Source organism: Crinia signifera, chromosome 5 (assembly GCF_055691185.1).
Source record: "Crinia signifera chromosome 5, ASM5569118v1, whole genome shotgun sequence".
NCBI classification, from domain to species: Eukaryota; Metazoa; Chordata; class Amphibia; order Anura; family Myobatrachidae; genus Crinia; species Crinia signifera.
Window position 1 is genome coordinate 142,820,349 of NC_139221.1, and position 72,089 is coordinate 142,892,437.

General features: G+C 46.3%; 1 long non-coding RNA gene across 1 annotated transcript; it reads right to left on the reverse strand.

Annotated features, from left to right (window-relative positions):
- Positions 1-967: 967 nt before the first annotated feature.
- LOC146079563 (uncharacterized) lies at positions 968-9,553 on the reverse strand. The gene is made up of 4 exons (XR_014474613.1): positions 9,239-9,553; positions 8,690-8,807; positions 3,603-3,755; positions 968-1,633 (listed from the first exon to the last, which is right to left on the reverse strand). It is a non-coding gene; the product is annotated as an uncharacterized LOC146079563 (long non-coding RNA).
- Between the last annotated feature and the right edge of the window lie 62,536 nt (positions 9,554-72,089).

A 72,089-nucleotide genomic window follows, 5' to 3' on the forward strand; every position in this document is an offset into this window, starting at 1 on the left:
GGGCATCACGCGGTGTGGCATAACGTGTAATGGGCATTATGGCATGTGGTATACTATAGCATTTTGTACACTATGTAATGGGTGTGTGACGTGTAGTCGGCATTATGTTGAGAATTTTTGGCGCGCGCCTACGGCGCGCACTGTCTGTGTTATTCCTTCTTTGCAAAAAGCTTTTTCAGTCCTAGCATATCGTGTAATGGCCATTGCGGTGTATGGCATAACATGTAATGTGCATCACGCTGTGTGGCATAACGTGTAATGGGCATTATGGCTTTTGGTATACTATAGCATTTTGTACACTATGTAATGGGTGTGTGACGTGTAATCGGCATTATGTTGAAAATTTTTGGCGCGCGCCTACGGCGCGCACTGTCTATATTGTTCCTCCTTTACAAAAAACTTTTTCAGTCCTGGCATATTGTGGAATGGGCATTGCAGTGTATGTTGTAACATGTAATGGGCATCATGGTGTGGGGCATAACGTGTAATGGGTATTACTGTGTATGATGTAACATGTAATTGGCATTATGGTATGCAAAATCAAGAATGAAATTGAAGCAAAGGTTAAAAAAAATCAACATAAGGTGGATCAAAGGGCGGAGCTGGGGGGGTGGGGCATGGGCGGGACAGTGGGTGTGTCAAGGGGCGGGCCAATGTCCGAGAATCTCTCAACAAAAAGGTGGTAACCCTAGGCGGCGCCCATGTGGTATGTTCCCGAGACCAGTGTGGGACACTGGCAAGAGTTCAGGGTAATGGCACTCAGATCCTGCCATGGAGAGTACCCGGTGACGGCACAGGACAGAGGCCTGCACCGCAAGACACACCAGCGAGCAGGTAAGGAACATGGACACGTGTGCAGATGCAAATGCGCACTGTGGTTTCTGACATACTGCACATAACACTTTTAATATTGGAATGATAGAGAGATCCATAACAGATAGGAATCTTACAGTATTTGGTTATACAATAAACTTAACCACAAGATTGTAGTTAATGCCAAAGTTTAATCATCACACAACCCATTGCTTCTTCCCTTCTGATAACAAGTAAAGAGTAACAATGTCTAATGCATTTAATCCTTGTCTCATCCAGAGTAAAGCAAGATAAATTGTGAGATGTTCAGAAATAGATTATTATTATTATTACTATTATTACTACAGAAAGTATAAGGCATTGTAAGTGGTTTGCAGTGCCATATATGGTACACATTACAAAATACACGGTATGCAAAATTAAAAATTGTAGCAACTGAGAAGAGACTGGAGGGGAGCAAGCTGGGAGCGCAGGAGGCAAGTGAGGAAAATGTTGCAGTAGTCAAGCCATGAGATGACCAGTAAATGAATAATACGTTTAGTTGCACTCTGGGAGGGGAACAGCCTGTTGCGAGTGATATTGCATAGTTCGAACCAACAGGATTGAGCCAGAGATTGGATGCGGGGAGACAAGGAGAGGGAGGAGTCAATAGTGACAACCAAGCAGCAGATTTGAGGAATGGGGAAAATATTTCCGTTTTCAACAATGTTGGATATTCAGAAGGTGTAGACTCTTGATGGAAGAAAGATGATGAGTAAGGTTTTACCCATGTTGAGCTTCAGAGAGCACTCACACATCCAGAAGGAGAGGGTAGAGACACCTGGATATACAAGAGAGCACAGAGGGCAAGAAATGAGGAGAGGTACAGTTGAGTTGTTATTATTATTAATAGTAATAAAAACTAGAGATACTGGACTTCTTACTAAACTGTGATGTTTATGCTCTTCATATTCTGTAGACATTGCTTTCAATTGTAAAACAAATAAACTGTAGCCAATTGCGAATGCCAGGGCAAAGTTCAAAAATTGAGTTTATTTATGACCTCAGAAATCTTCAACCAGTCATATGGTGAGGTCTAGGATATTTCAATGAGTAGTGATTGGATAGTTTCCCAATTTTCTGCAAAATAACTCTAATAAAAGTAGCAGATTTAAGTATATCTTGCATATCTATGCTAGCCCCATGCCTGCGCACAGTCTAGCTGCACAGGTAGATGCAGCGCCTCCATTGTCTGTTTTGCAGCAGATGCATGTGATGTCATGCAGCCGATCTGATCTGCCCCAAATATGATCCCGACCATACCCAAACATTGCTGCATCACCACTCACCCAATATAGCACCGCCACCCCCTCTCTTTTACTCAGGCTGCAGTCACAAATTTCCGTAAATAAGTCCATAATTGCAATAAACGTAATCTTAAATTACCAAGAAACTGTTTGGATTGCCATTGTTTAATTCACAAACACCTGAATCAACTAATGTTCTATAGAATTGTCAAAAAAAGTGGTTCTTGAGTTTAGCCCAAACAGCAATAATCCTAATTGGTTTTTATTTTATATTATATAGAGATACTGTACTACACAGGAAAAAAAATCATAATAGACATAAAGGGGGAAATTTACTAAAGGAAATTTGTATAAAAATAGGTGTATTTGTATCCAGAAATACACTCATTTTTGACCTATAGGGGGACATTTACCAATATGAAAAACCTAGTTTTTCATATTGGTATTTCCCCTACGGTTGCATACGACTGTTTTAGTCGTACGCAAAGTCGTGTTCCGGAGGGGAAATTACAAAGCAGTCAGATACGACTGCTTTGTAACCCTCCGATGGTGTAACCATCCGTATTAGCGGCCGTATATACGGCTGCTAATACGAATTATTTCTAGCAGTCTGCACGGATCATTCAGATCCGTGCAGACTGCAAGGTGTAAAAAAAAATAGAAAAATTAAATAATAAAAAAAAAAAAACAGCGTGGGTTCCCCCCCACAGCTGTAACCAGCACCAGGCTGAAGGAGCCGGGGCCGGTAATTAAAAATCAGGGAACCCGACAACCAGCCCCAGGCTCCAGGTCCGGGGCTGGTTCCCAAAATATGGGGGACAAAATGACTAGGGGTCCCCCGTATTTCAAGAACCAGTCCCAGGCACAACCAGCCAGCAGGGTAATGTCACAGCCGGGGGACACTTATGATATAAGGTCCCGCGGCCAAAACATTAACCCTACTGACCAGTCAGCCTGGCCAGGGGCCCTGGGGGAGTGGGGACCCCCCCAATGAAGGGGTCCCCCCCCTCCAGGACTTATCTGACCAGGCTGAAGCCTGGTACTGTCCCCGATGCCCCTGGGCGGTGGGCATCGGGCTGATTATGGTGTAAAAAAATAGATTAAACTATTGTTTTTTACTGTGGCACTACAAGTGCCAGCAAGCCTCCCCAGCAAGCTGGGACTTGGAGAACCACAAGTCCCAGCCTGCTGGGCATTAAAGGGCCCGCTGGCACTTGTAGTTCCACAGTTAAAAAAATAGTGCACAAAACACACTGACACACTTTTAAAATAAACCAAGCGAACAGGGAGCCGTACAGTACTCTGTGTACATCGTGCGGCTCCGCCTCCCGAATGCCGCTATTGGCCACCTTGCGGCCTAGCGGCCAATCAGGAGCCGCTAGGCCGCAAGGCGGCCAATAGCGGCATTCGGGAGGCGGAGCCACACGATGTAAACAAACACTGTGCGTCTCCCTGTCCGCTTGGTTTCGGGCTGTCGGTTTGTTTTTTTGCCAAGACACTTACCTGGACTACGTCGCGCTGGGACAGGTGAGTATGGTTTCCTTCCACAGCTCCACATGGATTTCGTCGGATCCGGACGCCATCGCCGACAGCGACTTGAAGAAGGACGTCGACATGGATCCAGAAGACGACACAGGACCAGGACATCAGGGCTACCTACGGAAAGAAGATAGATTAGTATGTGTGGGCTTTGTGTGTATTAAAGTTTTATTTTAAAAGTGTGTCAGTGTGTTTTGTGCACTATTTTTTTAACTGTGGAACTACAAGTGCCAGCGGGCCCTTTAATGCCCAGCAGGCTGGGACTTGTGGTTCTCCAAGTCCCAGCTTGCTGGGGAGGCTTGCTGGCACTTGTAGTGCCACAGTAAAAAAACAATAGATTATTCTTTTTTTTACACCATAATCAGCCCGATGCCCACCGCCCAGGGGCATCGGGGACAGTACCAGGCTTCAGCCTGGTCAGGTAAGTCCTGGAGGGGGGGGACCCCTTCATTTGGGGGGTCCCCACTCCCCCAGGGCCCCTGGCCAGGCTGACCGGTCAGGGGGTTAATGTTTTGGCTGCGGGACCTTATATCATAAGTGTCCCCCGGCTGTGACATTACCCTGCTGGCTGGTTGTGCCTGGGACTGGTTCTTGAAATACGGGGGACCCCTAGTCATTTTGTCCCCCGTATTTTGGGAACCAGCCCCGGACCTGGAGCCTGGGGCTGGTTGTTAAAAATCGGGGAACCCCTATTTGTCGGGTTCCCTGATTTTTAATTACCGGCCCCGGCTCCTTCAGCCTGGTGCTGGTTTTGGCTGTGGGGGGGACCCCACGCCGTTTTTTTTTTAAATATTTATTTTTTTTTCTATTTTTTTACACTGCAGCCTGCACGGATCTGACTGATCCGTGCAGGCTAAAACGCAAATAGAACAGGAAAATGGTGTTCTATTTTCCTGTCGTATTTGCGTGGGTGTTTCACACCACTTAGCAGCCGTATTATCAGTACGGCTGCTTAGTACATCAGGAACCACCATTCTTTTGAATGGTGATTTCTGTCGTATCCTATCGATGGTGTAGGACATTCGTATTTGTAACTACAAATACGAATGTCCCATCTTTAGGATTACGAATTGTTGTATTTTTGGGATTGTAAATCCCGAAAATACAAATTCGTAAAAAAAAGGTGTATTTCTCCCTACGAATACACCTTTTTTCGACGAATCCATTTTGGTAAATGTCCCCCTTACTATCCCGAAAATATGGCAATTCGTATTCGTATTGATGTGCTATCAATACGAATTGCCGTATTTTCGGGATAGTAAATGTCAAAAATAAGTGTATTTCTGGATACAAATACACCTATTTTTTTTACAAATTTCCTTTAGTAAATTTCCCCCTAAGCGGCCAATTTATCATATATTGTGGATGTGCTGTGCTAACATTGGCCACACCGCAATGCAATAAGTGACTACATCACACAAATGTATTAGATATTGCATGGAGCGATAGAACTTGCAATAAAGCTCTGTCCATGTGATGGGTCTCTGCTGCATTTTTCGGAAATAATACCCAGATGCTCTAATCCACATGTGCTGCCAACATCACTACTACTGCGACCGTCGGCATCTCCCTCCCTCACCTGTGATTCATTCACTACTCAGGGATTGGCTCCCGCAGCTTCCGCTCTTTGTGGCTTCCTGCTTCTGTGACTCTTGGTGCTGTAAAATGAGATGCCAATTTGCAGCATCAATTTACTGCACTAGGGATCTCATAGCAGCAGTGAACCCTGATGACAGTCAGCCCTCAAACTTTAGTATATATGTCTTTATTTTGGGTAAGTCTATAAGATAATGTGACAGTTATGGTGTGTACACACGGTAGGATATGTCATGCTATGCGAGGCCCGATGCGATCAGATCGCATCGGGCCTCGCATAGCACGGCATGCATGTAATGGCACAATTTTGACTATATAGTGCAGATCTGCACTATATAGTCAAGGCAGCCAAGACTATCTGCCTTGCGATACGTGCACGTGCATCGGGATCGCTAGCAGATGGCAAGGGTTAAAACCCTTGCCATCTGCATGTGATCTGCATGCTATGCCGACACAATGTTGACTATATCGTCAACATCGGGAGCATACCTCCCAACTGTCACGATTTTAGAGGGACAGTCCCGATTTTCGGGTACTGTCCCGCTGTCCCACCCGCGGCAGGCATTGTCCCGCTGCGGGGGGGTGACAGTTGGGAGACCCCCCAAACTAGTAGAATAGACGCTGTGCGCATGCGCACAGCGTCTATTCTCGTATGAAAATGAGGTCGCGGCTAATTAGCATAAGCCGCGCCCTCATTTGCATATGCCCCGCCCCTTTTTCGGGCGCTCGCGCGGCTTCGCCGCGCGAGTGTCCCTATTTCGAGAGATCAAAAGTTGGGAGGTATGCGGGAGGCATATTGTACCGTGTGTACACGCTATTAGTGTTATATATTAGTATTTCACAGTGCTGAGATGTTGAAAAGATGCAATGTAGTATAAATACTCTTGTACACATGTATCTATATCTTTGAATACATTGCATTGAAATTTCAGTACTGCAACTTAATATGGATCCAAGTATCAGATGTTATACAGATCTGCTGCTTCTAAATGTGACTGAGGCCTTTACATGTAATACAAACGGATAATAGCTCATAGACTTGGATACTACTCCAATTTAAATCAATCTCCTTTATTATTCACTGCTGGGAATCCTGGGATATCGGAAATAATCATTCTAACAATTCTTGAATAATTTATCCATATCTTTAAATTTGCATTGTATTGAGAATTCAGCACTGTAATTATATGTGGTTACAATGTAACCGGATCTAGGTGTCAGAAGTAATTTGTCTGACGCAGAACTTGTGGGTACTTGTGTAGTTTCATGGCGCCCGATATATCAGATGCGATATCGGCCGATGTATCGGATGTGATATCGGCCGATATATCGATGTGATCCGAACCGATTTTTGACCTGTTCATAACCCCACTATCCACTACGCATGGAGTTTATTTCACTACGCATGGAGTTTATTTTATATAGTGTGGCAAGCGTAGCGAGCCACGGAGCCCGAAGCGCGGCGAGCGGACGTGGATTACTGCACTCGCCACACTATGTAAAATCAACTCCATGCGTAGTGGTTAGTGGGGTTATGAACAGGTCAAAAATCATTTCGGATCGCATCGATATATCGGCAGATATCACATCCGATATATCGGGCCCCGTGATACTACACAAGTACCAACTACTATATAACTGAAGTCTTCATTTACATATGTGACACGTGTAATGTGATCTGTTGCTCCCCCCTGCCCTAAAAAATTCTGGCGCCCTCCCCCCTCCACCAATCAACCCCCCTCCCCCGTGCCAGTAGGGCTGCCACTGATTTTATTTTTTATTCTTCTGCCCCCGCCATAAGTCCCTGGGACTCTTTACATGAGATAAATCGCATGCATATTATTGCATGTAAAAAATGGCACATCAAGTGCCAAATTACATCTGTAACTCCTGGGAAACTTCCGCGCACTTTAAGGGGGTATTGGATGCAAATTCTTCCTTTGGAGAAGTTGCATAGTGTATGGGGGAATAACTTAAATCAATCACCACCAGCATTGAGCAGATATAAATACATACAGGATAACTGTGATTACAACACACATGGAGAGTAGGGATTGCTTCACTGTCCTTACAAGGGAAGATAAAAGATGCACATTTTCCATGTAATATATAATTATACACTGCTTATATCACAAGATGCATAGTTAGCGCCCACATGCACACAGCTTAGACATTGGCATTTTACAGTGTCCACTTCATCAAGGCACTCACCCCCACCATGGGACACTGTGGCTCAAGGGTTGGACAGTCCCTCTGAATGTGAGACAGTTGGTAGGTATGCATTACTGTACCCATGGCACTGCTTTTATGCTGAATTAACACCTTTTAAAGAACATTTCAGGGAAAACAATCCAACAATCTGGAGAGAAAACAGTTTATGGGTCTTTATGATTAAATAAGATAATGAATATTATTTTGGCATAATGTTTACAATTTAGAATTTTTTTATCCTTATTAATGTTCTTACCTAGCAAAAAAGGGGGTACTTATGTATTATCTGGGCTCCCATGTTAAATGCACCCCATTTTTTCATACCCCTACTATCCAACTACGCATGGAGTTGATTTTATATAGTGTGGCGAGTGCAGTGAGCCACCGTGCCCGAAGCGTGGCGAGCGGACGCGGTCTCATAAGAAAAACGGGAGCCCAGATATTACATAAGTACCAAAAAGGGTTCTTGGTAGATTGCCATTTGTGGCACCTACCAAACATGAATTACATGTTTGTCATTGACAAATGAGACGCTCTTCCACTGTGGTGAGCTGTGGCAGATGAGTCGTTTTGGTGCATACTTGAAGCCGAACTCCTTGCACATGGGTGACAATTTCTTTTGTCGCAATTATCGCATACACGTACAGCATGCCTGTTTAAAGAAATATATTTTGCTACTAGTATACAGCCAGTGAAAGTGTACCCTGTTGATCATTTCAAGTATAAAACAAAGTCCATATAGGGGGTATCTTGGGTATTCTGGGGTCTCTTGGCCATTTTGGGCATACTAAAAGGTGTATAATTTTGCATATGATCAAGTATAGGTATTTATTTCCATGTATGCTATAAACTGAATTAAACAAAGGATCATTGGGGGTTGTTCAGATCTGATTTCATGGCTGCAAAATCCCAGGTTGAGCAATAATTGAATGATTGTGTGTGCATATGGCTCGTAGTGGCTGGTAGTTTGGAGGCTAACCCGAGGTTAGCCTCTAAAATAATTCTGCTACTTTTTCCTTTATTGCTGGCCATACACAAGTTGATTGACATGAAGCCAGTGTTTTTGGGTGGTAAGTGGACATTTTCTGGGAGTGTCAGGGAAACCACAGGCATGCTCAGACTTTTGAAGGGATTACTCTGACCCAGGTGAGCCTGTTACTATCGCACCCAACCAAGTAAGTCCTGGGTTATGCAAAGACTGCATGTGTGATAACCACAGGTGTACGTTGGTTGTGTTCTCTTACCGGTGTTGCCGATTGGATGGTGCTGCTTCTTCTATGTCACAGAGTATTGGAGGCAGGAGACTCAGCGTGGTTCAAAAAGGGTTAACACTTTATTTGCGCAGTATTAGGCAACCTGCGCCTTCAAAAACAGTAAAGAATGCATATTAACAGTTACGCAATTCAAAAATTGTGTGGCTAACTACGACTGTCAGGAGTTGCTACGTTCTCTGGTTCTAGCCGGCAGCTTTAAACAACTATTCTAGGCTTCACATTCACTGGCCTGTAGCCTTTGGCATATTATCTGCATAAATCAAAACAATACGTATTTTCACTAGTATATCACTAACGGCAGACTGGACTAATTAAGGCAAAGACCACAGTAAACATTCTCTTTGCTCTCCCATGTGCTCCTGTCCTCACATGAGCCCAGCAACTTCCTTGTTTTTTTCTCTGTCCTGCATTTATAAATGCAAAAAGCAGTTTGGCTGGGATATAGAGATGGCTAGTGAATAGCTGTCTCGACCCAGTGACTCGACTCATTAAGCTGAATACATGATTCGAGCCACTCACTTTTGGATGAGTCGAGACAACAGCAGCAGCAGCAGCAGCATTAGTGCAGACAGAGACAGCAGTCCCGAGTCCCAACTCCCTTTGCCTCAGAGGGGGGCCTGGAAGAGTGGAGATAATTTTATTGGTGATGAAACATGTCAGTCAATGACACGGGGGCGGGGCTGAGCAGTGAGCTCAGCTATTATTGGCCAGCAAACCTGGGTAACTTCTAGTGGGGAGGGAGGCAGGGACATGAGCTCTAAGCTTAGCTCACACGACTCATGAGTCGTGCAGGGCTGCTGTGCCTTGGACGAATCCCTGAGCCTGCAGTGAGAGTTGAGACAGTTCTCACTGTGTGCAGGCTCAGTTATTCAGTAGTGATCATGATGACTCGCTGATGGATCAGAATCAGCAGCAGCCTCCGCAGTGCACTGTGCTCAGCCAGTGTGACTGTGGCACACCCCCCTGCAGGCTAATAGGGGATGATATATATATATCTATAGATATATATATCTCTATAGATATATATATCTATAGATATATATAGATATATATATATATATATATCATCCCCTATTAGCCTGCAGGGGGGTGTGCCACAGTATATCTATAGATTATATATCTATAGATATATAGATATATATTTGTAAATCCAAGCCCACCAGAATATTAAAATAAAAATTGTAAATTACATAGTAATTACATAACACTGAATCTATGTTGGTATATTATTAACATTCATTGCATAAGCAGCTGCCTGCCTCTGCCAGATGAACTGCACAATCACTATTAAAGCTGGATACTAACCAGCAGCAAGGGACTAAGCCTCTGCAACTTCCTAAGGGCGGGATTCTCTAAGATCCACAGCCCTCTTCGCCGGGCACCGCATTTCTAATGACCGCATATTCTCTAAAATATGCAGTCATTAACGCAAGGGACAGCTCTTGCGGTAAGAGCTGTCCCTTGCGATGCGGCGCCGGCACTGGGCTTCCGGGTCTATGACCCGGGAGTCCGTCTGCGCATGCGCAGACTGACGCGCCGGCCGCAGGGCATGCTGGGAGGGATCCGTGACGGATCCCTCACACACCGCTGCGGTAAGAAGCCCATAGGCTTCTGCAGGGAACCGCCAGCTTTTGCTGGCGATTCCCTCCGCAGCGGTGACACTGCGGAAGGAGGTTAGAGAATACAGAAATGCGGTAAAAACCCCGATAACGGGGTTTTTACCGCATTTCTGTAATAGAGAATCTCGCCCTAAATGTGTTGTGAGCCGTGCACTGTCTCTCTCTGTGCCTGTAATAATAAATGAGTTGTGAGCCCAGTACAGATGGCTAGTGAATCGCTGCCTCGACTCAGTGACTCGAACCATTAAGCTGAATACATGATTCGAGTTAGTAACTGTGGCAAGAGCCGAGACAGCAGCAGCAGCATTATAGCATAGTAAGCTCAGCCCCTCCTCTCTGAATCGTCAGGCTCTGCAGGAGAAAGGAGAGTGCAGTAACAGCTAAGTCCAAGTTAAGTCTATGCTTGGAGCCGTGCACTGTCTCCCTGTGCCTGCAATTCTACACTACTCATGAGCCCAGCCACTGACTAACTTCCTGTCTGCCAGCACACAGCACACACTTAGGGACAGAGCCTCTGCTACTCCCTGAGTGTGCTGTGAGCCCTGCACTGTCCTGTGCCTGTAAATACATATGAGTAGTGACTTGAGAGCCGAGTCACTGTCTCAACACACTTCACTGAGCTGAGCCGTGCAGCTCAACTCATTCCAATGAACCATCTTGCCCATGACTACTGGGATAGTCCATTCCCTCCATCCTGGAGGGGTATTTTCCTTTTAACAGAGTCCAGTCTCATTCAAATAGGCAATTTAATGTAGGCATACATATATATTACACATGCACTGGGAAAATCATTTGATATCCAGTAAGTTGCATATGGATTTGCAACTATTTGCTGACTGCGTAATTTTTGCAGGTGCTTCACATGCCTTGCACATCAGTTTGCAGGCTTGCACAGGGATGGATTTCACTCTGGCTGGGTGGCCATTACCAGAACGCAGGGCTCTGCAAATTAGCAGCTGTGTGATCAGTTCTGAATAATCCGCTATGTTCTGAGTTCATAGGTGCCGATTTATGATTTTACTGGTGGGTGCTCAAGCCAAAAGGGGAGTGGCTTCATGGGAAAGAGGCGTGGCCACAAAATAATACTGATTTATATTATGCAGCACAGTTGTCTCCAATATTCAAATTATGGCAACAGTGCCAAATACATAAATGCCCCCACAGTGCAGGAACAAAAATCCCCCCCCACAGTGCCAAATACATAAATGCCCCCACAGTCCCAAATACATAAATGCCCCCACAGTGCCAAATACATAAATGCCCACACAGTACCTGTGCCACGAGGGAGGGGGAGTGCAGTGGGACACTGGAGGTTGGGCCGCTGCTGAGCGGGTGGGTGCTCATCAATTTCCGTGGGTGCTCGGGCCCTCAAGCACCCACAGAATCGGCACCTATGCCTGAGTTAATGAGGTCATTAAGTCGACAGTGTCTAGGTTGACAGTGAAAAGGTCGACTTAACCCTGTACCTTGTCCTAAGATTCTATTGTCTGGTGATCACATAATAACCTTCAACATATTACAGAAGGAGCTAAGACATAAAGGGGTATAAAAAACCTCATTGGCAAAAGTGTTAACTGAAAAAATAGATTTATACTTTTGTTGAGTAATATTAATTAAATGCAAGCGAGTTGGACCCTTTAGGAATTAATAATAATAATAAATAATAATAATAATAATAATAAGGAAAATCACAGCATTCCAAAGCAGAAAAAAACACTGAAATATACGTATAATTAGCTTTACAGAATTGCATCCAGGTAAACTGCAGTGCTTCAGGCAATGTCCAGCAATTTATCAAACTTCTATATCAGAGAGTAAACTAAAAGGTATAAATAAAGTGTATTCACTTAAAAAGAGCACAACAAACAACTGCATGATGTCACAATGAAATTACTTATGTTGATAAACCATAACCAGACATAAATTGAGGGGGTTACAAATTGTAGTGAACACCAAGCTGTACAACAATAAAAAAGCAATTACCATAGACAAAGCATAATCAGACAGATGTTGGAAAAAAGATAGAGATTGTCAGAAGGTTCATAAACTAGACATTAAGTTGCCTATCGCATCATGGCCCTTATTCTGGTTGGTGCGGTAATATCCGCGTGCGTTCGTGCCGCCGATGTTTTGTGTCTGCGCATGTGCAGAGGGGTCTCTGCGCATGTGCGAGCGGGACGCACGGCCACATTCCGCATGAAATGTGTACACTACGAACAGGGTTGCACGTCAGGTATGTGTCCTGCGTGATGGGGTGCTGGGGTGGGGGGGTAAAAAAAGTATGGGGTTGGGTTTTCTAGTTAGGGGGTTCCAAAAGCAGGGTAGGCTGGGTGTGGGTCAAGGTTAAGAGTTGTAAGTCACCGGCGGGTACAGGTGCGGCGTCCCACTTGCCTGTATTGCGGAAGTCCTGTGGTGGCGTTCAGGGTCCGGATTGCGGCTTGGATGGTGTTAAGCATTGGTTAGCGCATCCTGGCCGGCGGTCTTTGGGTGTTGGACGGAGGTGGGCAGTCGCCGTGTGTGCGGGGCTGCCCAGCGTCGGGGTGCGTGGTTACCAGGATCTGGGCGCTCCGTGTGCCTCATTCTCTTGCCGGCTCGACTGGTCAGGTGTTCGGCTGTTCGCCGTCTACCTTCTCAGTCAGTGTCCGTGGTCGGTGACGTGGAGTGTCTGACAGTGGTCATGAGCGGGGGTTGGCTGGTGTGCTTCCCCCCGTCGTGAGTCCTTGCCGACGGATACCGGTTACTCACCTCTTCCCGTCCCCGGCGTGATCTTTTTCCCTCTTCACAGGTGTCGTTCTCTCCTCTCTGTGAAGAGGGAACAAGATCACGCGGGTGCACCTTTGGAGGGCACCGGGCAATATATCTTCCTGCATCCTATGAGTGTCGTAAATTGTAATATATACATATGCATTAAACTGCACCAGCACTTTTCTTAATAAGTTTGGAGCCTTATGTGTGCCCCCTACTTTCCTGCAACTGTATAGAAAGGACTCACCCCTAAGGAGGTAACCCAGATTTGGGACACCGGAGTGCCGGGGAAGATATTGTGTGTGCATTTGTATGTATGCATATATGTGTATCTATATACAGAGCCGGCCCTAGCCTAAATGATGCCCTAGGCAAGATTTTGGCTGGTGCCCCCTAGCACTAGTTCCGCCTCTGACCCTGCTCCCCTTTCCCAGCACCATCAACCCTCATCATAGCAGTCATCATTTTGGTGCTCCTACCCGCAACATTTTAAATAGAAACAGTGCACACATTCGATGCGCAGCCCAAACAGGGGTGTGTTCTTGCTAGGAAGGGTCATGGCTACACAATAGTACCCCCAATTCAAATTATGCCACACAGTAGCGCAACTTTATTCACATTATATCATGCGATGGTGTCCCTTATTCACGTTACATCACACAGTAGTACCACTTTACCTTAAATACATTACTCCTCACATTATTCACATTATACCCTTAGAAAAAAATCCTGAGAAAATATTGTATTTTAAGCACCTCCATGGCCACACTGCAACACAGCACAAAGCAGTGTGTGCTGGGCAAAGGAAAAGAGCTACAGCTGCTGCTGTCACTTAAGGGGAGGGGGCCCGGGGCCCCTACTGGGCCCTTCCATCAGACTTTGGCCTGGATAATTTGTACCAACTACCCCTTTCTCTCGGCACCCCTGATAATACCACACAGTAATGCCCCTTACACATGACACATATTATTAATGTCCTTATAACGATAATGCCTCTTACACATTATGCCAACCTTTATTAATGCCCTTCATACACATAATGCCCCTTACACATATGTTGCTCATTATTAATGCACTTATACACATGACACACATAATGCCCATTACACATATGTTGCACATTATTAATGCCCTTAATACACATGACACACATGCCTGTTACACATATGTCGCACATTATTAATGCATTTATACATGATACGCATATGCCAAACACTATTGCACAACCAACCCACCCACAGACAGCACTCGCACAGCTGCTAACACTGTGACCTCTTCCTCTGCAGCTCCTGGCCAGTTTTGCTAAAGTTTGGTGCATTTTTTGCTGAAAATTGCTCTTATTTGCATTGTTATGTGACCAGGAAACACAAGGAGCTTCGGATGATTAAAATGATATGCAGCATGCCTATATTCTGTGTGCGACTGTGGCTGTACCTGCATACAGAATGCTGTTACAGTGATTTCCATGATTACACTATTTCATATGCAGATACAGCCTCACTCACACACATAACATAGGCATGCTGCATATCATTTTAATCAGCAGAAGCTGCTGATGCTCCTGGGCATTCCAAATGCCCTAGGCAATTGCCTAGTTTGCCTATGCCTAAGGCCGGCTCTGTCTATATATAAGTGACTTGAAAACAGTTAATAAACTGAAACCTCGTCAGGTGGAGTAGTCATCTCCTTTATTCAACCTGTTTTGTTAGTCTAAAGGTGCGTACACACAGGGCAATATGATCGCTGGCAATATATTGCTAGCAATATATTGCTCAGCAATCTTATTGCCCCGTGTCCCATTTTCATCTGCGACCAGAGATGGTCGCAGATGAAAATTTAAACACTGCTGGGTGAAGAGGCAGGGGATGTCACTGGTCGGAGGAGCATGCTCCTCCGACCAGCGACCATTCAGGGGCTGAAAACGGGAGAGTGCACCCGGCGATTTATCGCTGGTGCACATTCCAATCACTGGCAATATGGTCGCTCAGCGACCATATTCCCAGCGATTTCAGCCCCTATCGCCCTAGTGTGTACACAGCATTAGTGCTGCACCTCTACCTTGACTATATATATTATATATGTCATTTGGCTGGAGGGAGTGGGCATATATATCATCCGATGCTCTCAGTGCTGGAGATACATGGTAGGCACTGCAGCCAGACAGAAGGTAAGTATATTTGCAGCTTTTATATCTGTGCCAGGCCCTTGCATATGCCAACCTCTTTGCCATTTTTCACCCTATACTAAACCCTTTGCATTTTTCCTATGCCAGTCCCGTGCCTTTTCTAGGCATAAATAATTAGTTGAAAGTATTTACATAAATAGAGACACACCCATGAGCAGACCACCCAACCAGAACACTGGTCACGCCCCCCACATTATTAGGTGATGGCCACGACCCCTATTATTGCGCATAATTGGCCCTTGATAATTTTCAGCTCCAGGCCCATTTAGACCTTAATCTGGCACTGGACATAGAAGGGATCTGCAGTTCGGCCATGGGGCGGGAGGGTTAAGGCTGTAGGAAGGGAGGGTTAATAATTCCCTGCATCAGGATGCTGGCATCAGTATTCTGACTGCCGACATCTCCATCACCTGCCATCCATATGTGTTGCATATATAATATTGGTCAAAGTGGAAAATTTTAAGTCGGAATATGGCCTTATGGGAAATACTATTCCTCTGGGAATAGGGGTTTGGTTACTGAAAAGGGTCTTGTCCTCAAATTACAGGGGTGGTGAGGCAGATAGGAAGACACTGACAATGATGCACGACAGACAGTAACACACAGATGGTCTCTCACACACCGAAAGTTGTTGACACACGGACACTCAGATGCTGAAAAACAGACAGACTTTGAACCACTTTTGTTGACACACTGACACATGAATGCTGAAACACTGGCAGACTATGGGGTGGATGTTCTAACATCCGCACCCCAGCTCCGCCCCCTATCGCCGCCTATCGCATTCATAATTATCACAAATGCACTAACATTTGCGATAATTATGGCAAAGGACAGCTCTTGCGTTAAGAGCTGTCCTTTGTGGTGAGTCAGCGGGTCCCATTGGGACCCGGCGGCTACCCCCTCCCTCTCTTGCCCGGCTGCTGCTGCGGGGGGGTGGTGGCTCTCCTCCTCCCTGCACCCGGAAGAGGATCAGTGCAGGCAGGAGGAGGTCACAGGTCCGGGCAGCACAGCTCTGTGCTGCCCGGACACAGGTGAAGGGGGGACGGCGATGCGGGGGTCCGTGCAGGGCGGCAGTGGGTCGGTGTGGGGCGGCGGGGTGGTCGGGTTAGAAGCCCATAGGCTTCTATGGAGCATCGCCAGAATTTTCTGGTGAAGCCCCCGCCGCGCTAACACTGCGGGGGATGCTTAGTGCATCCCAAAATGCGGTAAAAATCCGATAACAGGTTTTTTATAGCATTTTTAGCTTAGAGAATCTCCCCCACTGACACATGAATGCTGATACACAATCACGCTAACACTGACATTGACAGATGCCAACACGTGGACGCACAGACATTGACACACTGACATGGAGAGTTGGACATGGATACACTGACCTACCCTACGTACTGTACATAACCTTGAATACATTTACCTTAATTTCAGAAGCAGGGACCCGATCTCTACGTGAGCGCTCTGATTGTGTTTACTTGCTCACTTGCGCAGCAGGCATGTATACATTTCAGCTAGATGCTGCAGCTAATGTTTTTGTGTGCCCATCTGAACCTGGGGGCACCACTGAGCTTCAGAAAAAGGGCCACGCGTACCACTTATACTTTCCTGTTGCTGGGCCTGGAACTCAGCTTGCTGTGCGAAGAGGGCGGGGGGGGGGGGGGGGGGGGGGGCGGCTTCTGCGGACACCAGCAGTGTGGGGAGAGGCGTGCCACTAAACATAAAGGGAGGATGGCTCCGTGGACTGAGGTACCTGCACTGAGGATGCAGTGGCGTGACGACCAATGTGCAGGGAGGGGGGAGCCGCTGGATGTTCGCAATAAGGGGGGGGGGGGCAGTGCGGGCTTCCCGAAAAGTGCCAGGAGTAGGGATGGCCATCGGTGCCTTTGCCATTGATGGCAAAAGTGCAACAGACCATCAATATTGTAAAACTATGCAATGGGTGACCATCGATAGTTTTATATATAGATGGTCATCTATTATGTTTGAGTCATTGGCCTGTAGGCCAATCAAAACCTGTGGGCGGGGCTTCGCGCGCGCATGTGTGTGTGGTCGATGGCCATCCCTAACCAGGAGAGGAGGGAGTGTCCACCACATTCCTCTCACCTCCTCCGAGCACAACCGCCAGTAGCTGCCCTGGCTGTGTATGTCGGGACTCCACCTCCTCCTTCTCTGCAGCCACTCACGGAGCCAGCCACAGGCTGCGCTGAACCTGCACATACTTCTGTATACCTGAGTGGCCGCAGGCAGCCTAGCGCCGGTGGCTGAGCTGTACGGCTGTTAAGGAGAGTAGCATTGCAGATCTGTGGGGGGGAACTTTCAGAGAGGGGGAAGCCGGGAATATGTACCCCCCCAGAGCCCCCCACCCCATTAATCCGAATCTGGCTGGCCTGGGTCCTCCAGCCGTCCCAGTGAAGGGTATCTGCGACGCTAGCTGCTAGATCTTTGCAGCAGCCGCTGGGTCCCTGTCAGGGGCGGATTGGGGACTAAAAGTGGCCCTGGAATATTTCTGGAAGTGGCCTCATGTGGGCGGCAACAATTCAATAATGGGCAGAGCCAACATAACAGTAGGCGGGATTACCACATCACTATACTTTGACAGGCAAAACTAAAGCATCAATAGTGTCTGAATATCAGATTGATTAATATTAACTTTTGTTTGTTGGTGACACTGTAAAATGTCACTCACATTAGTCACTCAGATGGATGGATATGTCATGGTATCTCAGCATCGGCTGGATTAAATGAACACAGCAGTCCTCCCTCAAAGGTGCACTACCACTATCTACCCATGCACACTAGAGAAACAACATACAGGCCCTAAAACGTACCCACTAATTTGTAACAAAACTACACACTGTGGCCCTTATTCAGATCGGTGCGGCCGGAGCCGCATACGGTGCTCCGGCCGCACCAACCAATCCCCGCCCACAATACGGATCGCCACGGCCGTCCGTACACGGACGGCTGGCGATCCGCATGAAAATGGTGGGGCGTACGCCTCCACCATGGTGGGAGCTGCCCCCTGCATTCGATGGTCGGCGACCATCGAAGGCAGGGCCGCACGCTCCACCAGCTCACGCAAGCTTAGAGCACACGGACAATCGTCCGTGTGAAAGCTTGTATGGGGGCGGGCAGCTGACATCCGGCGATGTCAGATGCCCGCCCTGTACCCACGCGTCATAGCCTCATTAGCATGCGAACGCCCCGCGTTTGCATGGGAACGCCCATGAAACGCGGGGCGTATGCATATGCAAATGAGGCTTCGTAGCCCCTCACGCCCCTATCCACCCCCTTTGCGGCGGACAAAATACGTGTACGGCGAATTCGGCTGCACATGCGCAGAGTGCCCTCTGCACATGCGCAGACCGAAAACATCGGCGGAACGGCCGCAAGCGGCCGTTACCGCTTGAACCAGAATAAGGGCCTATGTGTTTGTATCATTAAGTAAGCAACCTACAGTAACAATGCAATTTTCAAAAAGTGTCCACAATATTGGCCACCACTGTAACTTAACTGAGTGATGCCATTCTCCATGCATCCTTATTTTCTATTTTTTTTTTAAACCATAACATAATGAACAGGAGCTACTATAGCTTGGTCCAGAAAACAAGCTACATATATAGGACAAATACTATCTTTATAAATTATTATGTTGTAAAAGGGCCTAAAAACCAAAAAAAATTGCAATTAAATAAGGCATGGATAATATGCCAGTACATATAAATGCACATATGTTCCACAGCGCTGTACAGAGACCATTATTACCAGTTATATTATATAGCGCACACATATTCCACAGCACTGTACAGAGACCATTATTACCAGTTATATTATATAGTGCACACATATTCCGCAGCGCTGTACAGAGAATATTATTACCAGTTATTATATAGTGCACACATATTCCGCAGCACTGTACAGAGACTATTACCAGTTATTATATGGCGCACACATATGCTGCAGCGCTGTACAGAGAATATTATTACCAGTTATTTATATAGCACACAAATATTCCGCTGCGCTGTACAGAGACTATTATTACCAGTTATTATATAGCGCTCACATATACTGCAGCTCTGTACAGAGGATATTATTACCAGTTATTGATATAGCGCACACATATTCCGCAGTTCTGTATAGAGACTATTATTACCAGTTATGTTATATGGTGCACACATATTCCGCAGCGCTGTACAGAGAATATTATTACCAGTTATTTATATAGCATACACATATTCCGCAACGCTGTACAGAGACTATTATCACCAGTTATATAGTGCACACATATTCTACAGCGCTGTACAGAGAATATTATTACCAGTTATATAATATAGCGCACACATATTCCGCAACGTTGTACAGAGACTATTATTACCAGTTAAATAGTGCACACATATTCTACAGCGCTGTACAGAGAATATTATTACCAGTTATTTATATAGCGCACACATATTCTGCACCAATGTACAGAGACTATTAGTACCAGTTATATTATATAGTGCACACATATTCCGCAACGCTGTACAGAGACTATTATTACCAGTTATGTTATATGGTGCACACATATTCCGCAGCGCTGTACAGAGAATATTATTACCAGTTATTTATATAGCATACACATATTCCGCAACGCTGTACAGAGACTATTATCACCAGTTATATAGTGCACACATATTCTACAGCGCTGTACAGAGAATATTATTACCAGTTATATAATATAGCGCACACATATTCCGCAACGTTGTACAGAGACTATTATTACCAGTTAAATAGACAAAAACAAAGGGTGGACTTTCCAAACTTTTAAGGCGCAATCAGTCCAGATATTATCCGACCGTTTCAAGGGCTCATTCAGTCTCTCTTGTCTGATTGATCCAGGGGTTCTCGGGGGAAATCAGAGACAATAGCAACCATCAGTTAGATATAAATCAACAGGGGACGGTTTTTAACTGTTGGTGAGGAAATGAAGGAATGTAAGTGGGCGTACCCTACTCACAGTGTGACAGGTGGTGTAAATACACGTAGCGGGTACTTGTCCTGCCGGTGGGTCTTCTGTGGTCTCTTTCAGTAGAGATGGCGATACAAATATATGTGGCGGGTATTGGTCCTGCTGATGATTTTCCTAGGATTTCCACTCAGCCTCTCAATGACGTATATGCCGTGTAGAGTGAAATAAAAATAAACAACAATGTGTAACTCTATTTTTGTGCACAAATTATTTTAGAAGTGTGTCTTGACATTAGAGTGTCTCCATAGGCGCACCTCACTCACTTGGAATCAGGGTGAGGTACACGTATAAAGGTTTCTTTATATTTAAAGATTTAGTGTAGTTCAAGTGATAGGCGCACCTCACTCACTTGAAAACAGGGTGAGGTACACTCATAAAGGTTTCTTGATAATCAAACGATATAAAGTGCAGCTAAAGGTGATGGGCGCACCTCACTCACTTGAAATCGGGGTGAGGCACATTTATAAAGGTTTCTTTGTGCTCAAAGGGTATTTGGTGAAATACAGGTGATAGGCGTACCCCACTCACGGTTCTTATGAAGATTCGAAAACCCGTAGCGGTTTCTTTGCCTTTGTGTGTGTTGGGTTAAAACTTTCTGATAATTATCAGGATTTTCTCCATCCGAGGGGTGTATACGAATAAAAAAGAAAAAACAATGTGTAGACCTATAACAGGCTCCCCATAAATCTGTTTAGGGCGAAAGCTTTTTATTCACCCACATTAAATTAGTGAGATTACTCAGAGTGCTCTCGTACCGAAACTCACACTGGGTGGTGCTTTTTACAGGTGCATAAAGGTATCTTTCTTATGCGTGCCACAGCTCCGTGAAATCTTATCCGTCACCAAAAAGGAAATCAATAGTACCCCGTGGTGCTAGGAGAACTTGAAATGATGATGGCGTACCCGAACTTACAGTTAGATAAGTGTCTGAACTCCTATCATGGTTTCTTTAACTCTGTATCTGCTGGTCATCTATTTCAGGGGTATTTCTTCCAGATGTATAGCCGGCATGTACAGAGTAAGAAAAAAAGTGTTTTCACAAACCAATCCCACCACATGGGATTATCTCAACACTGTGACAATAGACTCTTTTCTCCTTCATACAAAAATTGATTTTATTCTTGCTATAAAAGATCCTCCATCCCCATGATGGCTGGATCACACAATCCAAAACAGTTAGTAAGACCCACAATGGTCAGACATAGAATATAAAATACCACAGAAAAAAATAAAATAAAAATAGAAAATAAAAAATAATAAAAAATTCAAAAATCTCTTAAAATGTTTAAAAAGAGAAATCCAATACATACATCCAATGTTGGGCATAAAGAGATGATGGCTGCTCACTCTCCACACTGGCTGTCGACGCGTTTCGGTGTTACCACCTTTCTCAAGACATGCCAGGAGAGAGTGAGAGGCCATTCTTTTATACCGTGAGCAGCCAATAGGTTTCAGGCAGGAAGTGATGTAATCGACTTCCCTGAAATCCTAACACAAGTAAATAAATGTTTACAAAACATAAAAAACTTTTTTCAATTAGTTCATCCTAAACATAGAGAGAGAGAGATTATCTCTGCATAGTTTTAAAGTCCATTCTTTTGTTTTTTCATTCACGGACACAGCGGTTGTCATGGCAACCGTACGTACACATCCGGCTCCTCCGTCTTATATTGGTGTCCGGGCGTCTGGATGGTGAGTTCGCAATGGGGAGGCTTTGGAGAGCACCGCTCCCCTGATTGTGCGCAACATCCCCCCGTTCGTGACGGCAGCCCCCGCCGCCCGATTGCCGCAGATACCGGTGTTCGGGCTGACGATCCCGTCCCGTCGTCATTTCCGGTTGCTGGACCGCAACTTTTCGGAAGTCCGGCGGGTACAGGGTTAGTGAGCCGATGGTTCCCCTCCTACATCTGTGTAGTGGAGGACGGAAGTAACCCTCTGTGTCTCCGCCGTTGCCATGATACCGCGCTGTTAACAAAGTACAAGAGATCGTTTTAATACATAGAGTTATTATCAGAAGCATATACATGGATACAGATAATGTATACATTCCCAACGATGATCCCATCTGTATGGGGAGTTGTAATGTCTCCTATTTTCACATCTAATATAAAGCCTGTTACTTAGGAGCGACAACATACATTGGGGATGACACAAATTCATACATGAGGGTTCACCCCTCGCAAGATCTAGGTGGAGGAACAATCTTTAAAGGGTCCACATGAACAAGTACAATAAGGAGGCAATTCTACTGTTAATCCATACTATGTACAAAACGTGGGTACCAGTTAAATAGTGCACACATATTCTACAGCGCTGTACAGAGAATATTTTTACCAGTTATTTATATAGCGCACACATATTCTGCACCAATGTACAGAGACTATTAGTACCAGTTATATTATATAGTGCACACATATTCCGCAACGCTGTACAGAGACTATTATTACCAGTTATATTATATAGTGCACACATATTCTGCAGCGCTGTACAGAGAACATTATTACCAGTTATTTATATAGCGCACACATATTCCGCATCGCTGTACAGAGAGCATTATTACCAGTTATATTATATAGTGCACACAGTGGACATACTGAGGGTAGCTCTGCTTGGAGAGAGCCAGGCTCTCAGAGACGGGAGGTGGCAGGGCCAAGCCACTATCCAGCAGTGACAGTGAGCAAGGGGACAGACTTCACTGGGCTGAACCTGAGCCTGCCAGTAATGATGCCGCGGCCGCCTACTGCTCAACTGAGCCGAGGTGAGCAGCCAGAGCTGGCCTTACCCAATTTGATGCCCTAGGCAAAATTTTTGGCGGGCAGCTGGATGTCAGCTGCCCGCCAACTCCCCCCCCCCGAGCGGACACACATATGTAAGGTTGCTCAGAGCAACCTTACATATATGGGTGCACCTTCAACATCTTTCGATGGTTGGCGACCATTGAAAGATGTGGGAGGGTCCCAGTGGCATGCGAATGGATGTTTATGTCAAACATCCATTCGCATGCTGTGTGAAGGAACGATGAGAAATGTACACTGACACAGACATGATCGCACACAGATACACGCTGAAAGACACACGGATGCTGACACAGATACAAGGCACCGCTGGGTGGGAGAGAGGTAGCTGCCAGGTAGTGGGATAGCGGAAGGAGGGGAGAGAGATGGGATGCAGTCACAATCCCGGCAGCCGGAATCCCGACTGCCAAAATCCTGGCACTTTGTCCCTCTGTGCGTGTCCACGACACCCATAGAGGGAGAATAAATTAGTGTGCCGAGCATAGGGAGGCACCGGGCCCGCAAGGGGGGGAGGGCGAACCACTTCCACCCTTTTGGAGATTTCGACGGTCGGGATCTGGTGCCGGGATTTCATACCAATCCACAGAGATACTGCAGTCAGTCTGAAATCAATGGGGCGGTGACAGCGGTGGATGGGCGGGTAAGAGGTAGAGACCACGGGGGCGACAGTGATGGCTGGGTGGGAGAGAGGTAAGGTAGAGATCATGGTGGGCAACAGCTGTTGTTAGGTGGGAGAGATGTAGAGACCACTGGGAACAACAGCAGTGGCTGGGTGGGAGAGAGGTAGAGACCTTGGGGGGTGACAGTGATAGGAGAATGGAATTTGGGGTACAAGAGATATCTAAAATATGCAATATATACAGTGTGTGTAATATATATATATATATATATATATATATTGCACACATGCATGCAAACACACAGACCCTATGGGGGACATTTACCAAAATGGATTCGTAGAAAAAAGGTGTATTCGTAGGGAGAAATACACCTTTTTTTTACGAATTTGTATTTTCGGGATTTACAATCCCAAAAATACAACAATTCGTAGTCCTAAAGATGGAACATTCGTATTTGTAGTTACAAATACGAATGCCCTACACCATCGATAGGATACGACAGAAATCACCATTCAAAAGAATGGTGGTTTCTGATTTACTAAGCAGCCGTACTGACAATACGGCTGCTTAGTGGTGTGAAACACCCACGCAAATACGACAGGAAAATAGAACACCATTTTCCTGTTCTATTTGCGTTTTAGCCTGCACGGATCAGTCAGATCCGTGCAGGCTTTAGTGTAAAAAAATAGAAAAATAAATAAATAAAAAAAAAAACCGGCGTGGGGTCCCCCCCACAGCCGAAACCAGCACCAGGCTGAAGGAGCCGGGGCCGGTAATTAAAAATCAGGGAACCCGACAAATAGGGGTTCCCCGATTTTTAACAACCAGCCCCAGGCTCCAGGTCCGGGGCTGGTTCCCAAAATACGGGGGACAAAATGAGTAGGGGTCCCCCGTATTTTAAGAACCAGCCCCAGGCACAACCAGCCAGCAGGGTAATGTCACAGCCGGGGGACACTTATAATATAAGGTCCCGCGGCCAAAACATTCTCCCTACCGACCAGTCAGCCTGGCCAGGGGCCCTGGGGGAGTGGGGACCCCCCCAATAAAGGGGTCCCCCCCCCTCCAGGACTTACCTGACCAGGCTGAAGCCTGGTGCTGTCCCCGATGCCCCTGGGCGGTGGGCATCGGGCTGATTATGTTGTAAAAAATAGATAAACCATTGTTTTTTACTGTGGCACTACAAGTGCCAGCAAGCCTCCCCAGCAAGCTGGGACTTGGAGAACCACAAGTCCCAGCCTGCTGGGCATTAAAGGGCCCGCTGGCACTTGTAGTTCTACAGTTAAAAAAATAGTGCACAAAACACACTGATACACTTTTAAAATAAAACTTTATTACACACAAAGCCCACACAAACTAATACTTACCTATCTTCTTTCCATAGGTCGCCCTGATGTCCTGTGTCGGCGTCTTCTGGTCCTGTGTCGTCTTCTTCCTCCATGTCGACGTCGCTGTCGGCGATGGTGTCCCCGTCCGGATCCGACGAAATCCATTTGGGAAGCTGTGGAAGGAAACCATACTCACCTGTCCCAGCGCGACGTAGTCCAGGTAAGGGTCTTTGCAAAAAAATAAACCAAACACCCCGAAACCAAACCGGACTGACGGAGACGCACGGTGTTTACATCGTGCGGCTCCGCCTCCCGAATGCCGCTATTGGCCGCATTGCGGCCAATCAGGAGCCGCTAGGCCGCAAGGCGGCCAATAGCGGCATTCGGGAGGCGGAGCCGCACGATGTAAACAAACACACGTGCGTCTCCGTCAGTCCGGTCTGGTTTCGGGGTGTTCGGTTTATTTTTTTGCAAAGACCCTTACCTGGACTACGTCTCGCTGGGACAGGTGAGTATGGTTTCCTTCCACAGCTTCCCAAATGGATTTCGTCGGATCCGGACGGGGACACCATTGCCGACAGCGACGTCGACATGGAGGAAGAAGACGACACAGGACCAGAAGACGCCGACACAGGACCAGGGCGACCTATGGGAAGAAGATAGGTAAGTATTAGTTTGTGTGGGCTTTGTGTGTAATAAAGTTTTATTTTAAAAGTGTGTCAGTGTGTTTTGTGCACTATTTTTTTAACTGTAGAACTACAAGTGCCAGCGGGCCCTTTAATGCCCAGCAGGCTGGGACTTGTGGTTCTCCAAGTCCCAGCTTGCTGGGGAGGCTTGCTGGCACTTGTAGTGCCACAGTAAAAAACAATGGTTTATCTATTTTTTACAACATAATCAGCCCGATGCCCACCGCCCAGGGGCATCGGGGACAGCACCAGGCTTCAGCCTGGTCAGGTAAGTCCTGGAGGGGGGGGACCCCTTTATTGGGGGGGTCCCCACTCCCCCAGGGCCCCTGGCCAGGCTGACTGGTCGGTAGGGAGAATGTTTTGGCCGCGGGACCTTATATTATAAGTGTCCCCCGGCTGTGACATTACCCTGCCGGCTGGTTGTGCCTGGGGCTGGTTCTTAAAATACGGGGGACCCCTACTCATTTTGTCCCCCGTATTTTGGGAACCAGCCCCGGACCTGGAGCCTGGGGCTGGTTGTTAAAAATCGGGGAACCCCTATTTGTCGGGTTCCCTGATTTTTAATTACCGGCCCCGGCTCCTTCAGCCTGGTGCTGGTTTCGGCTGTGGGGGGGACCCCACGCCGTTTTTTTTTAAAATTTATTTATTTTTCTATTTTTTTTACACACCGCAGCCTGCACGGATCTGACTTGATCCGTGCAGACTGCTAGAAATAATTCGTATTAGCAGCCGTATATACGGCCGCTAATACGAATCATTACACCATCGGAGGGTTACAAAGCAGTCGTATCTGACTGCTTTGTAAATCCCCCTCCGGAACACGACTTTGCATACGACTTAAACAGTCGTATGCAGTCGTAGGGAAACAACCAATACGAAAAACTAGGTTTTTCATATTGGTAAATGTCCCCCTATATGTCTTTGGAAAAAAAAACACACACACACACACACACACACACACACACACACACACACTTGTACTTTAGCTTACTGTAGTAGAAAACCAGGATGTTAATCTTCCGTGCAGCAGCAGCATGTAGAGGGGAGGGCTAGTAGTTGGAGTGCAGGGGGAATCGTTCCGTGCTTAGTAGCAGGAACAGAAAGCAGCAGGGAGATGCTGACTTTTACTGCCAGCCTGTGCGGACGAGCAGGGGAGGCACTGCGGGGAAAGAGAGATCAGCTTCCGGATTGAAATCTTATGCTTCCGGCGCTGCACTCATACACACTGTGGCAAGTGCAGCAGCCGGACCAGCAATAGCAGGACAGCAGAGAGGATGCCTCTCCTGCCCAGCGCCTCCATGGTTGAGTGGGCGGGTGAGGTGTCAGTCAGAAGCTCAGAGCCCGCATGACTGACACTTGACATTTGACAGCAGCCGGCTCTGTGAGCAGCTGCTGTATATTTGTGCTCTCTGCTGCCCCTGCTGCCTGCAGCTATAAATTCGGCCTCACTACCATCGGCCTCCCGGGAAAATTCCCGGTAGATATAATGGCCAATCCGCCCCTGGTCCCTGTCCCAGACGCTACCACTGTGAAGGGACTCTCCGCGCCTCGCAGACAACTGCTGGTTCTTCCACAGTTGAAGGGGGTCACAGGGCAGCCAGCACGGCCCTGTATTAAAATGATAACGTAAAAAAAAGTTAGAAGAGTACAGGGATCGTTCAAATTGTGCTGGGGATGTCAGGTGATGCCAACCACCTGACAAAACAATCACTGACAGTCAAATGTCAATCTGGAATTAAACAGCCGCTCATGTTGCTGATTGGTGGAGAGGTCCACCAATCAGAGGGAGCTGATGGAGACAATAGTAATGACGTCACAATCAGCATCATAGAAGCAGTGCATCGTAGAATTAGTGCGTCATAGAAGCAGCCGTTGCTGTAACGGTTCTCAGAAGCCAGCAGACGGGTGAGGAGGATGGTGCGGAGTGGCTGATGGGTGGAGAATGATGAGGAGCATCCCTGGATGAGCATGGACTTGCAAGGATAAGGAGTGAGTGGGCAGTGAGGACGGAGGAGCTGATTAGAGGTGACAGATTGGTGTGCAGGGCAAGGAGGAAGAACTGTAAGGAGGAGCCAGCGAGTGATGGGCAGAGCAGATTGGTCAGTGAGGGTAAACAAACATCGTTAAAGAGATGCACTAAAGCAGAACTATGGTAAAAAAAAAAAGTTTCAGGGGTTCCTGTATGCACTAAAGCAGCATGTCGGGGCTTTGTTGCAGTAGGTAAGGCCATTTGTAGCTAGTATTGTGGACCAGGAGCCGAAGCTTTCTCCCACACTTCCGTTTAAGAAGTGTACTATAGTGTCTAAGCATGATTCAGTTCATAATTTCAATTAAAAGAAAAGGAGTAAAATATTTTGCTAATCATCATAATTTTTTTTTAATAATCATAAGAAAAATTGTTCAAAGTTCCCGTACTAATGTCCCTAGTTTGTATATCCATTTAATTTCACATTGGGATAACTGTTAATCTGCTGTATAGCCCAGATTGATTTTATACAGGATTCTTTTGATTGTTGTTTATGTTTAAAGTGTTATGCTGGATACACACATACAGAGTTATCTGTCCAATCTGTCTGGTGGGAAAATCTGGTAATGTATGGGAGCATATGTGACTCAATCATTTGCACTTAAATGCTGGAAAATACTGTAACAGTAATTCAGATAAATTGGTTAAAGTAATGTGATTTATCAAATTAAACCCAACAATAATTTTTAGTCATTTTCCAGTGTTTTGGAGTAGGGATGTCCATCGTTGCCATTGCCATCGGTGGTTGCCATCGATGGCAATTCGGCAACTGGCCATCAATAGTGCTTAACTATGCAATGGATGACCATCGATATTTTTACATATCAATGGTCATCCATTGTGTTTGATTGATTGGCCTCTGGGCCAATCAAAACATGGGGGTGGGGCTTCACGGGTTTTGGGGGCGGAGCTATGCTCCGTGTCCCAGCACTTTGGGGAAAAAAAAAAAACAGCAAAACATTGTTTTGCTATTCCATCGATGGAGTGACACCATTTGGTACTCCCCCATCGATGGCAAAAAGTATTCGACATCGGCCATGAACCATCGATGATTTCGAATCATCGATGGGCGATGGCCATCCCTATTTTGGAGCAATTAATGAATTGTAATTTTCTCCTATACATTTCAATATTTTTGTTCCCATCAGACAGAATGGTCAGATAAAGCTGTTTGTGTACCCAGCTTTATGGTACTATATGGGTCTTCATACGCTTCCTTATATTGTTTGTGTGTTCCGCTAAGCAGACTTTTAAACATCTACTAATTTTTCCGATGTATATGAGACCACATCGACTTTTTTCTTTTAGAATTATTCAAATATTTTTTATGATGATTACCAAAACAATTTACTGCTTCTATTGCTGACATCACATTCACTGACAAATATCAATCTGGATTTAAACAGCCACTCTGGTAGCTGATTGGTGGAGTGGCCCATCAATCAGAGGGAGCTGATGGTGACATCATAGAAGCAGTGCATCGTAGAATTAGTGCGTCATAGAAGCAGCCGTTGCTGTAACGGTTCTCAGAAGCCAGCAGACGGGTGAGGAGGATGGTGCGGAGTGGCTGATGGGTGTTGCGCCGCCCACACAATTCGGCCGGGGACACCAAAGGAGGTAGGGACGATGAAAACGTATTCAGCCCTGTCTCCTGTAGTGTCCCCGGCCAAATTGTGTGGGCTGCGCTACACCCTCTACTGGGAAACTTCGGCCTCCTATCAGCCGCTCAGCCCGTGTAACCCCGCCTCCTCCCACTGCTGAACTTGCAGGAGAAGGCTCGAGGAACTTGTAGGCACCACCCCCAGATCGCCAGGACCTGCATGGGGGTCATCCAGCCTCTGAGAGGCGAGCAGCAGCCAGGTACTGGCAGCTAAGGTGCAGGGGTGAGAGTGATAGAAAGAGGGACTGGGGTGTGGGCAGGGGTGTCGGAATAGAGGAAGGGGGGGGGGGGGTTTCAGATCGCGCCCCCCCCTCCCAAAATATGAGAGAGGCGTCTGAACTGTATAGTAATGCAGAGGCGCAGCGGAAGGACAGGTGCGCTGTGTTAATGATGCTGTGTGCTCACTGTGCTGCTGGCTGACTTAGCCTGCGCCAGCAGCAGAATCCCCCTACCTGCTCCTTCCCTCTCCTCTGCGCTGCCCCTGTCAGATAACAGTCAGGCAGCGTCACCTCAGTTTGTCCCTCCCTGGCTTCCTGATCCAACCAGGAAGTCACATGGTGCACACGGTGTGCACTGGAGGAGCCCTGCCTGCTCAGCCTCAGCCCAGCACCAGTAAGGAGAAGAGCATCAGCAGCCACAGCACAGCCATCCATAGAAGCAGAGGCCAGGCAAGTTCTGCTAAAGAGGGAGAGTGTCACATTAAGCTTTGGGGAGGGAGCGGGGAGAGTGTCAAATTAAGCTTGGGGGGGGGGGGGGGGGGGGGGGGAAGGAGAGTGTCACACTAAGGTTTGGTTGGGAGGGGGAGAGTGTCACATTAAGGTTTGGGGGGTTGGGGGGCACATTAATGTTTGGGGGGAGTGGGGAAAGAGTCACAGTAATTTAATTTGTTGGTTGTTCTTTTCATGATTTTTTTAGGTGGGTGTTAATTGATTCTGAATGGTACAGCAATACTAGGGTTAAATTAGTCCATGTTTGTAGATATTGTATAATATGTGTTTAGCATATATATATGTGTATGTGTATTTTCGGTACTTATGTAGTAGCCAGGCGCCCAATTTGCATACGTACGCTTACTTAGGGAAATCACATCGCATGTGCCTTTTTATGGGCCATGCGATGCGATTTTCCTATGTAATTTATTCACTGCTTTCTTGGCCCCGGGGGATCGCATCGCACCTCCTGCAAAATCGCATGCGATCGCATGCGATTTTTTAGGGTGCGATGCCATTACTTTACATATACACTTGTATGACATACAATGAGGTTTGAGGCACCCCCTCACTATCCATGCCACCCCGAAGCGTGGCGAGCTCAGGCGGAACGCGTCCTCCCGACCTTTTTTATACCCCAACTATCCACGACGGCATGGAGTTGATTTTATATAGTGTGGCGACCCACCGATCCCGAAGTGTGGCGAGTGCAGCGGATTACTTTACATGTATTCCACGTCCCCTTGCCACGCTTCGGGCTCAGTGGCTCGCTGCGCTCGCCACACTATATACAATCAACTCTATGCCATTGTGGATAGTTGGGGTATGAAAAGGGTGGCGTGGGTAGTAGGGGGGGGGGGGTGTCAAACCTCATTGTATGTCATACAAGTGTATATGTAATTTAATGGCATCGCACCCTATAAAATCGCATGTGATTTTGCGGGACGTGCAATGCGATCCCTGGGGCCAAGAGAGCAGTGAATAAATGAGATAGGAAAATCGCATCGCACGGCCCATAAAAAGGCCCATGCGATGCGATGTGATTTTAGTACGCTGAATAGCCCACTAAGCAACTTGCTTAGTGGGCGCCCGGCTACTACATAAGTACCGTATTTTCTGTGCATATCACTATGGTAATGTCCGTGGCGAGTGTGGCGTGGTGAGTCTGTGGTGGTCCTGGATGGGGAGAGCTCTGGGTACCTCACACATGAGCTACACTTGAGTGTGATTGTGTCCGATGTTGCAGAGGTCCTCAAACTATTTTGTTCTGGGACCCCATCAGACAATAAAATTGATTACAGGACCCCATCAGACAATAAAATAGATTACGGGACCCCAACAAGTTACTGCAGAAGGTCATCCAATCACCTGTGTGGTCAGCAGACAGCTGGCAGCATTGTGGAGGCACAAAATAATGTGAGTCTAAAATAACAGACAATTCAACAGATTTTTCAGATTCCTTCAATCACTGATTGAGATTAGAAAAATCACCAGCCTGATGGTCAGCAACATAGAGTCGCGACCCCATGCTGAGAAGGTCAGGACCCACAGTTTGAAAACTGCTGGTCTACATCGACGGGTGAGAACTGCTGATGTTGATTCGGGCTAACAAATATACACTCTGTTTTATTACATGTTAATGTGATTTTTAATATGCCTGTTTGTAATATGTAAATGTCATTCTCTCCAACTGTCCTCACGCCAGTAGGGCTGCAGCCTGTGCCGGGTTGCTAGAGGAATGACACCTGCGCAGGTGTTCTCCCTATGCACCGACAGTATGGTCGCTGGCCGGGCTTGGTTGTTATGGTGATGGCGTCAGCGGGTGTGAGCCGCTGGCGTCAGATCTATGCGCTAGGTCCGGGAGGCGGGCAGTACCAAGGCATGGGGCGGCTGTGAGGGTGCGGAATAGCAGCAAGCGTTGTACTTCATAAATGGTTAGTGTGACACCTTGTATGAATATGTTTGGAAGTCTCTTGATAAAGGGGTTGTCCCCCAAAATGGCCCTGTTGAGGCTAAATAAACTACATGATTTTTGGTGACAAGCTGCAGTGACGTGCATGCCCTTGGAATACAGGAACGTTGTGGTGTATATATTTTGGCAAAGGCACGCAGCACTTGTGTAGATATTCGTGGAGAGTGCCGGTCCTTCTGGATCTATATAATATAATATATATATATATATATATATATAGAATCACACTCACCCCATCCACAGCAGCAAACGGAGCAAGATAAACGGATCAGCACTCAGTAATTGGTGAAGAAAGATAAAGTGTATTTACATTACACGCATGTTATAACAAACAGTGCAGACAGCTGTCCCAACAGCTGTTTTAACCGGGGTGTCCCGGTTTTCATCACCCCTGATGAAAACCGGGACACCCCGGTTGAAACAGCTGTTGGGACAGCTGTCTGCACTGTTTGTTATAACATGCGTGTACTGTACAGTAAATACACTTTATCTTTCTTCACCAATTACTGAGTGCTGATCCGTTTATCTTGCTCCGTTTGCTGCTGTGGATGGGGTAAGTGTGATTCTATAGTAACATTTCTGGACCCTGCACCGACTGAACTCCCTACAAGTGAGTGCCATCTTGCCTTTTTTCAATATATATATATATATATATATATATATATATATATATATATATATATGTACAGGTACAGAACAGGTGGCACTCCAGAAATAAATACAGCAGTCAAAGGTGGTGATCCAACTTTTCAAATGTTATTCCAACATTTTTCATCAGGGTGATCTCTTGGACTCACTATACATACATATATATATATATATATATATATATATATATATAGCAGGGAATAAACAGGCAGCACTCCAAGGATTTTTTAAAGAATATATTGAAGATGATAAGACACCAACGTTTCGGGGTCCAAACGCCCCTTTGTCAAGGTGATAAAGTGAAACAGTGAAATTTCACTGTTTTACTTTATTACTTTATTACTTTATCACCTTGACAAAGGGGCGTTTGGACCCCGAAACGTTGGTGTCTTATCATCTTCAATATATTCTTTAAAAAATCCTTGGAGTGCCGCCTGTTTATTCCCTGCTACACCTCCATCCCACGGAGGGCACCAAGGTTACTTTCTGGAGGGGAGAGTGCCGGACCGCATGCCAGACTGTATATATATATATATATATATATATATATATATATATATATATATATATATATATATATATATAAAATCCACAGCTTTAAGATGTGCCCTCTTAGAATCCACAGATCCAGAATATTCAGAGGATGAAGCGGAAAATAAATGTTGAACTTCTTTGCAAAGCCTTATGAGTTCCGCTTCGTTCTGTGAATATATATATATATATATATATATATATATATATATATATGTAAATACATGTATTTATCTATGGGCTGAATACAGTTAGCGGGTGTGATATATTGCGGCAGCACTTTACGGCGGCCGGACCTCACATGATAGTACTTGCTGCCACATAGGTCTCCGAGTATCTTTGTGTTATTTTGGGCTGAAACCAGCCTGCAAAGTTTATGAGATCAGGTGCCGATGCCAGGCTTGAAACCCCGCAGCAGTGGCACGCACCCTTTGCATGCGATTGGATTAATGTTTGTCCTATCTGTTGCTTTACCTCTTCACGGCAACCTTAAAAATTATGAATTAAATAAATTGTGTTTATGTCATCATTAGGTTCAGTTATGTGGTAGTGGACAGGGTTGTTCTTCTATGGGGTGTGGTATGCTGTTCCGACAGTCGGGATCCCGACAGTCATTAGCCTGATGTCGGATCCCGACTGGCTGGACTCAGACAGCGTGGCCAGCGCAACAAAGCCCCTTGCGGGTTCGCTGCGATCACCACGCTGTGCTCGCCACGCTGCGGGCACGGTGGCTCGCTACACTCGCAACCTATTCTATTCTCCCTCTATGGGGGTCGTGGACCCCCAATAGGGAGAATAGCCAACGGCCATCGGAAACCCGGCCGTCAATGTTTTAACAGTCAGGATCCCGACGTCGGGTTAATGACTGTCGGGATCCTGACTGTCAGGACCCCGTCCGGCACCCGTTCTATGTGTGCCCATATATTTTATTGTTGGAACCCACAAGCACTGTTTTTTTTTTCTATCACATTGACCATAAATAATTTGAATTGGTCCTGACCCACCAACTCAGGCCCCCTTTCCAAGTGTCTCGCAGCCCCCCAGTGTGCCTAGGCACCCAGTTTGGGAGTTACGGACTAAGGGCCTGATTCAGAGTTGATCGATCTTGTGCAAATTGTCAATCTGTTCTAATACGTAATGACAGATCATAGTACACATGCACAAGCCAAAATAGTGACATATAGCAAAAGGATCTAATCGCAATCCTCTCAGTTTGACTGGCAGGAAACCAGTGTTTGTGGGTGGTAACCAGTCGTTTTCTGTGAGTGGCAGAAAAAATATAGGCTTGCTCAGGTGTTTTAAGGGAGGATGTGTTACGTCAGCGCCGGCCTCGATCAGCCGGTATCGGTTCCACAGTTGTGGAAGGGTCAAGTCTTGACTGCACAGGCTATTTGAGTTCGGCTAAACTGAACGCATCGGCATCAAATCGGGATGGAAATCTTGAAAACATGTTCGATCTCCATTCGATGTCTATGGAATACCGATTCGATTATGAATATGTACAGTAGTCAAAATGATGTAATCTCAGTCTGTACACACCATCAGACTCAAGTTTGCACAGAAAATCATTAAATGGTCCGTGAATTGCGTATGGATGTGCCTGCGGATAGCAACTTTTTTGCAATTCACCCGCAGACTTGCACAGGGCAGGTTTAGGGGCACCAGACTGAGATTATACCTCCCCCCCCAACCTAAAAATGTTCTGATGCCCCTGGGTGTGGGGTTAAGAGACAGAAGGATGGCATAAGGTGCAGCGGTAAGAAAGAGATAGAAGGATGGAGTGGGGGTGAGAGAAGGAAGGTGTATGGTGCAGGGGTAAGAGAGAGAAATAGAAGGATGGAGTGGCATACAAGGGTGAGAGATGGAAGGAAGGTGTAAGGTGCAGGGGTGAGAGAATTAGAAGGAGGGAGTGGTGTGCAAGGGCGAGAGATGGAAGGAGTGAGGTGCAAATATGGAAGGTGGGAGTGAGGTGCTGGGGTAATAGATGGAAGGGATTGAAAAGTGAAGGGCCATAGAAGGACAGAGGGGGAGCAAATGAGAGAATCAGGGGTGATATGAGACATTAAGAAAAGCGGAATAAAACAGATAATGTATGGGGAAGAGGATGATGGACATGAGAGGTAGGGAACACATGTTGGGTAACATATAATATGGTTTCTTTATACTAGGTATAAAAAGAATCTGAAACTGATTTTATGTTAGGAAATCCTTAAATGTTTCTGTGTTTTTAGGTATATACCAGACCCTGGCCAAAGCAGTGGCACTTGGGAACTAGTGCAAAAAAAGGTATATTTGTGTGTCACATATTCCATATATGTGTGACACAAATATAATTTTTTTTGCACCGTTACTGTACTGTGGTGAAATGGGTAATAGCGACTCTACTGTATACGGGGATCTACCATTGTGTTGTCTGTAAAAGCAGCTCTACTGTAGCATACCATGTATATGGGACTCTACTGTGTAGTGTAACATGTATTAACAGCTCTCCTGTGTGATGTAATGTGTGTAAGTTTCTCTACTATGAGGGTCCGCCTGTTTCTCTACTGTGCTCCGCCTATTTTTTTATTTGGTACAGCCCACATGAGGCCACTTCCAGAAATTTTCCAGGGCCACTTTTAGTCCCCAATCCGCCACTGGTGGGCAGTGAGGACGGAGGAGCTGATTAGAGGTGACAGATTGGTGTGCAGGGCAAGGAGGAGGAACTGTAAGGAGGAGCCAGCGAGTGATGGGCAGAGCAGATTGGTCAGTGAGGGTAAACAAACATCGTTAAAGAGATGCACTAAAGCAGAACTATGGTAAAAAAAAAAAGTTTCAGGGGTTCCTGTATGCACTAAAGCAGCATGTCGGGGCTTTGTTGCAGTAGGTAAGGCCATTTGTAGCTAGTATTGTGGACCAGGAGCCGAAGCTCTCTCCCACACTTCCGTTTAAGAAGTGGAATATAGTGTCTAAGCATGATTCAGTTCATAATTTCAATTAAAAGAAAAGGAGTAAAATATTTTGCTAATCATCATAATTTTTTTTTTAATAATCATAAGAAAAATTGTTCAAAGTTCCCGTACTAATGTCCCTAGTTTGTATATCCATTTAATTTCACATTGGGATAACTGTCAATGTCTTTATACTGACAAATTGTGTTAATCTGCTGTATAGCCCAGATTGATTTTATACAGGAGTCTTTTGATTGTTGTTTATGTTTAAAGTGTTATGCTGGAAACAGACATACAGAGTTATCTGTCCAATCTGTCTGGTGGGAAAATCTGGTACTGTATGGGAGCATATGTGACTCAATCATTTGCACTTAAATGCTGGAAAATACTGTAACAGTAATTCAGATAAATTGGTTAAAGTAATGTGATTTATCAAATTAAACCCAACAATAATTTTTAGTCATTTTCCAGTGTTTTGGAGTAGGGATGTCCATCGTTGCCATTGCCATCGATGGTTGCCATCGATGGCAATTCGGCAACTGGCCATCAATAGTGCTTAACTATGCAATGGATGACCATCGATATTTTTACATATCAATGGTCATCCATTGTGTTTGATTGATTGGCCTCTGGGCCAATCAAAACATGGGGGTGGGGCTTCACGGGTTTCGGGGGCGGAGCTATGCTCCATGTCCCAGCACTTTGGGGAAATGAAACCCAGCAAAACATTGTTTTGCTATTCCATCGATGGAGTGACACCATTTGGTACTCCCCCATCGATGGCAAAAAGTATTCGACATCGGCCATGAACCATCGATGATTTTGAATCATCGATGGGCGATGGCCATCCCTATTTTGGAGCAATTAATGAATTGTAATTTTCTCCTATACATTTCAATATTTTTGTTCCCATCAGACAGAATGGTCAGATAAAACTGTTTGTGTACCCAGCTTTATGGTACTATATGGGTCTTCATACGCTTCCTTATATTGTTTGTGTGTTCCGCTAAGCAGACTTTTAAACATCTACTAATTTTTCCGATGTATATGAGACCACATCGACATTTTTTTTTTTAGAATTATTCAAATATTTTTTATGATTATTACCAAAACAATTTACTGCTTCTATTGCTGACATCACATTCACTGACAAATATCAATCTGGATTTAAACAGCCACTCTGTTAGCTGATTGGTGGAGTGGCCCATCAATCAGAGGGAGCTGATGGTGACATAGAAGTGATGTCACAATCAGTCAGCATCATAGAAGCAGTGCATCGTAGAATTAGTGCATCATAGAAGCAGCCGTTGCTGTAACGGTTCTCAGAAGCCAGCAGACGGGTGAGGAGGATGGTGCGGAGTGGCTGATGGGTGGAGAATGATGAGGAGCATCCCTGGATGAGCATGGACTTGCAAGGATAAGGAGTGAGTGGGCAGTGAGGACGGAGGAGCTGATTAGAGGTGACAGATTGGTGTGCAGGGCAAGGAGGAGGAACTGTAAGGAGGAGCCAGCGAGTGATGGGCAGAGCTGTGTTGTGCACCCTGCTATATCGATTGGGCGAGACCGCTGCACCCGTGTCCCTCGCTGCGAGACGGCGCGTCATTCTCAGGCGCACCGTGCTCCAGGACTCTCGGAGGTGAGCGGTATTTCGGTACGCCGGTGTAGCTCACAGCCCGTTGGTTGTGCTTGTGCACCTCGCCTGCCGATAGTGCGATACCGCTACACCAGTGTCCAGCACTGTGAGACGGCACGCCAGTGTGGCTAACCGTGCTCCGGGACACTTGGTAGTAAGCGGCCACTTAGGAAACGCCGTTTGAATATATGGTAGCTTTGTAAAGGGAAATACTGTTGATCTACAGCAGTAATCTCTGAGGCGATTATAGCCCATATTGGTACAATTTATTGCGCTACCAATTCGTCCTATATACCGAATGCTACCCTAACGCACTTTTAGTGAGCTTTACACCAATATCCACTAACGAGTCATACCAGCACCCGCAATACGAAAGAGGTGTAAATGACTGGTATATAACTCTAGTAAACTCACTATACCGCCACAGATTATCTGTTTCAAGTGTTTAATGCCTGACGGATCATAAAAACCCTATATAGGAATAATCATATTAGGAGTTAGGGGTCCCACGTCGTAAGGGTAATTCAATACCCTTTTTTAAATCCTATGTCTTTGTGTATTCTCATGTTCTGTGTCTTTTATTTCGCTATGTTTTAAACCGATCATAATAAAGGTTACATTTTAAACATCAATCCTTCTTGGTGCACCGCACAGTGACATATCTTTCTATTTTCTGTGATGGGCAGAGCAGATTGGTCAGTGAGGGTAAACAAACATCGTTAAAGAGATGCACTAAAGCAGAACTATGGTAAAAAAAAACACGTTTCAGGGGTTCCTGTATGCACTAAAGCAGCATGTCGGGGCTTTGTTACAGTAGGTAAGGCCATTTGTAGCTAGTATTGTGGACCAGGAGCCGAAGCTCTCTCCCACACTTCCGTTTAAGAAGTGTACTATAGTGTCTAAGCATGATTCAGTTCATAATTTCAATTAAAAGAAAAGGAGTAAAATATTTTGCTAATCATCATAATTTTTTTTTAATAATCAGAAAAATTGTTCAAAGGGTACTTGTTTCCTAGCACGGCCACACCGATTTACATCGGGGTGGTCGTGTCGGAAAAATCGGGTCGATCGCATCGCATGCGATTTGGTTGCATGCGATGCGATCGACGCGACCGACCGATTTAAGACCCGATTTTTTTTTTTTAATGAAATGTAAATCGGGTCCCTGGGACCCGATTTTACATTGGATTCAATGTAAAATATTCCCAACCCCCCCCAAATGTCACGGCGTACACCCCACCCCACGATAGACGCCAACCCGAAGCGTGGCGAGCGCAGCGAGCCCGCGAGGGGCGGCGGTGCGCGTCCTCCGACCTTTTCATTCCCCTACTATCCACGTCGGCGTGGAGTTGAGAATAGAATAGTGTGGCGAGCGCAGCGAGCCACCGAGCCCGAAGCGCGTCCCCTCGCGGGGCTCGCTGCGCTCGCCACGCTTCGGGCTCGGTGGCTCGCTGCGCTCGCTACACTATTCTATTCTCAACTCCACGCCGACGTGGATAGTAGGGGTATGAAAAGGTCGGAGGACGCGCACCGCCGCCCCTCGCGGGCTCGCTGCGCTCGCCACGCTTCGGGTTGGCGTCAATAGTGGGGTGGCGTTTAAAATGTGGGGGCATGACGGGGCCATATACAATGAGAAATGGCCCATATTGGCCCCTTTCCCATTGATTACTATGTGAAGATGGACTTAATCAAGTCCATCTTATCTTGTGCCATTATAATGGCACAAGACCGACACGACCGACGCGATTTCAATGTTAAAAATATTTTAACATTGAAGCCTATGGAGAAATCGGGTCCATCGCGTCGGTCGCGTCGTGTGCCATGTTAAGGCACACGACGCGACCGACGCGATGGACCCGTTGGACGCGATTTCTCCATAGGCTTCAATGTTAAAATATTTTTAACATTGAAGCCTATGGAGAATCGGGTCCATCGCGTCGGTCGCGTCGTGTGCCTTATTAAAGGCACACGACCGACGCGATGGACCCGATTTTCCATTTGCCGGTAAAATGGACCTGATTTGAAAGAAAATCGGGTCCATCGTGGGCATCGTGTGCCTTAAAGTTAAGGCACACGACCAAGAAGATTGTGGCCGTGCTAGGAAACAAGCACCGTTCAAAGTTCCCGTACTAATGTCCCTAGTTTGTATATCCATTTAATTTCACATTGGGATAACTGTCAATGTCTTAATACTGACAAATTGTGTTAATCTGCTGTATAGCCCAGATTGATTTTATACAGGATTCTTTTGATTGTTGTTTATGTTTAAAGTGTTATGCTGGATACACACATACAGAGTTATCTGTCCAATCTGTCTGGTGGTAAAATCTGGTACTGTATGGGAGCATATGTGACTCAATCATTTGCACTTAAATGCTGGAAAATACTGTAACAGTAATTCAGATAAATTGGTTAAAGTAATGTGATTTATCAAATTAAACCCAACAATAATTTTTAGTCATTTTCCAGTGTTTTGGAGTAGGGATGTCCATCGTTGCCATTGCCATCGATGGTTGCCATCGATGGCAATTCGGCAACTGGCCATCAATAGTGCTTAACTATGCAATGGATGACCATCGATATTTTTACATATCAATGGTCATCCATTGTGTTTGATTGATTGGCCTCTGGGCCAATCAAAACATGGGGGTGGGGCTTCACGGGTTTCGGGGGCGGAGATATGCTCCGTGTCCCAGCACTTTGGGGAAAAAAAAAAACAGCAAAACATTGTTTTGCTATTCCATCGATGGAGTGACACCATTTGGTACTCCCCCATCGATGGCAAAAAGTATTCGACATCGGCCATGAACCATCGATGATTTCGAATCATCGATGGGCGATGGCCATCCCTATTTTGGAGCAATTAATGAATTGTAATTTTCTCCTATACATTTCAAAATTTTTGTTCCCATCAGACAGAATGGTCAGATAAAGCTGTTTGTGTACCCAGCTTTATGGTACTATATGGGTCTTCATACGCTTCCTTATATTGTTTGTGTGTTCCGCTAAGCAGACTTTTAAACATCTACTAATTTTTCCGATGTATATGAGACCACATCGACATTTTTTTTTTTAGAATTATTCAAATATTTTTTATGATGATTACCAAAACAATTTACTGCTTCTATTGCTGACATCACATTCACTGACAAATATCAATCTGGATTTAAACAGCCTGTCACAACATTCAGTTATTGTATTGTTTCTTACCTGGTTTGTGGCTTCTCCTGTCTGTTCAGCCTGCTCCATGCTGCAAGGAAAGTCTGTGTGGCCTGAGCTTTGCTAATTACAGCACCTGGAGGAGTCCTTGCTGCTGACAGCTCTGTATAGTTGAACTGTGCTGTGAGATCTGAGCTCAGCTAATTAGTTACACCTGGGTAACTCTCCTGCAGGAGAGTTCAGTGTAAACTGAGCATGCTCAGCCCACTGATTAGTTCACCTGTGGGTTCCCTGTGCTTCCTATAAAGGGCAGCCTCTGGGAGACAGAAGCTGCCAGAGTATAGGTTCACACCAGCTCCAGCGTTCCAGTGCCTTGTACTATTCCAGACTTCTGATCATTGCATCTGACCTCGGCTTGTTCCTGACCATTCTCCTGCCTGATCCTCGTGTACCGTACCCAGTGTTTACCAGTGTATGATTACGGCTATTCTCCTGCCTGCTCCTTGTGTACTACATCCGTGACATCCAGTGTATGACCTTGGCTAGTTCTGTTACCATTCTCCTGCCTGCTCCCTGTGTGCTGCATTCCTTGGTACCGTATCTGCTCACCTGTTACTGATCCGGCTTGACGACCACGCTCCATATTCCACAAGCTACCACCACTCATACGGGGAACCTGACCAGGGGGCCGCGACCGACGTGTCGGGTGCCGCAGAAGCCCATATCCCGCTTGGAGGGGTCACTGGCAGAAAACGGTTAGACTCCGCGCCCCTGTGTCAGGTCTAGCCAATCCCCGAGTGGTGGTGCACCCCAAGTTTGTGACAGAATACTCTGGCCCAACTGGAATATGGATGCTGTTAGTGGCATGTTTTCTAAAGAACTCCTGGAACACCTGCTGGTCCGGGTTGACAAGCAAGGACAGGACCAAGCTCTGATTATGCAAAGCTTGCAGACTCTGCAGCAGCAATTGGACCTCGCTCCACCCTCTCCAACACCAGTGATTTCTGATCCGGAGTCCATTAGGGTGCCTCGTCTGCTAATACAGCAGTTACAGGAGCTGCTGTCTAACGTCCTCACCCTTGTCACCAAACTGCTCGGCGAGTCTACTGTGGGCTTGGAGCCTGCAAGACCCTCAGATTCCACTCCGGGTACCCCATTGGCAAATACATCTGTGCCCTTTAAGGACAAGTACGTGAGTCGGCCTCGTCCCCAGTTGTCAGATGAGGAACGCCAGCGACGCAGGTCCTTAAATTTATGTTTTTATTGTGGAGGTCAGGACCATTTGATTGAGGATTGCTCCCTCCGAGAGGCCAGGAATAAGGTTATTGCTTCTGTGCCCACTCAGGAAGAGTTTCATGGCTATCACTGGGGTCCAAGAACCAAGATCTTTTTACCTAAAACAAGTAAAATTTTGATCCAGGCCCCGAGTAAGGGTCCACAGTCTTCATTTCCAGCCCCAGGAGGGGGCGTCTTAGAATGTCACAAGCCCCAGGAGGGAAATCCGAGTATCAAGACCCGAGATGAAAGTCCAAGTATCAAACCCAAAGATGGGATTCTCTCTAGCCAGCCCCAGATGGGGGTCCTGTCAGTCCAACCCAAGGAGGGGCTTCCGAGAATTGTGCTCCAGGAGGAGCTTCCTAGTGTCCTGCCCAAGGTGGGGCTTCCGATTATGGTGCTCCAGGAGGAGCTTCCTAGTGTCTTGCCCAAGGAAGGGCTTCCTAGTGTCTTGCCCGAAGAGGGGCATCAAAGTGTTTCACCCCAAGTGGACTCTCACAGTGTCGAGTTCCGAGAGGGGTCTCAGAATGGCGAGCCCCAAGAAGGGGTACAGAGTCTTTTTCCTCAGAAGGGGTCTCGGAGGGTAATTTCCCAGGAGGGTTCTCAAATTCTCAAGCTGCAGAACGGGGTTCAGAGTGTCGTGCACCAGGAGGGGTCTCAGACTGTCAGACTCCAAGCAGGGTCTCAGAGTACCACACCCCAAACAGGGTCTCTGAGCATTGCGCCCCAGGAGGGTTTCCCGAGCACTGCACCCCAAGAGGGGTCTCTGAAAGTGGTACCCCAAAAAGGGCCTCTGAGTACACTACCCCAAGAGGAATCTCCGAGAGTTGCACCCCAAAAGGATCCTCTGGTAGCCACACCCCAGGAAGGGTCTCTGAGTGTGGCTTCCCAGGTTGGGCCACTGAGCACTTTGCCTCAAGAAGGGGCTTCCGTCACCCCAGGTGGGGGTTCCGAGTCCGTCACCCCAGGTGGGGGTTCCGAGTCAATCACCCCAGGTGGGGGTTCCGAGTCAATCGCCCCAGAAGTGGGTTCCGAGTCAATCGCCCCAGAAGTGGGTTCCGAGTCAATCGCCCCAAAAGGGGGTTCCGAGTCAATCGCCCCAGAAGGGGGTTCCGAGTCAATCGCCCCAGAAGGGGGTTCCGAGTCAATCGCCCCAGAAGGGGGTTCCGAGTCAATCGCCCCAGAAGGGGGTTCCGAGTCCGTCACCCCAAGTGGGGGTTCCGAGTCCGTCACCCCAGGTGGGGGTTCAGAGTCCGTCACCCCAGGTGGGGGTTCCAGGTCTGTCACTCCTGGTGGAGATCCATCTGCCCTTGCCTCCGGGCATGAGGACCCATCTGCCCTTGCCTCCGGGCATGAGGACCCATCTGCCCTGGCCTCCGGGCCAGTCCCCGTGGCCTCCGGGCCTGCCTCTGTGGTCTCCAGGTCCACTTCCATGGCCTCCGGGCCGGTCTTCGTGGCCTCCGGGCCAGTCTCAACAGCCTCCGGGCCAGTCTCAACAGCCTCCGGGCCAGTTTCCACGGCCTCCGGGCCAGTCTCCACGGCCTCCGGGCCAGTCTCCACGGCCTCCGGGCCAGTCTCCACGGCCTCCGGGCCTTCCTCCGTGGCCTCCAGGCCTTCCTCCGTGGCCTCCGGGCCTGTCTCCGTGGCCTCCGGGCCTGTCTCCATTGCCTCCATGGTCTCCAGGTGTGCATCCGTTGCCTTCGGGCCTGTCTCCATTACCTCTGCGGTCTCCAGGTCTGCTTCCATGACCCCTGGGCCTAAACATATCAGCCAAGAAAAAATTTCTAGAGTACCGATGCCTACTGTACTGGACATCCATAAGGCTTCAGCAGTGCCTCAAGTTCAAGAGACGTCCATTGTGTCTAAGGTCCCACCAGGGTTGGCTCGTACACAAAAGCCAGCTGAAGAGTCTTCTGAAGATATTTGTTTTGATGGGAACCTTGCCCATTATCAGGCTTTAGCGGATCACTACTTAGATGCCATGAATCATGATCCATCTTCCAGTGTCAATATGGCAAATATTGTAAGATTTATGATCTTATCCTTCCGGGGAGAAGCACTAAAATGGGTCAATCCACTTGTTGAAGCCAATGATCCTCGACTGCAAGATCTGATATCATTCTCCAGGGCTGTGATTGAGAAATTTGAATCTAAGACTCCTTCATCCTCCCTGGCTAAAAGTCTGCCTATGCCTCTTCAAAACCATGGGTCATCTAGACGGCATACCGAGAGTACTAGAGCTTCTGCAAAAATTTTTTTTCCAAGATCTGAATCAAAGAACTCAATAGTTAGGGGCATCCGTGTCGGCTCTTTAGCACTTCATGGTTTTAAAGAATCATCCGCTAAAAAATCTTTGATTTGCACCCCAGAACTAGACTCCAACTCAGATTATGATTCTGAACACGATGCTGCTCCTTTTTTGGGTGGTCTAGTGTTGGCCAGAGCCCACTTTGAAGAGCCAGAGGCGTCACCAGCCTTGAAGGGATCTAAGTGTTCTTCTAAGAAAAAGAAGAAGCACCATAGGCGACCTTGAAAGTATCCATGTGGGGTGTTCGGAGCCCACCCCTAGAGGGGAGGGTAATGTCACAACATTCAGTTATTGTATTGTTTCTTACCTGGTTTGTGGCTTCTCCTGTCTGTTCAGCCTGCTCCATGCTGCAAGGAAAGTCTGTGTGGCCTGAGCTTTGCTAATTACAGCACCTGGAGGAGTCCTTGCTGCTGACAGCTCTGTATAGTTGAACTGTGCTGTGAGATCTGAGCTCAGCTAATTAGTTACACCTGGGTAACTCTCCTGCAGGAGAGTTCAGTGTAAACTGAGCATGCTCAGCCCACTGATTAGTTCACCTGTGGGTTCCCTGTGCTTCCTATAAAGGGCAGCCTCTGGGAGACAGAAGCTGCCAGAGTATAGGTTCACACCAGCTCCAGCGTTCCAGTGCCTTGTACTATTCCAGACTTCTGATTATTGCATCTGACCTCGGCTTGTTCCTGACCATTCTCCTGCCTGATCCTCGTGTACCGTACCCAGTGTTTACCAGTGTATGATTACGGCTATTCTCCTGCCTGCTCCTTGTGTACTACATCCGTGACATCCAGTGTATGACCTTGGCTAGTTCTGTTACCATTCTCCTGCCTGCTCCCTGTGTGCTGCATTCCTTGGTACCGTATCTGCTCACCTGTTACTGATCCGGCTTGACGACCACGCTCCATATTCCACAAGCTACCACCACTCATACGGGGAACCTGACCAGGGGGCCGCGACCGACGTGTCGGGTGCCGCAGAAGCCCATATCCCGCTTGGAGGGGTCACTGGCAGAAAACGGTTAGACTCCGCGCCCCTGTGTCAGGTCTAGCCAATCCCCGAGTGGTGGTGCACCCCAAGTTTGTGACACAGCCACTCTGGTAGCTGATTGGTGGAGTGGCCCATCAATCAGAGGGAGCTGATGGTGACATAGAAGTGATGTCACAATCAGACAGCATCATAGAAGCAGTGCATCGTAGAATTAGTGCATCATAGAAGCAGCCGTTGCTGTAACGGTTCTCAGAAGCCAGCATACGGGTGAGGAGGATGGTACGGAGTGGCTGATGGGTGGAGAATGATGAGGAGCATCCCTGGATGAGCATGGACTTGCAAGGATAAGGAGTGAGTGGGCAGTGAGGACGGAGGAGCTGATTAGAGGTGACAGATTGGTGTGCAGGGCAAGGAGGAGGAACTGTAAGGAGGAGCCAGCGAGTGATGGGCAGAGCAGATTGGTCAGTGAGGGTAAACAAACATCGTTAAAGAGATGCACTAAAGCAGAACTATTGTAAAAAAAAAAAATGTTTCAGGGGTTCCTGTATGCACTAAAGCAGCATGTCGGGGCTTTGTTGCAGTAGGTAAGGCCATTTGTAGCTAGTATTGTGGACCAGGAGCCGAAGCTCTCTCCCACACTTCCGTTTAAGAAGTGTACTATAGTGTCTAAGCATGATTCAGTTCATAATTTCAATTAAAAGAAAAGGAGTAAAATATTTTGCTAATCATCATAATTTTTTTTGGGGGTGGGGCTTCACGGGTTTCGGGGGCAGAGCTATGCTCCGTGTCCCAGCACTTTGGGGAAAAAAAAAACAGCAAAACATTGTTTTGCTATTCCATCGATGGAGTGACACCATTTGGTACTCCCCCATCGATGGCAAAAAGTATTCGACATCGGCCATGAACCATCGATGATTTCGAATCATCGATGGGCGATGGCCATCCCTATTTTGGAGCAATTAATGAATTGTAATTTTCTCCTATACATTTCAATATTTTTGTTCCCATCAGACAGAATGATCAGATAAAGCTGTTTGTGTACCCAGCTTTATGGTACTATATGGGTCTTCATACGCTTCCTTATATTGTTTGTGTGTTCCGCTAAGCAGACTTTTAAACATCTACTAATTTTTCCGATGTATATGAGACCACATCGACATTTTTTTTTTTAGAATTATTCAAATATTTTTTATGATGATTACCAAAACAATTTACTGCTTCTATTGCTGACATCACATTCACTGACAAATATCAATCTGGATTTAAACAGCCACTCTGGTAGCTGATTGGTGGAGTGGCCCATCAATCAGAGGGAGCTGATGGTGACATAGAAGTGATGTCACAATCAGACAGCATCATAGAAGCAGTGCATCGTAGAATTAGTGCATCATAGAAGCAGCCGTTGCTGTAACGGTTCTCAGAAGCCAGCAGACGGGTGAGGAGGATGGTGCGGAGTGGCTGATGGGTGGAGAATGATGAGGAGCATCCCTGGATGAGCATGGACTTGCAAGGATAAGGAGTGAGTGGGCAGTGAGGACGGAGGAGCTGATTAGAGGTGACAGATTGGTGTGCAGGGCAAGGAGGAGGAACTGTAAGGAGGAGCCAGCGAGTGATGGGCAGAGCAGATTGGTCAGTGAGGGTAAACAAACATTGTTAAAGAGATGCACTAAAGCAGAACTATGGTAAAAAAAAAAAACGTTTCAGGGGTTCCTGTATGCACTAAAGCAGCATGTCGGGGCTTTGTTGCAGTAGGTAAGGCCATTTGTAGCTAGTATTGTGGACCAGGAGCCGAAGCTCTCTCCCACACTTCCGTTTAAGAAGTGTACTATAGTGTCTAAGCATGATTCAGTTCATAATTTCAATTAAAAGAAAAGGAGTAAAATATTTTGCTAATCATCATAATTTTTTTTTTAATAATCATAAGAAAAATTGTTCAAAGTTCCCGTACTAATGTCCCTAGTTTGTATATCCATTTAATTTCACATTGGGATAACTGTCAATGTCTTAATACTGACAAATTGTGTTAATCTGCTGTATAGCCCAGATTGATTTTATACAGGATTCTTTTGATTGTTGTTTATGTTTAAAGTGTTATGCTGGATACACACATACAGAGTTATCTGTCCAATCTGTCTGGTGGGAAAATCTGGTACTGTATGGGAGCATATGTGACTCAATCATTTGCACTTAAATGCTGGAAAATACTGTAACAGTAATTCAGATAAATTGGTTAAAGTAATGTGATTTATCAAATTAAACCCAACAATAATTTTTAGTCATTTTCCAGTGTTTTGGAGTAGGGATGTCCATCGTTGCCATTGCCATCGATGGTTGCCATCGATGGCAATTCGGCAACTGGCCATCAATAGTGCTTAACTATGCAATGGATGACCATCGATATTTTTACATATCAATGGTCATCCATTGTGTTTGATTGATTGGCCTCTGGACCAATCAAAACATGGGGGTGGGGCTTCACGGGTTTCGGGGGCAGAGCTATGCTCCGTGTCCCAGCACTTTGGGGAAAAAAAACCCAGCAAAACATTGTTTTGCTATTCCATCGATGGAGTGACACTCCCCCATCGATGGCAAAAAGTATTCGACATCGGCCATGAACCATCGATGATTTAGAATCATCGATGGGCGATGGCCATCCCTATTTTGGAGCAATTAATGAATTGTAATTTTCTCCTATACATTTCAATATTTTTGTTCCCATCAGACAGAATGGTCAGATAAAGCTGTTTGTGTACCCAGCTTTATGGTACTATATGGGTCTTCATACGCTTCCTTATATTGTTTGTGTGTTCCGCTAAGCAGACTTTTAAACATCTACTAATTTTTCCGATGTATATGAGACCACATCGACATTTTTTTTTTTTAGAATTATTCAAATATTTTTTATGATGATTACCAAAACAATTTACTGCTTCTATTGCTGACATCACATTCACTGACAAATATCAATCTGGATTTAAACAGCCACTCTGGTAGCTGATTGGTGGAGTGGCCCATCAATCAGAGGGAGCTGATGGTGACATAGAAGTGATGTCACAATCAGACAGCATCATAGAAGCAGCTGCAGCGCGTCATTAAAGCAGCTGCAGCTGTAATGTCACTCAGAAGCCAGCAGACAGGTGAGGAGGAGGGTGTGGAGTAGCTGATGGGTGGAGAATGATGAGGAGCAGGGATGGATGAGCAGGGACTAGCAAGGAGAAGGAGTGAGTGGGCATTGAGGACGGAGGAGCTGATTAGAGGTGACAGATTGGTGTGCAGGGCAAGGAGGAGGAACTGTGAGGAGGAGCCAGCGAGTGATGGGCAGAGCAGATTGGTCAGTGAGGGTAAACAAACATTGTTAAAGAAATGTACTAAAGCAGAAATATGGTAAAAACCCCCGTTTCAGGGTTTTAACCATATTCCTGTATGCACTAAAGCAGCACATCGGGGCTTTGTTGCAGATGGTAAGGCCAGTTGCAGCTGCTAATGTGGACCAGTAGCCGATACGCTCTCCCACACTTCCGCTTAAGAAGAGTACTATAGTGACTAAGCATGATCCAGTTCATAATTTAAATTAAAAGAAAAGAAGCAGTAAAATATTTTTCTAATCATCATAAAAAATATATTAATAGACATCATACAAATTTTTTTTTAGCTCAAAGTTCCCGTACTAATGTCCCTAGTTTGTATATCCATTTAATTTCACATTGGAATAAATGTCAATGTCTTTATACTTCCAAGTTGTATTTATCTGCTGTATATCCCAGATTGATTTTATACAGGATTCTTTTGATTAGTGTTTAAAGTGTTATGCTGGATACACACACACACAGAATTATCTGTCCAATATGTCTAGTGGGATCTAAAATCTGGCAATGTATGGGAGGATATGCAGGGCCGGTGCAAGGCACCGGAGCGCCCCAGGCGAGTCGGGGTGGGGGCGCCCCGGTGCCTGGGGGTGGGGTGGTACCTGTATTATAAAACTGGCGGCGTCGGTGTCCCTGCAGTGCTGGAGCGGGCAGGGGTGTCCGTGCCGCGGGGTACCTGCGGCGCTGTCACTGTGTATAAAGCTTCTGGCGGCGGCGGGGTCCCTACAGTGAATAGAGAATAACTAGCGCTATGTGGCGGTGCGGGAAGCGCTTCTGATTTTGAAAACACTTGAAGCACACTGATTGGCTGAATCTCAGCCAATCATGTGCGACAAGTGTTTTCAAACCCAGAAGCGCTTCCCACGCCGCCGCATAGCGCTAGTTATTCTCTATTCACTGCAGGGACCCCACCGCCGCCAGCAGCAGCTTTATACAAGTGACATCGCCGCAGGTACCCCCGCGGCACGGACACCCCTGCCCGCTCCAGCACCTGCCCCGCTCCAGCACTGCAGGGACGCCGACGCTGCCAGCTTTATGCACATGCTGAGGGTGAGGGGCGAACTGCTGCCCTCCCTGAGCATATGTGACTCAATTATTTGCTCCTAAATGCTGGAAAAAAACAATAGTAATTCAGATAAATTGGTTAAAGTCATTTGATTTCTCAAATTAAACCCAATAATTATTGTTATCCATTTTCCAGTGTTTTGGAGCAGCAAGGAGAAGGAGTGGACGGCCAGTGAGGACGGAGGAGCTGATTAGAGGTAACAGGTTGGAGTGCAGGGCAAGGAGGAGGAACTGTGAGGAGAAGCCAGCGAGTGATGGGCAGAGCAGATTGGTCAGTGAGGGTAAACAAACATTGTTAAAGAGAGGCACTAAAGCAGAAATATGGTAAACACCCCTATTTCAGGTGTTTAACCATATTCCTGTATGTACTAAAGCAGCACATTGGGGCTTTGTTGCAGAGGGTAAGTCCAGTTGTAGCTGGTAATGTGGACCAGGAGCCGATACTCTCTCCCACACTTCCGATTAAGAAGAGTACTATAGTGACTAAGCATGATCCAGTTCATAATTTAATTTAATTAAAAGAAAAGGCCCAAATTAAACTATCCATACTTCTACAGTCTCAACTAACTCTATATAATCTATATGATGGTTGGAGAACCCTATACCCTTCAGCAAAAGGATTTACACATTACTTCCCGCCCTTTGACCTCTACACTCGAATAGATTATTTCTTTGTTGACCGAAATACAACCCGAAAACTCCTCGCTGCCCAAACACTCCCTCTCCCTTGGTCAGACCACTCCGCCATAATATTTGAAATATCTGTTCCCCACACTCCCTCTACCAACCGTACGTGGCGACTAAATGAATCTATTTTTCTCAAAAAATCTAATATCACAGACATCAATAACGCGTTGAAAAATTACTACACCGAAAACGTTACTCCAGATACTGCTCCCTCCATATTGTGGGAAGCTTACAAAGCTACCATTCGTGGCTTTCTTGTCAGCCTTACTTCAAGTAAAAAAAAATTGAAACACAACGTATTAAAGACCTAGAAACAGAACTGGCGGCTCTGACTCGCTTACATCAACGCAGACCCAAAAAGAAACTTTACTCAAAAATTTGGACAATCAATCAATTGTCCCAAATCCTGTCTAACAAGGCAGTCAGAGCGCTGCTGTGGGCGTGCCAGAGGTTCTACGAAAAATCAGAAAAAGCCGATACTCTCTTAGCCTGAAAATTATAGGCTAGACGCACGCGTAACCGTATAGCCTCACTGCGATGTGCAGACGGCTCCATCACTTTCAACCCCACAACCATGACATCTCAATTCAGGGATTATTATGCATCCCTATATAACCTTCCATCGGCTAATAGGTCTGACCCCCAACATATTCTCATCATGCAGCAATACCTCACCTCGTGCTGCCTCCCAAAACTATCTACCTCAGATATATTGGCCCTTATTCTGAACTGAGCGGTACGGCCCGCGTGCGGCCGTACCGCCGATGTTTTCACTCTGCACATGCGCAGAGGTCAATCTGCGCATGTGCAGGCGAAATCGCCTCACATAAAGTTTCTACGCCGCAAAGGGGGCGTATAGGGGCGTGAGGGGCTTCATACCCTCATTTCCCTATGCATACGCCCCGCGTTTCATGGGCGTTCCCATGCAAACGCGGGGCGTATGCATGGTAATGAGGCTATGACGCCAGTGATGGGGGCGGAAAGCTGACATCGCCGGATGTCAGTTCTCCGCCCCCATACAAGCTTTCACACGGACGATTGTCCGTGTGGTCTCAGCTTGCGGGAGCTGGTGGGGCGTGCGGCCCTGCCTTCGATGGTCGCAGACCATCGAATGCAGGGGGCAGCTCCCACCATGGTGGAGGCGTACGCCCCACCATTTTCATGCGGATCGCCAGCCGTCCGTGTACGGACGGCCGTGGCGATCCGTATTGTGGGCGGGGATTGGTTTGTGCGGCCGGAGCACCGTATGCGGCTCCGGCCGCACAGATCTGAATAAGGGCCATTGTCACTTAGGGCCTTATTCTGGTCGATGCGTAATTTTCCGAATTCTTTCGGATGGCGTTTTTTAGCCGTCTGCACATGCGTGGGCAACGCTATGCGCATGTTCCACGCAAGGTCTCCGTACTCGTTCTCACTAATACCATACAGAAAAGTGCACCACATTCACTCGGGAAATATGGGCGTAATATGGGCGTCATTCGGAAGTACACAGGGGTGTAGTTTCAAAGTGGGCTAAACTGGGCGTAAACATAGGCGTGCATTCGGACAGAACACCGACCTCAAACGAACCAAAAGGCAGAAAATATGCAGTCTCCATAAGCAAGTATTGCTTTGCGGACACCACTCGGTCATGCGCTAGGCATTCGGAACGCCCAATTAGTACGGCCGCACCTGAACCAATGTCAGCTGAGCACAATACAATCCACTCCTCTACTCATTACTCATTAATTACACTCTTGTCATTGCTTCAATTGGAACAATTGCAGCTTAAATGGACCTTTACAAAACACACAAATATATGCTGAAAGCACAACTGCATTTTTTACACACATTTACACTGCAAGCAATGGACAGAACTTGCTATCACTAATATAAATATCCATGTCACTTTTACATTCACCAATAACAGCACACATTTGGGGATCAAATGAAAAATTTATTACAGTTAGGGAAAACGGTACTTGTGAGTTATCCGGGCGCCCGATGTGGTCATCGCATGCCATTATAATAAGCATACGACGCGATGCGACGCGATTTTCCATCGCGTCGTATATCGTCGCATCGTATGCTTATTATAATGGCATGCGATGGGATACGATGCGACGCGACGCGATGTTTACACTTCCCGCCCATTTTTAAACCCGCCCTCTGGCCCATCTGGCAGAAAATCAGTGTGAGGTAGTTTCCAGAGGAGAGAGCAAGTGTTTGAGTGAGAGAAATTGATTTTCAGCATTGTTGCATATTACTGAGGTGAATTATTGGACATTTACCCCAATATTGCCCCATTTGGCCCTTTACACCTGCCCCATTTCACCCCTTACACTATTATTGGCAAAATGGCTGTGGTTGATGGCATCTTCAGCCTCCCAAAAACAGAGGAAGAGACAGTCACATTCCTCCAGGAGAAAGGGCTGCTCCCATTGACTGCCACATGCCCAAATGGCCACCCTATGCGCCTGTCCCTGAAAGAACGCAAATGGCGCTGCTATATTAAAATCTGCAGCAAAAAGCAGACTCTGCGGGCCTCCCTGTTCTATCCTGGGTGCAGGCTCCCCTTCATGACGATCCTGCGGTTTATCTGGTGCTGGTGCAATGAACTCACATCCATTGAATTCTGTACCAAAAATCTAAAACTCTGCAATAAAAGCACCATTTTCTACAATGCCCTGATGCGGGAGGCATGCCAGTGTGATTTAATGGCACAGCCACAGCAACAGATTGGAGGCCCAGGGAAAATGGTGGAGGTCGATGAAAGCCTCTTTGTCAAACGCAAGGCCAATGTTGGCAGAGTACTCCCACAGCAGTGGGTGTTCGGAGGAGTGTGCCGGGAGACAGGAGACTGTTTTATGATTGCAGTTCCGAAAAGAGATGCACCCACTCTCATTGGTGCAATTGTGCAGCACGTGGCACCTGGCAGCACCATCGTAAGTGATTGCTGGCGTGCCTATCAAACCAGTGAACTGGAGCGGGCTGGTTACAGCCACTTGCGGGTTAATCACCGCTTCAACTTCGTCGACCCAGAGACTGGTGCACACACGCAGAATATTGAGCGACTTTGGGGGTGTGCCAAATGGCGCAACAAACGCCAGCGGGGAACAGCACGCCATCATCTAGATTCCTATATGCAGGAATTCGTGTGGAGAAAATGCCTGGCGAGAGACAATGTATTTGAGCGTATTCTGCATGCGCTCACATTACTTGATAAATCATGATGTTGATAAATCATGATGTTGATTAAGATTATTGTGCTTTATGATTATTTGTTATGCTAATTTATTTCATTCTTATGTTAATTACACAGTTATTACCTTTAATTCAGTTGTCGTTAATGTGTCAGATATGCATGATATGGATGAATGATATTGGATGCTCACAGCCAACCCGAAGCGTGGCGAGCGCAGCGAGCCCGCGAGGGGCGGCGGTACGCGTCCTACGACCTTTTCATGCCCTACTATCCACTAGGGCGTGGAGTGAGAATATAATAGTGTGGCGAGCGCAGCGAGCCACCGAGCCCGAAGCGTGGCGAGCGCAGCGAGCCCCGCGAGGGGACACGGATACCTTCACAGGTAAGCGCGTCCCTTCGTGGGCTTCACAGGTGTCCACGTCACTGTGGACACCTGTGAAGCCCACGAAGGGACGCGCTTACCTGTGAAGGTATCCGTGTCCCCTCGCGGGGCTCGCTGCGCTCGCCACGCTTCGGGCTCGGTGGCTCGCTGCGCTCGCCACACTATTATATTCTCACTCCACGCCCTAGTGGATAGTAGGGCATGAAAAGGTCGTAGGACGCGTACCGCCGCCCCTCGCGGGCTCGCTGCGCTCGCCACGCTTCGGGTTCACGTTGATAGTGGAGTGGTGTTAACAATGGGGATGGGACTGACATTGTGTCACTTTTTGGGACACTTTATTGGGGGTTTTACACTGCAAAAATCGGGTGGTATCGCATCGCATCGCATCGCATGCCATGTGGTTAACATGCCATGCGATGCGACACTTTACATAGTACCCGATGTAAAATCGGGTTCGGGTGGTCATCTCGTCGCGTCGCATCGCATGCCATTTGGTTAACATACGATGCCATGCGATGCGACGCGATGCGCATACGACCAAAAATCGGGCGCCCGGATAACTCACAAGTACCGGGAAAACATAAAATTTAAAGAGCATGTTATTTGGCACATGCCAACAATTAAAGGTACCATAACAGGAATTTTACAAACAAACACTTTTTAATGAGGTTGCCTAATTGCATAAGTGTGTCATGTGACCGATTTATGAGTTCAGATAATAGTCGTGAGTTATGCGTTAATACACCGCATCGGTGCGTACGGGCAGGTTCCAGTCCGTACTGACGCTGTAAGACCATGCAGACGCTATGAGACCGCGCAGAATATGTGTGTGTCCACCGCACACGCAGGGTTTGGATGTCGTCCGTAAACACGCCCTCTTCTTAAAGAGTGAGTCCGTCCAAATGCAGAGGACCAGTGGGTGTTTCCTTGTACGATGTCCGCACAGCGTGGCGTGCGATCAGCTCCTAAAGATTTCGGAAATTTACGCACCAACCAGAATAACCTCCTTAATGCCCCTATTACAACGGAAGAGATTACAACAGCTATAAAGCAAATGCGAAGATCAGCAGCGCCAGGCCCAGATGGCCTTACTGCTCTGTATTATAAAAAATGTTCCGCCCCTTTACTCTCGATGCTACACTCTTTGTTTAACTTGTTACTCCAAGGAGAACCCCTTAACGAAGCAACTACTAGAGCTACACGCTAACATAATTGTCATCCACAAACCAGACAGAGACCCCCTCGAGATCAAGAATTACAGACCCATCTCTCTCTTAAATGTCGATCTAAAGCTCTTTTCAAAAATAGTAGCCAATAGGCTCCCATTCTGCCCTCCCCCTTCCACCCCGACCAGGTTGGCTTCGTTCCCAATAGGCAAGCTGCAGACAACACCAGACGACTCATCAACCTCATATACCTCACAAATAATAGATCCTCACCAACTCTGGTTGCAGCCCTCGATGCCGAGAAAGCCTTCGATAGGGTAGCATGGCCCTTCATGCAACAAACCCTTATAACTATGGGCCTACATGGTTTCTTTTACAAGTGTATATCAGCCCTTTACCACAACCCTTCCGCTTCTGTCCTTGTCAATGGTCTCATCTCTGATTCCCTTCACATTAGAAATGGCACCCGCCAAGGTTGCCCCCTCTCCCCCCTACTCTTTGCCTTGATTATGGAGCCACTAGCGGCCAGAATTAGATTAAGTCAATATATATATCAGGCGTCACCATGGGTAACCAACACCATAAGATTGCACTATATGCTGATGATGTTTTATTAACCTTAACAGACCCCTGTGTTTCCCTCCCAAACCTAGAAGAAATCAATACCTATAGTCATCTCTCTATAAAATTAACACAGATAAAATGGAATTATTTTGAACATATCCCAAACCCAGACCTCAGACTTCTACAAGCCACCTTCCCGTTTAGATGGCAAGCTGACAAACTCAAATACCTGGGCATCTACTTAACCAAAACCTACTTTAGTCTTTACACAGCCAATTTCCCTAGACTACTCTCCTCCATTAAAACGGATCTGACCCCTTGGTCCAAACACTATTTATCCTGGTTCGGACGCATGTCAGCAGCTAAGATGACTCTATTACCCCGCCTACTTTACCTTTGGCAAACTCTTCCTATACATGTACCCACTATTATAATAAAAAATCACCAAATTCATATGGGTAGGGAAAAAGCCTAGGGTTAAAATGCGACTCATGCGAAAGCCTCGTGTCATGGTTGAAGCTTCAGATGGGGTCGTGTGATGCACAGGGACTGGAGACGAGGCAGTAGTAGTAGGGTCAAAACGAGCGGGTTTAATGAATGATGTCATACAGGGACTCAAATACTTCTTTGAGATACAGGCAGGCAAAATAATAATAATAAGTAGCAATGATAAAGAATGTCCAGATAACAATGATGATGAATATCCAGAGTACAATGATGAGGAATGTCCAGATAACAATGATGAGGAATGTCCAGGTAAAGAAGTGAAAGGATGGCAACAACAATGGATCCGGAGACTGGAAGAATATGAGGAATGGCTGAGACCTGAGGATGCTGGAGACGGATTCTTGGAAGATCCAGGAGCTGGACCGGAGTTAGCAATCCAGGAGGTAGCACCCAAGAGTACCAGGGAGAAGCTGGCGACCAGCGTAACTGGAATGAGCGATGGGGTCAAATAGCCAATAGCAAGCTGACGGGCACAGCGGGAATAGCAAGTCAGGAGCCTTCCAGGAAGCACACGGCTCAGAAGACTCTTTGCACTGACACTGAGCTACCTAGGCAGATCCCCTTTATGCAAAGAGGGCGGCTGCCATTGGCTGTCACAGTGAAACAGGTGAGAATACCTGACCTGGCCCAATCCCCTGTTTGCCCTCAAGCAAGATGGCGGAGCTGGCCTCCCGGCATCTATAGCCTTAGAGCTGGACCATGCTGCAGATTCCCATGCTGCTTTCCAACACTGCCGGACCTCTGCCTGCCGCCTCACCTGACATGGAGGCCGACACACGCCAGCCGGCGGCGACACGTGTGGGAGAGTACAGTACCCTCCGTGTACCACCACGTCAGCGTTTGACAGTATCCCCCTTTTCGGGTAACCTCAGGACGCTTGTGCTTCTTGTGGGGATTCTTCAGAAAGAAGTGTTTGACGAGTTTTGGAGCATATAAATCAGCTTGGTCTACCCAAGAATTCTCCTCCGGCCCGAAACCAGCCCATTCCAACAGGAATTGATGTCGGGAATTACGATAACGAGAGTCTATGACTTCAAACTCTGTATCTCTCTCTGTATTGAGTTTTGAAGGTTTAGGTACCCTCTTTTGGAAGATACTCAATTTTAAAGGTTTAAGAAGAGATACGTGGAAGGAATTGGATATCTTCATGGAAGATGGAAGTTGTAATCTGTAAGCCACCGGATTGATGACTTGAGTGATGGGAAATGGCCCAATAAAGCGTGGGGCAAATTTCATGGAGGGTACACGAAGACGGAGATTGCGGGTGGATAGCCATACTCGATCCTCTACCTTTAATGGCGGAACCGCTTTTCTTCTCTTGTCAGCTGCACTCTTATATCTGGCAAAAGCATGAAGAAGAGCTTTATGGACGTCAGCCCATATTTTTGCAAAAAGATGAAGGGAGGAAGAAGCTGCAGATTTGTGAATTCAGGGGAGAGTGGATGTTTGCCGTGAACTGTAAAGAAGGGTGTGGTGCCTGAAGAGGAATGGTAGGAGTTGTTGTGTGCATATTCTGCCCAAGGCAGAAGATCCTTCCATTCATCCAGAGCAGAGGACACGAAGAGTCGAATGAATGTCTCTAGATCCTGGTTGACAAGTTCGGTTTGCCCGTTAGTCTGAGGATGAAAGGCGGTGGAGAATTTCAGTTTCACCTGAACAGCCGCACACAGTGCTCTCCAGAATTTGGCGATGAACTGAACACCCCGGTCGGATATAATTTCTTTAGGCAACCCATGAAGCTTGAAGATGGTTGATATGAAGAGTTGAGCTAGTACTGAAGCAGAAGGCAGAGACTTTAGGGGCACGAAGTGGGCTATCTTTGAAAATCGATCGACTATCACCTAGATAACAGTGTAACCGCCAGATGGAGGTAATTCGGATATGAAGTCCATCGGAAGATGAGTCCATGGTTCCGTTGGGATGGACAGTGGTAGCAGAGCCCAAGCCGGGGAGTTCGAGAAGTCTTGTACTGAGCACACTTGACACACGATGATACAAAGTTTGTCACATCCTGCCGAATGGTCGGCCACCAATATGAACGCAGGAGAAATTGCAAAGTCTTTTGAATACCGGAATGTCCAGCAAAACGGGAGGCGTGACCCCATGTCAACAGCTTCTTCCGTAAGTTGGTTGGCACAAAGGACTTGCCTGAAGGAGGTGTAGGATGAGGAGTGACATGAGCGAAGACTACTGGGTTCAGGATGGGCTGCTTTAGAGGTTCAGAGTCTGAACTGGCATAGAAGGAAAGAAATAAAGCGTCAGCCTTGTTGTTTAAAACCCCTGGACAATACTTGATTTGGAAGTTAAATCGCTCAAAGAACATGGCCCAGCGGGCTTGTCGAGAAGTGAGACACTGGGCATGACGTAAGAAAGAAAGGTTTTTGTGATCTGAAAAGACTGTAATCTGGTGACGAGCCCCCTCCAACAGGCACCACCACTCTTCAAAGGCTAACTTAACCGCTAACAGCTCCTGTTCTCCAATGCGGTAATTCTTTTCTGCCGGAAGAAATTTCTTGGAGAAATATGCACAAGGGTGAAGCTCTGAATCTTCTCCTTTTTGCGAAAGGACTGCGCCTACTCCTTCTGAAGAGGCATCGACCTCCAGGATGAAGGGTCTATTCACATCTGGCTGAAGAAGGATTGGGGCGGTTATAAAGGTTCTGTTTTAGTTGTCGAAAGGCCTCGGTGGCCTTTGGCAGCCATTGGGCGTGAGTGCGGTCAGAGGTGCTGCTATGGTGGAGAAATTTCGGATGAAGCAGCGATAGTAATCGGAGAAGCCGAGGAATCTCTGCACCCCTTTGAGGGTGGTAGGAGGCATCCAATCTTGAATAGCACGCTCCTTCTCAGGATCAATCTCCAACCCAGTACTTGAAAGAATGTGACCAAGGAAGGGAACCGAAGAGACTTCAAAGACGCACTTTTCAAGTTTGCAGAAAAGCTGGTTCTGGCGAAAACGACTCAACACCTCACGGACGGTGTGCCGGTGAGTACTGAGATTGGGAGAGAAGATGAGAATGTCGTCCAAATAAACAACAATAGATACATACAACGTGTCCCGGAAGATGTCGTTCACAAATTGCTGGAAAACAGCAGGGGGATTGAATAGACCAAACGGCATGACAAGGTATTCATAATGGCCGTCTCGGGTATTGAAGGCCATCTTCCATTCATCCCCCTGGTGGATACGGATCAGGTTGTATGCACCCCTCAATTCTAGTTTGGAGAAGACTGTAGCCCCCTTAACTTTATCGAACAGTTCGGTGATGAGAGGCAGCGGATAGTGATTTTTAATGGTGATGTCATTCAGCCCCCGGTAATCGATACAAGGTCTCAAACTGCCATCTTTCTTTTTGACAAAGAAGAAACCTGCTCCTCCAGGAGAGGTGGACGGCCGAATGAATCCCTTCTCCAGATTTTTTGGGATGTATTTTGACATGGCCTCTGTCTCACATAATGATAAAGGATACGTTCTTCCCTGTGGCGGAGTCTTGCCTGGAATGAGATCGATGGGACAGTCCCACGGCCGGTGGGGCGGCAGAGTATCGGCACCTCCTTTACTAAAGACATCCGAAAAAGACAAATAAGGAGCCTGTATGGCTGAGGCAGAGAGTGGGGATTGTGGGGATTGTGCTTGATAAGCCATGGCATTCCCAAAACTACAGCGTGTGAAGACTGAGGAAGGACCAAAACCTCTAACCTTTCTTGGTGCAGAGCTCCGACTTGAAGATGTACTGGTACAGTCTGAGAGATGATATGACCGCTGGAGATGTGGCTACCATCAACGGCTGTCAGGACCAAAGGCTGCTCTAACGGCTGGAGGGGATGCAGTTTAAATCCCGGCAGTCGGGATCCCGGCGTTCAAAATCCCAACGCCGGAATCCCGAACGCCGAAATCCCGACACTTTTTTCCCCTGTGGGTGTCCACGACACCCTCGGAGGGACAATAAATTAGTGTGCCGAGCGTAGCGAGGCAACGGGCCCGCTGCGTGGCGAGCGCAGCGAGCCCGCAAGGGGGGGGGCGATCCACGTCCCCCCTTGTCGGGATTTCGACGTTCGGGATTCCGGCGTCGGGATTTTTAATGCCGGGATCCCGACCGCCAGCTTTTCATGCCGAATCCGGCTGGAGAGGTATGGAGAGCTGTGCAGCGATATCAGCCGAAATGAAGTTTCCAGCTGCGCCTGAGTCCAACAGGGCCTGAATGGACGTCTTTCCCTGAGGGGTACTCAGCATAACAGAAATGGTAGAATCTATGGTGGAGGGAGATGGCAATAACACTCCCAATCTGACCTCCCTCGTGGGGATTAGGAGTGGTCATTTCCCGGACGGAGTGGACAAGAGGCCAGGAGATGGGAAGATGAGGCACAGTACATACAAAGATTGTCTCAACGTCGTCAGTTCTTCTCTTCGAGGGAGAGACGAGACAGATTTATTTGCATTGGTTCTTCTGTGGCAGAAGCAGTAGACAATCCACTTTTTACAGGAGGAGTAACAGCAGGAGTGGAACGAGGTCGAAAGCGAGCAGAGCGAGCTCTCTCCAGTTGCTGCTCTTGAAGCCGCAGATCAACTTTATTGCATAAGGAAATTAGGTCTGTCAGGGTGGTAGGTGTATCGCGAGTGGCCAATTCATCCTTGAGGCGACCGGCTAGGCCATTCCAGAATGCAGAAACGAGGGCCTCTTCATTCCACCCTAACTCAGATGCTAACGTCTGGAACTGTACAACATATTGACGCACTGGTCTGCTACCTTGACGAATTCTCAGAATCTCTGTAGCAGCAGATGACACTCGACCTGGTTTGTCAAATATTCGCCGAAAGGAAGTGATAAAATCGTCATAATTGTCCAGCAGAGGATCTGCTTGTTCCCACAGAGGCGAAACCCAATCCAGGGCTGGACCAGAGAGAAGGGAGACAATGTAGGCTACTCGTGCTTTGGCAGTTGGGAAGTTGGAGGATTGGAGGGTGAAGTGCACATCGCACTGATTCAAGAACCCGCGACATCCTTTAGGAGACCCATCATATTTGCTGGGAGTTGGCAAATGCAGATAAGGAGGGATAATAGACCCGGCTGGCGGCGTAGCAGAGGAACAACCTGAAGGGGCTTGCGATGTTGCTGCATCAACTGCTGGTGGAGGTGTCAGTGTTTGTAGGAATTGCGCCACTTGCCGCTGTGAGGATTCCAACTGTTCCAGACGAGCCATAATGCCTTGCAACACACCTGCCAAGGGTCCCTGATTTTCACCCGACTCCATCGGGTCAGTGCAAACTGTCACGGTTGAAGATTCAGATGGGGTTGTGTGATGCACAGGGACTGGAGACGAGGCAGTAGTAGTAGTAGGGTTAAAACGAGTGGGTTTATTGAATGATGTCATACAGGGACTCAAATACTTCTTTGAGATAAAGGCAGGCAAAATAATAATAACAAGTAGCAATGATAAAGAATGTCCAGATAACAATGATGAGGAATATCCAGATAACAATGATGAGGAATGTCCAGGTAAAGAAGTGAAAGGATGGCAACAACAATGGATCCGGAGACTGGAAGAATATGAGGAATGGCTGAGACCTGAGGATGCTGGAGACGGATTCTTGGAAGATCCAGGAGCGGGTCCGGAGTTAGGAATCCAGGAGGTAGCACCCAAGAGTACCAGGGAGAAGCTGGCGACCAGCGTAACTGGAATGAGCGATGGGGTCAAATAGCCAATAGCAAGCTGACGGGCACAGCGGGAATAGCAAGGGCACAATGAGTCAGGAGCCTTCCAGGAATTGCACGGCACAGAAGACTCTTTGCACTGACACTGAGCTACCTAGGCAGATCCCCTTTATGCAAAGAGGGCAGCTGCCATTGGCTGTCACAGTGAAACAGGTGAGAATACCTGACCTGGCCCAATCACCTGTTTGCCCTCAAGCAAGATGGCGGAGCTGGACTCCCGGCATCTATAGCCTTAGAGCGGGACCATGCTGCAGTTTCCCATGCTGCTTTCCAACACTGCCAGACCTCTGCCTGCCACCTCACCTGACATGGAGGCCGTCAAACACCAGCTGGCGGCAGACACGGGCGGGTGAGTACAGTACCCGCTATGTACCACCGCGGCGGCGTGTGACACCTCGCTCTGCAAGTGGTCTCGGGATTCCTGACCTACTGAGATATTACAGAGCTACTGAACTAACTGCATGTGTTCTATGGCATGCCACTCCAAGACACAGAGTCTGGACATATTGATAGAAATAAATTATTTATCCTTAATACGAGGCAGTGATAAAGTATATTTATTATGCAAGCTTACAGAGAGTTGGGCATTTCAATCTCTGGCTTTAGGCCAGGTTACAGTCTCTTTTATACAATAAGAGATCTCGAGTAACACAATAATTAATAATTAACAAACAAGGCGTGCATATATTAATGTAGGGGCGTACATAATTATAATAGGGGATGTATCTTCATCATCATTATAATTATCCACGTATTGGTCATCATGGAACCTCCTTGATAATGTAATGTCATGTACATCTCCAGAAGGCGGCGAACGCCACCACACTCAACAACTCTGATACTTCAGAGAGTGAACTCAGTTAGCATAGATGATGAATGATCACTGTCGTTCATAGTACATAACAGAAGCCAACATTAGTTTAGGTTTTTTTACAATGTCACCATATACATGGGTTTTATGTTTGTTCATATCGCATGATACTAGTTCTAATATAAAAAAACACAGTTAAAGTCCATTTCAAATCTCCTGACACTGCTTATTCTAAATTTATCTGTATTAAGCTTACTATATATATTCTTAACTTCTAGATTCCAATACCAAATATTTTATTTCACTTTATCATTCCACCATGTGTTAATGTCCAATTAACAACTTATCTTAAATAAAATATTTCTAAACCTTAATTAATGGTATGTGAGAAGTGTGACAGCACAAGGAAGCATAGGATACAATACCTGGCTGGATGGTGGGGTACCAGCGTCCAGCTCTATGTAGAGATGCTCATCTCTACTTCATGTAAGATGTAAATCATAGTGTATTTTACTGAAAGTGTTTTATGTGTATGCAGAACCTACAGCAGTTTTAGGGGGGTATTCAATGTCTGTCGAGGAGTGTTTTTTGTCGAGCTTTTCATGTTGCTCGCTTTAAAATGTTTTTTTTTTTTATGCTGCTCGCCTATTCTATGTTGGAATTTGTTTGCTGGTCGAGTTTTTAAAAAAATAAATTAAACTCGTTTTGCTCGACGGTCGAGATTATCTTCTCTCGCCTTAACGAAAAATTTGAAGGTTTATTTGCTCGACTTCGCGTGTACCCTATTCAATGTGGATGATTATTTGGCTTGCTCGATGGGTTACACTCATTAAATTATCAAGATAAGCTCGCCTATTTCTTTAGGCGTGATTTCAGTAAACATCAACATATTTATCTAAAAATGAGGTGTTTCTAGAACATACACTGTTTTACATGTGCTGCACGTACAGCCCTTGCTTATCTTCCGAGTGTTTTGTATTCTTCAGCTAATTGATCGTGGTGTGTGCGGTTGTACTGGGTCTCAATGATGCTATGCTGTGCATTTTGCTGTTGAAAACCTCTGCTGCTGCTGAGATGCTCTGTTGTGCCTGTGATTTTTATAGTACTGTACCTGTTAGCGTAGACCTCCTCGTGGCTGCTATCTTTCCTGCACCATTTGTTTTGTGACCATTGCGGATCGTATTTAAAGAATTGCTGCTGGAGTGACAGCTCTGTAGTGTTTATTTTCATTTGCCTTCATTGTCTTCTTCTTGTCAGCAAGGATGTATTGCTGCGTGGATGTATCTCCCTAGATACTGTATTATTTGTGCCTGTGCTGCCAATCACCTCGGGGTACAAATTGCAGACCAAACATTACTGCATATAGAACGCAGATAGATAACATCTCAAAAACACTTTATTAAAGAAACAAAGGTCCGCAGGGTCCGCAGCTGAAAAGCATATACTTACTCATATACGCAGATCGAAGGCCATGGAAGCACGAGTGCAGCAAATATCCAGGTGTCTTCATGAACCGAATGAACAGCGGAAAAGGCACGGGATCACGAGTACAATGCACTTATATAGGGTTCGGCGAGGCGGGAAGGCGAGATCATGGGACCATCAACTCGATACATTTCGCTGACGTCGACAGGTGGGGTTTCACGTGATTGATACTTTGAATAGACGAGCACTCATTTTGTCGAGTTATCAAAGTGCAGGCGAGCAAAACGAAAAATAAAATGTGCTCAACAAATCGAACTTTTTTATAAGATTGAATACCCCCCTAAGTAGTCACAGGTGCAAGAACCATTATGTTACCTGGGTTATCATATACTATATCATTGTAATAAAGGTCTTTATTTAATGGTGGGTGACTGATTATTGGTGGGACTTCAGATATTTCTCTTATTACAACTTCTGGCATGATACAATTTTAAATTATGATACAATTACTTAATCTACTTTATAACACTAAATTTTTCCCTGATTATTTAGCATCTTTCCCCAATTCCTACACATACACCTGTAAACATTGCTTGTTTTCTAACAATCCTTCCCTTCCATGGGGTTTCCCCTCCACACACTATATCAAATAATCATACACACTAGTTAATTCTTTATATGATTACTAATCCACTGGTCAGGTGAGACTTATTAAATAGGGATACCACCTAGTTATTTCCAGCATATGATACTCAACCAGGAACCCCTCTTCTTCGGACATCCTGTAGATTGTGTAGCATTTCGGTTCAACAAACAATTAGAAGAAGATCTGCTGATGATGCCTGGCCTGGTGTTAGCAGGAGAGCCTGTCCATCACAAACGTGTTCACAATCCATTTTTCCAAACCAAGACTTACTGTGTGCTTTTACTTTTGTGTAGAGAGTCTCTCTGGTCAGATGCCAAGTCTTGTGGGATGTCTTCCCCCTGGCTTCTGTGCAGGTTTCCTTTACCTTTTGTAGTGGGCTTTATTAGCAACTTTGTCAGCTGTGGGTATAGTCATCAACACTTGATATGGTCCTTCCCTCCGATCTACAAAGGAACTTGAATGTAGACAGTTTAGGATCATTATGTGTATACCAGGATCAAACTCATGACAGTTCATTTCTGTTGTATTAGTAACCTGGGCTGAAATTGTATCACTTGGGATTTGGCAAAGCATATATTTAATTGTTCAGTCATGTACTTGTGAATGGTCTTCCTCTGGGCTCACCATCAAGTTAGGGCATTTTCCAAACAAAGTCTTGTATAGGGACACGTTCAATGGTGCCTGGGAGTTACTCAGATGCTGTGTAATACTATAAGTAATGTATCCACCTAGTTCAACTCATCTCATTCATGACCTTGGACATTGTATTCTTTAAAGTTAAATTAATATGTTCTATAGGTGCAGTTTTATTTAAACTTAATTCTCACAATTCATTCTACACATTGTCTAAAATATTAAATACAAGTACGGGTTGAGTATCCCGTATCCAAAATGCTCGGGACCAGGAGAATTTTGGATAACGGATTATTCCGTATTTCGGAATATTTTAATATTTCAATGATGTATTATGAAGTATCTTGCATGTATGCTGTATAAACACATAATATACACACAAATATATTTTATTACCACATAAAATACACACAAATATATTTTAATTGTTCAAAAAACAAGGTTTCAAAACGTGAAACAAAATGTGTGTACTATCTCAGCACTGAATTTGAATGCCAAGCAATCATTGTCTTGCACATATATAGTGCCAGTTACATATCATGTCCCCAGTGATGCTGTTACAAATGTCCCCAGTGAGTTTTTAGCAAAAAAAAATTTTTTTTTTACTTTCTGGAATGTCCGTATTTTGGAATAATTCGGATAACGGATACTCGGATACGGGATACTCGACCTGTACTGTAAAGTGATTTGTTGTGATTTTATGTATAACTGCTGGGTCTAATTACTACTATTATATACCTGTTAACATCTATTTTAATATATATATATATATATATATATATATATATAACACAAAGTGACCCCAAGAGCGCCCAATGCAATGTAGCTGCTTCTCTACAAATCCCCCCTGTTAGTGGGAGATATAACAAAGACAGAAAGAACGAGAATGTAGAGAGCGCTGTAAATTCTCCACCACCTAGTCACCACTAGAATTTATGGTGCAGATAAGAATAACCAAAATTCAATGATAAAACAATTTTATTAAAATTACATGATCCACATCAGCATTTCATCTTTTAGGATGTAACTTCAACAACCCAATGCGTTTTGTCCTGAAAAAGACTTCATCTGTTTTTTTTTTACACTGTAGATGGTAGAGATCATAATACATAGTGAATGGTACAGAATTTAAATATGACCATTTATAAACAAGTTGTTGTCCTGGTACATACCAGAAGTTGAACATCAACAATTGTGCAGAAACATGTATCCTTAAAATGGATGGTTTTCCCGAGATTTTATAATCTAAAACAAGTTATTAAACAAATAATTAGGCACTAGTTCATGTCCAACCATTGAGAAGGATGAGCACTTTGGGGGATATTCAATCTTCAGGTCACGGCAGGCGAGCTTGCTCGCCTGCCGTGACCCAGTCCCGTTCTCGGTCAGCTCGACCGAGAACATGCAGGTGGGATTCAATGTCCCGCCTGCAGCGGGACGAGAAGGGGGCGTGGCCGCGAGTTGCGGCCGGGAAGTGACGAGCAGCCGGCAGCTCGTCACTTCCCGGCTGTTCTCGGCAGAACGAGCCTGACAGCTAGAGATGTCGGGATCGTTCTGCCAGGAAACCCTGTTCAATGCTGTCGGGGAAGACAGCATTGAATAGGGCCCGTCGAGCATCTCCCCCACGGGAGATGCTCGATGGAGATTGAATATCCCCCTTAAAGTATGGATGTAAAATGTGGAGGAGAGAGAGAGTGAGGTGGAGTGATAAGAAAATTCAAGTTCTCCAATATTACATACCTATAATATGGTATGGTATTGCGACCTTCAAACTCAGTTATATTTTTAACTGGAAGGTGAGTCCACACCAATTTCCAGCTGATGGATGTTATAAATCCAAATACCTACAAGTGGTGAATCATACCATCAATACTAGGTGGTTCACAAAAACGGGCATAGACAGGGTGAAATAAAATTTTACATACCGAATGTTTAACAGTGAATAAGGGCGGGATAATCAGATGGTCTGTGGTCCCCCTCTGATTAGGGTTCACAACCCAATAGTGATCATATAGGATAGACAACCCAATGCAATATAATATCTAGAAAAAATGCGCATGTACAGATGTAACAGTTGTGCAGACATATGTCTAACACTACACAATGTACTAAAGATGTGTATCAAGAAAGGTCCATTATTAGGTGGTCCAATATTATACATGTTATTAAGTGAGGGGAGCATTTATCATCCCCCGGGACCAGACCCTGAACAACAAAGAGGTAAATGCACTTATCAACAATAGCCATATGTTGGTAATGGAAAAATAATAATAAAACAATAAAAAATATATGTCATTAATTTTACATATTGCACAGATATTTTATACAGGGTGCATTTTTTCAATACATAGTCATATTGGCACACTGAAATATATATAGTCTCTGGGGGTACATAATCAAATCATCCCAAAGTCTCCTTACCTGTAGAATTGTAACAACCAGGTGCTCCTGATGGTCAGAATAATACTGAGCTTCCCTGGCTCCTACTGTATATATACCTAGAGCTAGATGAGGTCATATCCGGTTTCTAAAAACATATAGATGCCTTGCATTGCGTGGAGGACTTCACTAAAAGTGTCCACCAGTGAGGGAATGGATGAAGATAGTCAAATGTAGTGAAAGCATAACTTACTAGAACCGAAGGTGAGCTACAGAACAGTAACATGCTAGGATATGCGGCGTGCGTTCCAATATGCGGGTCCATGTGACCAGTCACGTGATCGCAAGCGTTCCAGACAGGCGGCTCCCATTGATAAATTAGTGGATTTCCATAGAAGGAGAGTGTAGTTCTCATAATGACGTGTTCACGTGACGCCCCACGTAGTGTTTGTGTTCCATATGCGAATCACCTGCAGTAATGTGACCCTTATTAGAAGAGGTTTCCTGAACAGGATAACCTAATATTAATTAGAATAGTGAATTACATTAAAATAGATATTTAGAAGGGGTCAAGCTTATTGAGAGTGGTGACCTAACAATAGTGGTAATAAATTAATAAACTAAAGGAGCATGTATGTGACGCTCAAGTGTTAAGGTCTCAAATTTGTGAGACTATAATATTTACAAATTGAGGAGGTGTTGTGTGCAAAAAATCTTATTGTACACCCTTTTAGGGGGTCCAATTAAGACAATTTGGTTTAGGTAGACACTTGGGATGAATTGATCTTACACTATCAAACATCAATTGTAGTGCCAATACATTGTACAATAATTTATTTAATATAATAGCGCACTGTGCCCATATATAGTGTGATAGATAAAGAGATTCCCGTTCTGATTTATATATATATATATATATATATGTGACACCCCAGAATTACAGGTGCCTCCTTCATCTACCCCATTTCATTAAGACAGTAATAACAGGGTTGCTGGGCAACCATAACATAGGGCAAACAGGACCCTGAGGGGTTAATGTTCCAGCTTACCTAAAGGGCGCAAGGAAGAGGGGGTGGAGCTGACCTACGGCGCGAAAAGAGGGGGTCTGGAGTGGTTGCCCCAAGCGTAAGGAGTAAGCACCAGGCGTGTACTGTGGAGAGAGAGCTGCACGTGAGCGGCACAGAGCGGGGAAAAAGAAGAAACCAGTGTGCGGGAGAGGAGACCCAGTGAGCAGCCGTGCAGTGAGCGGGACCCGTAGAGAAGACGGAGCAGGGGCGCATTCACCCACAGAAGCCTGCAGCACCAGTCCCGGCTGGAAAACAGAGGTGCTGAGTCGCGGCGCCGCTGGAGGGAAGAGAGGCGCGCGGATAGACGGCGCACAGCAAGGGAGCAGGACCCAGCCGCCAGCCCTTCACTCAGCGCAGCAGCATTGAGCAGCAGAGTGAAGCGGGTCCCAGCAACACACAGACTCAGGAGGGAGCAGGAGCCGGGAGGTCCCAGAGCAGGCAAGTGTCACACCAAAGTGGTGACCCCATAATCCTACCACTGGTAGCTTCTGTGACCGCAGGTACCCCCACCTCAACTGGCCTCCTGCCGGCTATCCTTCCCCATCCTTCCCTTGAGACCCCCCCCACTGGGGCACAGTCATGGGCTACATCTGGGGAGACACTTACCCCCAGTAAAGAGGGGTTTGCCTCTCTTCCTCATAGCCCCCTACCAAGCACCTTCTATAGATCCAAGTACCCGCTTATAGGTGCCTTCACTACTACACAAATTACTCGTGTAAGACTGCCATTAAATATCGCTAACTATATTTTTTTACAAATTTTAACCATACTAAAAATCTCTAAAAACACAATCTGTAAACACCTTCTTCTTTAAGAAATTGTCCTGTGAATAAACATTTCATAATATTTTGTAAGCAAAAAAAATGAATCTGCCTTTTTCAACTAGAGTCTTAGTCCTTACTCCCCCCTTTGTGAACTTTAAGGTCACAAATGAAAGGATATGGCTGGATTGGAGTCTGTTACAGCATTGTGACAATAGTTCATGCACTTCAATATAGCAAGTTCTTTGTTAAGAAGTCTTAATTTTGGCATAGTCATTGATGTTGTCTTTCAGTCCTTGGGTATAGTTATGGGAATATGGGTCACATCGAGATATCACACATATCTTTGCAAAACTCAGTTCTATCACTTGTTGCTTCTACTAGTTAGGATTCTGCTGCAATAGCTGGAAAACATTGAGACAAGTTGTATGCAACAGTATACAGTTAAACCATAGTAGGCTATGCCTGCTGTTAAGAGCTCTGTATAGACAACAAGAAAAATAATAATAATCTTTTAAAGGAAATCTCAAGGCTAGGGAGAGAAAAGGCCTCTAGTCTTTGTCCAATATGAAGTAGACTTTCAGTTTTCTTGGGATAATAAATTTGGTTACCGTACAGTTGAAAAATAATAATCAATTACTTTGATAAAATATTACCTAAATATCTACTTATGTACAGTTAACTTGCTTTGATTACATCTGTTCTTATGCAACTTACACCTATCTATAATAGTACTGTTAAGATTCTTAGCGGTGAACTAGAGGTTAAACCAGACTTGTGCCTCTGTGGCTGAGGTGGTGTAGTCCAGGGGCGTAGCTAAAGGTTCATGGGCCCTGGTGCGAACGGTCAGCTTGGGGCCCCCCTACATACAACAAAATTAAAATCTCGCCGCACAGTGATGCCAATTACACAATAAGCCACACACCGTGATGCCCATTACACCGCACACCATGATGCCCATTAGGCTGCACACCGTTATGTCAATTACACAATACGCTGCACACCGTGATGCCCATTACACCACACACCGTGATGCCAATTACACAATACGCTGCACACCGTGATGCCCATTACACCGCACACCATGATGCCCATTACGCCGCACACCGTGATGCCCATTACACTGCACACTGTGATGGTAATTATTTAATACACAATATTCCCCATACCATAATGCTGCCCATTACACCGCACACCATGATGCCCATTATGCCACACACCCTGATGCCAATTACACAATACTCCGCACACCGTGATGCCCATTACACTGCACACCATGATGCCCATTACACCCCACAGTGTGATGGTAATTATTTAATACACAATACTCCCCATACCATAATGCTGCCCATTACACCCCACACCATGATGCCCATTACACTCACCTATGCCCCCATAGTGCCAGACATTGATATTGTGTGCCCCGGCCCCACAGTGCCAGATATGCCCCCAAAGTGCCAGACATATACCCGACACCATGATGCCCATTACACTCACATATGCCCCCATAGTGCCAGACACTGATACTGTATGCCCCCGCCCCACAGTGCCAGATATGATATGCCTCCACACAGTGCCAGACATATACCCGACACCATGATGCCCATTGGGCCATTACACTCACATATGCCCCATAGTGCCAGACAGACACTGATATCATACTGTATGCCCCCACAGTGCCAGAAGCCTCACTTGCTGCAGTGACCACTGCTACCCTTAGTCCTCCTTTACTGATCCCTTCTATCCAGCATCATATACTGGCCAATACTTCCACCAGTACTCTTCTACTGACCCCTGCTTTCCCTAATCTACCTCTACTGACCACTGCTTACCTTAGTACTGCTCTACTGACTCCATCTATCCTGCATCATCCAGCGCCCCCCCTCCCCTTCGAGTGACGTCACAGGCTGCCTGCGCGCCCAAACAAGGTGGTCCCTCCCTCCGTCCCCTGGGGTGGCCAATCCCCACAATCGGCCGCCAGCCGCCCAGCCTCCCTTAGCAATGCGCCCGGGCCGCACCGCACACACAGCAGGGGGAGAGGGGGGTGGGTCGGCATAGCATGATGCGCAGTGCGCATCACGCTATGCCGAACCGCCCCCTCTCCCCCTGTGTGTGCGGTGCGGCCCGGGTGCTCAACTGACATCATGCTGAGTGAGTGTGTTGCATGCTGGGACCTGTAGTCCCGCCCCCCCCCCCTCCTGGTC